Source organism: Myotis daubentonii, chromosome 1 (genome assembly GCF_963259705.1).
Source record: "Myotis daubentonii chromosome 1, mMyoDau2.1, whole genome shotgun sequence".
Lineage (NCBI taxonomy): Eukaryota > Metazoa > Chordata > Mammalia > Chiroptera > Vespertilionidae > Myotis > Myotis daubentonii.
The window spans coordinates 154,862,096-154,934,184 of record NC_081840.1 but is presented as its reverse complement, the minus strand read 5'-3'; positions in this window follow the sequence as shown (position 1 = coordinate 154,934,184).

The following is a 72,089-nucleotide window of genomic DNA, read 5'->3' as shown; positions in this document are numbered from 1 at the left end:
GTGGGAAATCTAGTTTTAAACTGGAAGTTGAATCCACGTTTTGCTAAACAAATTCTCATTTGCTGGGTGACATTTCACTGTCTAAATTGCTGATAGTTGACTATTTTGCATCTCAGAAGTCCCTTTGCATTGCTTCTGAAATCTCTGAGAGTATCTCACTGTCTGTTTGTTTTCATCTTTTGTTTGGTCCTTTCAGTATCACATTGGCTCTCGAGGGCATGCCCAGATCACATCTGCTAACGGGAATTTGGTTAAATGGAACTATAATCTCCTGAAAGCAAATACTGGAAACATGCCATTGTAACCAGACATTTTTGGTTTCCTCTGACTTAGCAGAGACGCATTTTCATCTCCAGCCACATGCTGTGTCTCTTAAACGAAGAGATGCACATGGTGCTGGGGGCCAGGGGTGCAGTGGAGACGGGGACAGCATGTGGCCACCATGGAGAGAGCTTCAAAGTTTATTTGTGCAGCTTTCTAGAGTTAGAGTCCTATGGTGTCACCATGAAAGACGAAATTCTATTCTCTCCATTAAAAAAAAGAAAGAGAGAACTAAAATGCAAGGTCTATTTTTAAAGGAAATGTTGACACCAAAGCGAGACCAGCAGGTGAGCATCAGGGTGCATTGGAACTGGGAAAGATCCTGGGGTAGGAGGGGGGAATTCCCCAGAGATATGTCATAAACAAATGCCCTTCTGTTTGCTGAGATATTCAGATGCTGGGAGCTTAAAGAGTTTCCAATTTTTTTTTCTTTGCTCAAAGCCTTATCAGAAATTAGGCAAGAACAACTAAGGAGAAATTCAATCCTGTTTTTCTCAAGAGTCACACATTCCGTTCTTTTGGGCTTGAAGCCATTCTCTCTCCTGAAAGTACCGTTAAAGGGTTGTAGCTATACACACATGCATATTTTCTAAACCAGCAAACAGCAATGGAGAGTCCATCTTCCCTCACTGGAGATGAAGGAGGTTGGGATTCAAAGTGGTTTGGTTGCAGAATTATTACTTCTTTCCAGCAGTATTGGGTTGAGAAGTGAGGAACTATTAGGAAAGATAAATAAATGAGTCTTTTTAGGGATTAGTCTGTGTGGTATTTGGCCTTACCAGTATTTTGGCCTCTTTATAAACAGTATAACTGTGGTGTAGCTTTTGCCAGAGAATACAGTCCAAATTTAATAAAGCACACCTTTTTTTGCTAAGTGGAGACAAACACTTTATTTTTTTAAGAGGTCAGTGTGAGTATCATCCATTGATTGTGGATTAAGGTAAGAGCTTGAAAGTTCTAGCCTGTTCATGAATTGATTAGTCTGCAAAACAAAGCAGAAGAAAATGTCTGTATCCAGCCAACTCCCTAAATTACTGACACTGGGCTCATACCTGTATTGCGGGCTCAATCCCCAGTAGGGGTGTGCAGGAAGCAACCGAGCAATGATGCTCTCTCATCATTGATGTTTCTGTCTCTCTCTTCCTCTCCCTTCCTCTCTGAAATAAATAAAAATACATATTTTTTTAAAGTGTAAAGAAAAAAATTTGAATGATTAAAATACTATTGAAGTAATTTAATATGAATATAAGGGTGGGTTTTAGGGATCAATAAAAATCTCAGAAATGAAATATAAATGACTCAAAATGTAAAAACTCTCTAAACAAAATTATTAAAGAAATATCCAAGGTGATTCTGTAATATCCTTAACCTGCAAAAGCTTTTTAGCTTCATTAAAGCTTCTTACATCCCACTTGAAAAATTATTTGTTCAACATGTCTGGAAAATATAACCATGTAGCTTTTATAAATTCAGGAAAATTCAAAACAGAAGTTGAAAAAATATTAGAAGCAACTGAATTTCTTTAAGTGGCATCATTTAAAACAAAATTAATTATGAGTTCATCAGACAAGGATCTTGTAGTGAGTGAGTTTTCTACCATTATTAAACTTAGACAATGCTTCATTGCTGAGCACCGGGATAGTCTTCTCACCGACACTCCCAGGATCTGGAATTGTTTTCTCAGAATAACAGGAAAGGGAGGAGAGTTAAGCTGAAAATATCATCTGGTTCTAATTCAATATTTCTAATAAACGTATGCACCACATCCAAAAAAAATGAAAAAGAAAAGAAAAGAATGCCAAATTTAAATGTTACTATTTTGAGGAACAAATGGAATGACTGTTAGCGCTAACACCATGGCCTTCTCATCTTCACAGACCTCCAGTGTGATGTGTCTGGCTAAGGTGGCAGTCTGGGGGAGATGAGACTGTTTTCAAATTAAACATTCCAGTTCATCAGAGAATACATTATCCATAAGATCTTGTCACACTTACATCAAACCTTGAATAAAGTGTTTCGACACTGGGCATCCAACGTGGGGTTCTGAGCACCCCATGAATTCCCCTTTTAACAGGCCTTCACTGGAAGCTGTTTGTGGATGTGCCCTCACCATGACCATTGCGCTCCCATCCAGGGACTCTCCTTCTAAAGTCTGTCTTTACACTCGAGTTCTGGGCTGCCTTGTACCTGAGTTGTTTCCTAATTTTTCTGGGGTTGGGAGGAAAATTAGATTAGCTCAGAAACTTAACAGAAGATTAAACTAATGCTTTGCTCCTACTCTCTTGGACATTTGGTTTTATGCAGAACTCCACCAGGCACACAGTGAAGAGAGAGTTGTGTTTCTACATCGCAATTTGTATGTTTTTAAGCCTAGCCTAATCATTGCTGTGTTTTCAGCAGGTGTGTGGGATTTTAAAAGAAATGCATTTCAGCATTACATACAGATTACATCTCTGTAGCTATGTGTCATATAGATTTTTATACAAGTATTTCTGGTGAATCCTCAATGGTTTGTATAGAAACAGAGAAAACAATCAAGATTTAAAGTAAGCAAGAAAGCAAAAAAGGAAGATTTCAAATAAAAAATAAAAACTCTTAAACTAAACTCGATTTTCTTAGCACAATGGCATTGAATTTATTTAGATTCTGCATCTGAATTGGCAAAGTAAAGTGATGGAAGTAGTAAATGGACTTGAAGTTCTTCATGAATTAAGAGTAAATTATGCCCATAGAAATACAAAGGATTATGAAAAAATACTATGAACAGCTCTATTCCAACAAAATGGATAACCTAGACGAAATGGATATATTCTAAGAAAAATAGCTCCCAAAACTCAATTAGGAAGAATTAAAAAAACCTGAATAGGCCAATAACTACCGAAGAAATTGAAGCAGCGATCAAAAATCTTCCAGCAAACAAAAGCCCTGGTCTGGATCGCTTCACAGGGGAGTTCTACCAAGCATTCAAAGAAGAACTAAAACCTATCCTCCTCAGACTATTCCAAAAAATTCAAGAGGAAGCAACACTTCCAAGCACTTTCTATGAAGCCAGCATTACCCTAATCCCAAAACCAGATAAAGACACCACACAAAAAAGAGAACTACAGGCCAGTATCCTTTATGAACATGGATGCTAAAATCCTCAACAAAATTCTAGCAAATCAGATTCAGCATTACATTAAAAAGATCATACACCATGACCAAGTGGGATTTATTCCGGGGATGCAAATATGATACAACATTCACAAATCAATAAATGTGATACATCACATAAGCAAATTGAGAGACAAAACTCACATAATCATATCTATCAATGCAGAAAAAGCATTTAACAAAATCCATAATCCTTTCTTGCTAAAAACTCTCAGCAAAGTGGGAATAGATAATAAAAGCCTTACATGATAAACCTACAGCCAACATCATACTCAATGGGCAAAAACTAAAGTCATTTCCCCTGAGAACGGGAACAAGACAAGGATGCCCACTCTCACCACTCCTGTTCCATATACTAGTAGTCCTGGACGTGCTAGCTATAGTGATCAGACAAGAAGAAGAAATAAAAGGCATCCAAATTGGAAAAGAAGAAGTAAAACTGTCCTTATTCACAGATGACATGATATTATAGATAGAAAACCCCAAAGACTCCATAAAAAAACTACTAGACTTAAATGAATTTGGCAAAGTAGCAGGATACAAAAGTAACACCCAGAAATCTATGGCCTTTTCATACAGCAATAATGAACTCACAGAAAGAGAAACTAAACAAAACAAAAAAATCCCTTTTACCATTGCACCAAAAATAAAAAAAATAACATACCTAGGAATAAACTTAACTAAGGAGGTAAAAGACCTGTACTCAGAAAACTACAAGACATTGAAAAAAAAGAGATAGAGGAAGACATAAACAGATGAAAGAATGTACTATGTTCGTGGGTTGATAGAATCAACATCATTAAAATGTCCACACTACCCAAAGCAATCTACAGCTTCAACGCAATCCCCATTAAAATACCAATGGCATACTTCAAAGATCTAGAACAAACTCTCCAAAAAGACCCTTTATAGCTGCAGCAATCCTGAGCAAGAAAAACAAAGTTGGAGGAATCACAATACCAGGCATCAAGCTATATTACCAAGACACGGTTCTCAAAACTGTCTGGTACTGGCACAAAAACAGACATATAGATCAAAGGAACAGAACCCAGAAATCAACCCAAGACATTATACTCAATTAATATTTGACAAAGGAGTTAAGAGCATACAATGGAGTCAAGAAAGTCTCTTCAATAAATGGTGTTGGAAAATTTGGTCAGATACATGCAAAAAAAAAAAATGAAACTAGATCACCAACTTACACCATACACAAAAACAAACTCAAAATGGCTAAAGGACTTAAATGTAAGATGGTAAACCATAAAAATCCTACAAGAATTCATAGGCAGCAAAATAGCAGACATATGTCATTAGCAATACCTTTACAGACACAGCTCCTAGGGGAATGGAGACTAAGGAGAAAATAAACAAATGGGACTACATCAAAATAACAAGCTTCTGCACAGCAAAGAAACCATCAATAAAACAACAAGAAAGCCCCACTGCATGGGAGACCATATTTGCCAATGATATTTCAGATAAGGGTTTAATCTCCAAAATTTAGAGAACTCATACAACTTAACAAAAGGAAGCTAACCAATCCAATAAAAAAAAATTGGCAAAGGACTTAAATAGACACTTTTTGGAAGAGGACATACAGAAGACCGAGAGACATATGAAAACATGCTCAAAGTCACTAATCATCCAAGAGATGCAAATCAAAACAATAATGAGGTACCATCTCACACCTGTAAGAATGACTATCATCAACAAATCAACAAACAAGTGCTGGCAAGGATGTGGAAAAAAAAGGAACCCTTGTGCACTGCTGGTGGGAATGCAGACTGGTGCAACCACTGTGGAAAACAGTATAGAGTGTCCTCAAAAAGTTAAAAATGGAACTCCCATTTGACCCAGTAATCCCGCTTCTAGGACTATATCCCAAGAAATCAGAAACACCAATCAGAAAGGATATATGCTATGTTCATAGCAGCACAATTTACCATAGCCAAGATTTGGAAACAGCCTAAGTGCCCATCAGCAGATGAGTGGATTAAAAAACTGTGGTACACCTACACAATGGAATACTATGCTTCTGTGAAAAAGAAGAACTTTTATTATTTGCAACCATCATGGATGGAACTGGAGAGCATTATGCTAAGCAAAATAAGTTAGTCAGACAAAGATAAATCTCACATGATCTCACTCATTTGTGGCATATAATGAACAACATAAACTGATGAACAAAAACAGATCCAGAGACAGAGAACATTGATCAGACGCTCAAACCTCAGAGGGATGGTAGGGGAGGGTGGGGTAAGTGGGATAGATCAACCTAAGGACTTGTATGCATGCATATACTATACCAGTAAGTAAGCCTAACCAATGGACACAGACACCAGGGGGGTGAGAGCATGAGTGGGTCATGGGGGGCTATGGGGGGGGGTGTGGATACACATGTAATACCTTAATCAATAAATAAAAAATAAAAAATAAAAATAATAAAAAAATAAAAAGTAAAAAACAGTAAAAAAAAGAGTAAATTATGCTTTTAGTTATAAATGGAAAATGAATATTTAGATTTTATTTTTTAAAAGCATACATGTATGTGAAAAGGCAAAGGCAATCATGAACAGAACCTAGTCCAGATTGGCATTCTGGGGGGTCTAGTTCATTTGATGTCACTGCCTATACCATTGATGGTGATTTTTGAGTTTGGCATGTCAGCTTTTGAAAAACCCTAACTTAACTCTGGTGCCATGTCACTTATAGAAATTTTTTGATATTTGCAACCATAGTAAAACAAAGACATATTTTTGATATTTATTTTATATGTTTAAATGCCATTTAACAAAGAAAAATAAACCAAAAAAATGAGTTCGCTTGTCACCTCTGACACGTGTGTCATAGATTCGCCATCACTGGCCTATACAATGGTATTGGGAAGGCTCAGTTCTAACACTGGTCATCACTGATAACATTCCAAATGCCATTTTCTATGGCATACGGTCCCAAACATAGCTCCATCCATGAAGACTCTGACACAACAGAGTACAATTAAAACTAGAGCTAGTAGGTCTTTTCCACTGCAAGCATGTTGAGTTTCACTAATTTAAGACAATTTTTTTTTTTCTGATTGTAAGAGTAATAGAATTATTGTAGAAAAAAATGTGGGAAGAAGGAAATTAGTATAAAGATAAAAATAAAAGTTGCCCATTTTATCTTACCAAGGGGAAACTACTGTTCATATTCAGATAATTTTTCCAATTTTTATATCTATTTCTAAAAACATGCAGCTGTAGCCTAACTGGTGTGGCTTAGGGGTTGAGCATTGACTCATGAATCAGGAGATCACCGTTCCATTTCCGATCAGGGCACATGTCTGGGTTGGGGGCTCAATCTCGTGTGCAGGAGGCAACTGACAATGATTCTCTCTCATCATTGACTTTCTATCTCTCTCTCCCTCTCCCTTCCTCTCTGAAATCATTAAAAATATATTAAAAATAAAAACATGCATCTATATGCATGGATAAATTTTAAAGAAAATTCTACCTATGCTGTGTCACAGTTTGGTTTTCTACAATATTTTTGTTCTTACTTAATACTATATCATCAATTTTCCTTAAACACCATAGTTATATGATATACCATCATTTGATTATTATTGCATTATAAATTCCTTCATAAATCCACTTTTGACATATCTACAGTTTTTATTTTTATCAGTATAAATTGTACTACAATGAAAATCCTTTTTAAAAATACATATAGACATAAAAATAGGTATAGGTACAGTTAGATACATATATAGATGATAGATAGACAGATAATAGATAGATAGATAGATGATAGATAGATAGATAGATAGATAGATAGATAGATAGATAGATAGATAGATAGATGACAGATAGATAGATGATATAGATATAGTTGCAGTAAATGTGAAAAAGAGAAGTTGGTAAAAAATGAGCTAGGAGGAAGGTATAACAAGTTAATATAATTTAAATAATGTGCATATTTGCAGTTTGATTATAAATAAAAAATAGCTGAATGAAGACTGAGAATTAAGAAAAAAACACAGTTAATTGCCTGATTTTGCTCTGGCTCTACTCTTGAGTTATTTAAGTCCCATTTGTTACCTAGGTGGCCATGATAGCACAGGTTAACTTTTTGTATGACTGTTGCTTTTTATAAAGTTATTTTTAAACAATTTATTGAAAATTTTATTTTTTTAATTGATTTTGGAAAAAGGGACAGAGTGAGAGAGAAACATCAGTGTGAGGGAGAAATCAAATGATTGCTTCCCGCATGCACTCTGACAAGGAATTGAACCTGGGTATGTGCCCTGACTGGGAATTAAACCTGCTAGGATGATACTAACCAACTGAGCCACATGGGCCAGGGCTGTATGACTGCTCTTTGATGATAAGATGAAATATCAGTGATCATGCTTCAGAAATTAATGCAGGTGCTAGAAGTCACCTGTACATGCTTATAAAATAAGGAAGAGGCAAAATATTAGGACAGTGTTGACTTTTTTTCCTTATCACATAACTGACCTCAAATAGGTGTCACTTCTGAACACACTTCAACTTTCTTCAAGAAAAATTGTACATTAATTCCCCAATGTTAAGACTTTTATTTCTATTGTCAACATTGTATGTTGCTTCACGTTTAGTTTTTTCAGGATGAATTTACTTTTTGTTTTCTTTTTAAATTATATTTAAATTTACACAAAGCATTGCATACTTCTGAATCAAGATTGAGTCTATTCACATTTCAAATTGTATAATGCAGAATGTATTGTGTACATTTAGCATAAAACATGAGGAAACTATAGATTTTTATCTTCTGTATCCCACAAAAATGTTTTTACAACACAATGTCATCTCCAGTAGCATCTCTTGTATAAAATACTAAACCTGGCAATGTGTTGCACACATTTCTGGAATTTATTTCATATTTGTGTAAAATATGGCTCAATGCCATATTTCATTTTTTCTTTCCAAAATTTAAATGATACATTATTATATTATAAATCAAGCCACACATTTTCATCAATAAAGTAGTATTCATCTCCTAAATATTTGAACTTTACTTAATTAAAATCACTAAATTATTATTTTACTGTAAGTTTTAAAAATCTAGGAACAATCATTTTTAACCTCAAAAAGGCATTGCATAGAGATTTTCTAATTTTCTTTTTAAACCAGCCCCAGGTGGGTGGCTCAGTTGATTGGAACATCATCCAAAAGGTTGTGTGTTTGATTCCCAGTCAGGGCACATACCTAGGTTGAGGGATTAATCTAGGTATGAGACCTTTCTAGAGGAAACCCATTGATGTTTCTCTCTCATCTCATCTCTCTCTCTCTCTCTCTCTCTCTCTCTCTCTCTCTCTCTCTCTCCTTCCTCTCTCCCTAAAACATTCATTTTTGTTAAAAAAAAAAAAACATATCCTCAGGTGAGAATTAAAAAAATTTTAATGTATGTTACATATTTGAGAGCAATTCATGAAGCCAGTGAATTTTTGGAAAGTGCTCTTACAATTGTGTAAGATGTTCCCCGTGGCAGTCAGACATGGCAGGCATGGAATCCTGGCAGCAAACGTCTGCACAGCCCACATGAAGTGGATGAATATTCCTCACTTGCATTAGTGCCAGTTCCACTGCATTACTGCAGAGAATGATAATAGAATGAATTCCTCTTGTATGTTTTTCCTGCATAAAGCATTATATTTGTCCTATAACATTAAACAAGTGGAGGAGATCAAACAGGATTAAATAAGGGTGGCTTTAGAAATGGTGTCTTCAAAGCAAAGTGTAGTACTGTGACATCATTTTTAAAAATTCCTTTATTTCAAGTCCAGCTCTGCTTAATGCCTCAGGATGGCTGTTTTCACAGGAGACCTGGAGACATTTGGCTTTAAATGTCATATATATATGACTGTTTGACCATTTGACCATTCAACCAGTAGCTATGACCCACACTGACCACCAGGGGACAGATGCTCAAGCACAAGCATGGAAACATGAAACAGACTGATGAATCTCAGAGGGAAGGGGAGAGGAGGGAGGGAGGGAGGGAAGATATTAACCAAAGATCTTATATGCATTCTAGAGGCCCTGTGCACATTTCATGCACTGGTGGGGTCCCGCAGCCTGGCCTGCAGGGATTGGGCTGAAATCAGCAGTCCAACATCCCCCGAGGGGTCCCAGATTGCGAGAGGGTGCAGGCCAGGCCAAGGGACCCCACCGGTGCACAAATCCATTCACTGGGCCTCTAGTGTAGAATAATTTGCCATAGATCTGGGGCAAATTCTCCCTAAGAAAGAAAACAACATACCTACAGAGACAAGAGTTACCACACAGTTAATATGCAATAATCCTGCAGGTGTCTTTTTTAAGAGATTAATTGTACTTGCCCAATATTGCTGAAGTGTGCCTGTAACCACTTGGCACTGGGCTTGCTTTCGCTCCAACATGGATTAGCCCTATCCTTAAAGGAGTTCATTCCATCTGCCAGCCATGCCCCAGACCACAGTGCAGGTGGGTGAACTGAACACTATGTGTCTCTACGTGACAGGATGCCCCACACTAGGCTCAGTTGGTTCCAGTGGCACTCAGGGGCATGCACACACAGGCACACACGCATATATATGCTCACACATACATGACACGTACATGCACACACACACACAAACATACAGACTAAAAGGCCCTTTTATTCCACTGACTTCCAGATTATGACAGACAGTTCTTCTATTTTTTTCCACCCAGTTTTTCCACCCTTTTTCAAAATATTTTTAATAGGAAATACATGCTGCATCTTTTTTTTAAGTTTCTTTTTTCAAAATTTTAGTTCCCTATAGACTTTAATCTGGTGATTCTTCAGAAACAAATAAATTAGCCACCGTGCATCTCTGCCTGCCAGTTGCTCTCAGAAGGCTTCATCTGGACACCAGAGAAGTGGCTAAGCCAGGAATGTGCCCCTCCTGTTAGAGAGAGGACTCTGTGCTCCTGGCACTGGTGTGATGCTGAAGCTCTTGCAAACGTGTGGGAAGGCACATGAAAATGCACTGATGCTCCTATTTCAACAGGGCTTCTTTGAATGACAATCAGACTATAGCATCCAATTGGCTGCATGCTGGTCTCATTTCCCTTTTACTTTAAGATTTCTGCTTCTGGATCTTCAAAATGACAATGAGGACTCTGTGTTCTCAGACCCAGCCAGCTTCAACCTCAATGTTGCCTTTTCATTTTCCTGTTCCATGTCACCCTCCGTCATTCCTGCTGGACTTGAATCCAAGTGGACATTTATTTCTGATACCCAAGCCATGTCTGCAACCACAGAGGATGCTGATCAGAGGCCAGCTGGAGCAGCTGTCACTTGGTCCGTTCAAGCGCCCTCATTCCCCATCCTTCCCTCTGTGAATGGTGCGTTGAACTCAAGCCCATATTGAGATCCAAGGAGTGACCATGGTTCTCCTTCTAAATTGGACCCTTTGGATGGCCTGAGAAGTTTCAAGGTAGTGGTTCTCAATCCCAGCAGCACAGAGGAATCCCACTATTCAAGGCCATGCTGAGAATGAGGACAGAACAAATGCCTATCTCGTTCTTACCATCAACACAGATGCACTGGTTGGAGTCCCACACATCTGGATTTGAAATTTTGCTCTGCCACGTCAGAGCATTGTCACTTTGGTCACTATATGATTTTCTCTATGACAATGGTTTTTCCTTCTTGAAAATGGGGCTACTGACCTCATGAGATGAAAAAGAAGCTTTAAAAACATCCAAAATGAGATGAAATATAAAATGTAAAAAATCCAAAATGAGGAAGAATGGAGAGGAGGACATATTTTAAAAAGACTATTGTATGTACAGAGAATTTTGCAATCTGACTTCAGGGCTGCTTGAACCTAGAAAAATATTGGCAGGAAGGCTTAAGTGCAGTGAACATGAGGCCTGTCGTAAAGGTTAAAGGAACAAACAGACTTTATTTTACAAGGTTGTTGGCAAGCTCACTTTGGGGAAGATGTGTGAGGGTGACACGTGACGCAGGCAAAAGTGTTCCTGTTAGGACGGGTGGGTCAGGGTGCCTACTTTTTAGGTTGAAATAAGCATAGGCTCTTTATGATTGATGGCTCATGTTAAGAGCCTCCAGATGTGCCAGAAAACCACAGAGGACTCTTCATGTATGTGAGACTTGCCACACACTGGATGTCTTCCTAAATTTCAAGGAGTAACTATGATGTTGATCTTCGATAAAACTCTATAACAGTTTATTAGGGCATATAAAACAATTTATTGGAGTTTATAAAAAAAAACACAGCAGGTTTTGCTAAAAACACATGCCAAGCTGTAGTTACTTTTGGATAACAGTGCTAAAAACACAACAGTAATTGCTAAGAATATTGTGTTTGGACTTTGTTTTGGTGCTTAGCTAAGAGACTGTGGCCGTGGGTCCTTGTCCCATTCCATTGTGTGGATTGACCCCGAAAATGGACTCCAGACACAGAGTCCTCCCTCTCCCCATGCTGAGAATCATTGCCAAATAATGGCAGGGGCTGGTGGGAATGGGGGAGGAGAGGGCTCTGTTACAGTGAGATGAATGTGCATGATTTGAGGCTGACACCAAAGTTGGGAGGCCACCTTCTGTCACAGTGCCCCAATGTGGTGCCTGGGACAGTCGGCTGGAGTTTCTAGGATGGCAATGACCAGGCAAGCTCAGTTTAGCCCTCTAGGAGAAAGTCTTTAAAGAAAGAGGGAGCAGACACACTTTAGGAAGCTGATGAAAGGCAGGCCCCCACTGAACATGGCAATGTGGATACTATTGGAAAATTTGGAAAGAGCCAGTCCAGGGAGGGCTGCAGGGAGATGCCACTGCCTGGATTTGAGAGACTCTCAGGGAATAATGGTGGATGAGCACAGACTTTTACTTCTTCCTCATCTGAAACAAATGACTCTAAAGGGATTTTTATTAGACACAAATCCATAATGAAAAGGATAATGTGAAAGGCAAAGGTAGCATCACAATCTCAGGAGCTTCAGAGAAAATGGGTGGTGGTAACTGTGATCCCAAGAAAAAAGAATCTAAAACTGGCAGCAAGAATGTTATTTAGCTAGTTATTTATTTAACTACTAGGGGCCCAGTGCACGAATTCGTGCACCTTGAAAGGAACTGTGGGCCACAAGGCTGAGGTGGGCACAGGGGCGGGTCTCGGCCTATCTTCTCTGCCCCCACCTGGCCCCTCCCGCCATGTCCCCTGGTCTCCTATCTGCCTGCAGCCCCACTCCATTGCTGCTGCTCCCACACAGTGACAGCGCTGGCCCCACTCACACCCACTGACAGCACGGAGCAATTGGGGCTGGTGCCAACAGAGGATGTGAACGGTGGCCAGTGCTGTCAGCAGGTGCAAGTCGCAGCTGCTGCCCCAATCATCTCTCAGGAGCATGGGGAGATGGAGAAACCCTCAGGGCGATCGGGACCAGCAGCCGCTGCTAGCACCCACTGCTGGTGCCAAGCGATTAGGACCAGCACTGGACGCCGGCAGTGAGTGGTGGCTCCAGTGCTGGTTGTTCAGTTGTTCCACGGTTCAGTCTATTTGCATATTAGGGTTTTATATATATAGATGGTCAGACAAGAGAAATTATCAGATAGCTGAGAAAAGTCTCTAGTGTGAAAATAATAGAGACCTAAACAAACTGCAAAAAAGTGAAAAATTAAAAAAAAATCAACAACAAACAAAAAAGACACTTGGAAGAAAAAAAGATTGCTCAGGGAGAGAAAAAATTCCAAACATGTGAGCAAACATAAACAAATCATTTGTAATTTCAGAGATTAAAGAAAAATTTACCTCTATAAAGCAATAACATGTAATATGTGTATCTATATATTACATATATGTGAGATATTCAGAGACCCAAAAAGAGCACTTAGAAATTACAAACATGATACAAAATAATGAATCAAGAAGTTATATTGAGGAAATCCACCAAAAAGAACTAAACTGAAGAAAGGGACAAGATGAGAAAGCAATTTAGAAAAAATAAAAACAATTTAAAGTGCCCAAACTTATAAGAATACCAGACAAAAGAGAAATTGCAGAGTAGGAAAATATCAAAGGAATACTTTCATAATATTTTTGAGAACAGAAGGATTTCTAGACCAAAAGGACCCAGTGAAAGCCTGCAATGAGAGATGAAAACACATTTAGGCCAAAGAATTCTGTTGTGAGACTTCAGCAAAGACAGGATGCACCAAACTTCAAGGAAAAAAGCACAAACTAAAAACAGATCATATACAGATCAAAGACCAAAATGACTTTGGACTTTTAAACAATAGTTCTGAAAGCTACAAAACAATGGATAAATTCCTTTATAACCCTAAAAGCAAAACAAAGAAACAACAACAAAAAACATTTCTAAGATGGATCCTATACTCAACTATTAATTGTGAATGCCAAGAAGTCTCAAAAAAAAATTGATTTTCCAGGCATTTGTCAGTTGGTGGTGCTTAGAGAACTTACTCTATCCAAAAGATGTGTAAACAAGAAAAGAGGAAGCTATGGAAACAAGATAACATGATCCACCCCAGGAGAAAAATGAAGGAAATCTCTAAGTGTGATGCTGAAGGGGGATCCCAGAATGGGGCTGTGAACCAGGTCTAGGGACTCCCTGTCCAGACTGAGTGGACTCAGCAGATCTCAGACAGGGTCACCCAAGGGGCAGAGTTGACTACCTGAATACACGGCGACAAGTACAGCCTTGGAGAAAGGTTTGAAATGGATGGATAATGAGATTTTAGAAAACTAAGTAATATAGGACCACACCAATCACAGAACAATCATGGACTATAGGGGGAATGGAAGACAGTGAGAAAATGGAGGGAACAGGTATAAACAGAATTTCAAGGTCTTTCTGAGAAGGGGAGCAAAGAAAGGGAATAAGACCTGGGGATATAGGTCAAGAGAGATTTGGGGGTTGTTTGACTTTCTTTGGTTTTGTTTGAAAAACACTAAGTGTTGGTTCCTGAGTGTAAATATGGTTTCTGCTAGTGGTGAGGTTGGCATTTCAAGAGAGATCAGTCACTGGAGCAATGAGCTCCTTGAGAAGCCAGGAGGGATGAGATCTGGGGGACCAGAGAGGAGATCTCCTTGTCAGAGAGGGGCTCTCACGTGAGTTTAATAGCAGGAAAGCAGGTGAACAGGAGTGAGCTTCAATTTAGAGAGGGAGTGAAGTGAGGATAAAGATAGAGTGTTGTTTTTTGTGGGGTTTTTGTTTGTTTGTTTTTTGTCAATTGAACAATGAGGTGTTGCCATCAGTTCTTTTCTTTATGCGTCATTTAAATTTACAATACCCTGAGATGTGAGAATAAGAATTGCCTCCATCTTAGAAAAGAAGAAATCGAGGCTCCTAAAAGTTATGTAACTTTCCTAAAGTCAGAACCAGTAAGAGAAAGACCATGGAATTCAGGTCAAGATGGTTCTGATTACAATGGCCTTCTCTTGAGGACTCCACAGTAACGCTTCTCCTAGAAAGAGCTTACCCTCATGTAGCTCATGGCCTATGGGAGATGGACATGTGGAAGGCTACTCCAATGACAGCATTCTCTAGTTGCTATAAGGCAGCAACACATGAAGGTAATAGGGTCACATCGCACTGTTCTCTCCACCATCCAATCCAGGACCAACATGGAAGGAGGAGATCAGGAGAGCTATTTTTAGTAGAATGAGATTTCTAAAAGCTGTCATATGATGGAGGTCCTTTAAAAATCCTGCTTCTTGTCTGTACAAGTCATTCTGTCAGAATGTGGTGGTCAAAAATTGGCAACAGGACTTGATGAAACCCAGGGAAGACATAGCAATGCATTTGAAGTATCTGCACAACATACCCAGCAGGGCAATTACCTTTTTGGAAATAATGCCATAAATATTATGATGTTTGACTGATTTTACTGAGGAGACATATAGAGAAAAAAATGTTAAATGTTTTAACTTCTGAAAAAGACTTTGGCACTTGTAGAACTATTTCCAGGGAGGACAAAGCAGGCAGGTTCAGCACTCCCTGAGACATACCTAAATAAGGAATATGCAAAACCGACTTTCTGCAGAACTGGGGTGAATAAGTGAATGTGTGAGTCAAGCTGAAAGAATCCCAAAAGATAGACAATCACAGGACAGGATGTTATTTTCAAATCTTTTGAGTAGGAGAAGAGAGGGTGTGTTCCTAAAATCAAGTTTTGAGATAATGTGCAAGCATATTCTATATTTCACCACTAATAATATCATAGTAAAATAAAGAAAATTAAAATTTTACTAGAGTCTTCTAGAACAGGTGGGACTGAGAATGAAGGGTTCTGTGTCTGGGTACAGCAGACAGGGAGGAAGGCTAGTGCTCCATCCTGGTTTTATTTTGTTTCAGTTTCTCTGCTTCCTGCTCAATGATGAGAACACATTTTCACCACCAACTTCAGTGGCCTTGGAATTTAATAAATAAATGCATTGTTTTACATTATTTTCCAGATATAAACTCACTCCAATAAAGGCTTTCACTTCATGTTCATGCCTATTTGACATGCATTTGGACTTTGTAACTGACCCACGTATCCCAATGTCTCTTTGGGTCACTGTATCACCCTATCACTCTTCAAGTTTCAGGAGACAAAAAAAAAAAAGCTCCATTTAAAAGGTGGTCTTTATTTTAGCAACAAGTCCAGATCCCTTTTTTTCTTATAGATTAGCAAAACTGAACACTAAGATTAAGTTTCTGAGTTAGGCCCAAGCTTTTCCTTGCCAAGGACATTGGGCTTAACTGCCCTCCATTAGGCTGCTTGTCATTTTGCGGAGTTCTTGCTTCCCTGCAGGCAGGCTCCTGCCAGTTTTTCTCAGCACACCCACAACGCTTGAAATGATCTCTGTAAATAGCCAGACTGATATGCTTTCAGAGGCAGGTGGAGAGAGGTGGGCCTGCTGGCTCTGCCACCTCGCCCTATGCGATAAGCAGGTGGTTTACATCAAGCCATAGAGGAAAGCCACAAATTCAGCGCTGAAATAAAAATCCCTTTGTTTATGAACTCAATCTGCCTTTGCCACTGAAAGAAAAAGGAAAACCTTTTTTGGGCAGACTCTGACAGTGCTCCTGGCGAATTGCAAAGAAGATGATTAAGCTAACCTTTGCTTTCACTGGACTTCCCTCTGAGGTTCTCAAAGACATATGCACCTGTGAACACATGAAAAGTTCTATGACCAAAATCCATGTGAATGTCAGCAGCACTTTAAGAAAAGTCCATTCAGGATATCCCCGTCATGGTGGACATGCAGCGTCCATAAGGAGCCCATGCCTGGTAGTTGCACTGGGGTCTCTTGTCAGCCTAGTTCATAGAGCGCTCTCAGTAGACCTGCTTATTAACCAGCGTAGCTGAGATCAATGGGACATCCCAGGCACTGTGCTGTCCAATTGTCCGTTGCTTGATCTTTACAACATGTGAGGTAGATACTTTCATTATCTCTGTGTCCATGTGAGGCTCTTGATTACTGGATAATTTAAATAAACATTCCCAGGTCCAACAGCATGCAGGAAGACAGGGAGAAACTCAGAGAGGTGGGAGCCATGTCATATTTTAGGACAACCCACCCCTCATTCTTGTGTTTACTCTATGGTTAGGATGTCAACAGGGAAGGAAGGTGGAAAATTCCAGCTAAAGGGAGTTTGGATAAAGCTACAGGGTTTGTAGAGGACTCTTTATAATTCCTTTTCTTAGTGAAATGTTTGCCCTGCCTCAGTTTGGTAGAAAGAACGCGAGTCATGAGATCTTAAGCTAATTCTTCCGTGCTATCAGACACACCCCAAAGTGTAAAGACTTAACTTACTCAGGACTTATTTCTCACTGGCCTCTATGAACCATGGGGGCCAGAGGAGGGCTTTATGCCTCACTGTCACTCAAGAACCAAGTCTGTCCCTGGCCAGTTTGGCTCAGTGGAGTGTCTGTCGGCCTGCAGACTGAAGGGTCCCAGGTTCTATTCCAGTCAAGGGCATGTACCTTGGTTGCGGGCACATCCCCAGTAGGGGGTGTGCAGGAGGCAACTGATCAATGTTTCTCTCTCATTGATGTTTCTAACTCTCTATCCCTCTCCCTTCCTCTCTGTAAAAAAATCAATAAAATATATTTTTTAAAAAAGAACCAAGTCTGATGGACACCCTCAGTTCCACCGGCTGGAGCTTGAGGCCCCTAAAGGCACCATGATTAGTACTCTACTTCAGTCTATAGGTAAACCATGCTAATTTCATCCCTGTCACATTGGTCAGAAATGGTCACCTGTCCCCACCAGGAGGCAAGAAGTTTGGAAAGGGTCTGGAAGCCCATAGATGTTTTAAAGGCTTAAACAGACTTTCACTAATTGGCTCACTACAGCCAGGCTGTCCAAGGGCCTTGAAATGTTAGCTTGTTTATTTCTCCTGTTAACCTCTGGGGGTTCTTGTAGAATCTTTAAATGCATATATGACAAATGGATGAAATTTGTTTCACATGCATTGAACAGAAAAAGGAACACAAGAAGCTAGGTCAACCTGAATTGATTAAAAGGCCAAAATTATAAGATTGCAAGTATTAGGAAGCAGCACTCGAGTGCCCATAATGGACTATCAGCTGTATGTGAGTGAGTGCTCTGGGCCCACAGCCCTGCCTGCTACCCCCTTATTTGCACCTGTGACCTGTGGAGGGATGGCAAACTCCTGCAGGCCACTTCCTAATTATTATGGATTCTCAGTCAGGAGAAAATGAATGATTATACTGTGCTACATATAAGTATTTTGCTTTTAGTTTTTCCCATCTAATCTATCCTAAAAACTGTTTTCAGGTTAGAATTACACAGAACTCAGTCATAGTTTATTGGCAGTCTTCAGTTGCAGGCATTAGAAACAAATACTGCTTAAAGTGCCAGTTTGTTACAGGACATGGGTTGTCTCATGGGACCAACAGATTATGAATGCAGATAAGCTTGAGGAAGAGACAGGCTGCCCCTATAACTGTGCCCAGCACAGTCTCAAGGCACTCATCAAACTAAGCCAATTTGGTCTTTCTGTCTCCCTCTCACTCTCTTCCTCTGTCTCTCTTTCTCCCTTCTCTCTGTCTCCCCCTGTATGTTTTTCTCCCTCTCTGTCTCTCCTTCTCTGTTTCTCTCTGTCTTCTTCTGCCTCTGTCTCTCAGTCTGTTTCTTTCTGTCTCTCTCTGTTGCTTTGTCTCTGTTTCTCATCTTCATCTTTGTCTCCCTCTCTCTCCCCCTCACCCCTTTCCCCTGTGGTATTCCACATAAATAAGACCTGGCTGCCTCCTGGTTCCCACTTGTTTGCCTGTTACAGTTCTAACCTTTAAGTGAGATTTACAGAATCCTCTTAGTTTCAAATGACAAGCCCAGGGAGTGGGAATGTGATGGCCCAGCATGGGTGAGGGGTCTATCCCTCATGCATCAGTCTGGCCAGGCCCGTGGAACTCCCCCGACACCTACCCCAAGAATGGGGACGGACCATTCTCTGAGAAGGGGCTTTGAGTTAGGCAGATCCCCCTGAGATGTTTGCTATAGTCACAAAGACCATAAATGCTCTGGGGGGAAGAGGGTGCAGCATGTGGAATGCTCTTAGCTGTTATGTAGAAAGGTGCTGTCCAGTCCAGCAGGCTCAGTTAGACAGGGTTCTTTCTTTCATGTATCTGAATCCTTTATACATGAACTCCAATGATACATCTCCAAAAAAATAAAATCAGAATCATCCAAGCATATTGACCAACTTACCTTTACATAACAATAAAGTAAGGATCTCAGGAAACAATATGAGAAGCCTTTCTACAATGGGGCCTTAATATGTGTCTGTCCCATAGGTGTGCTGTTCTGGAAACACGATGCTTCCTTGATAACTATTAAAATTCTACTCTTTCTGCAAGACCAGAGTGGCTGGTCACTTTCTCCTTGAAAATTTCCCCTCTGATTGCCCCCTCTCCTTCTCTCTCCTTGTTCCACCCACACACCACTCAAACTGGAGCTTCAAGAATTTGATTAACACAATAAAACGTAAACACTTGACACACTTAGCAATCAGATGGCTACCTCTTTTCTTTCTGAAGGAATTAAAGTGGCCTTGGGAATCATAAGGATGTGACTCTAAATTGTGGCTTCTCATTGTTTGATTTGAGGAAAACTAATTAGCATACCTACGCCTGAGATGCTCATCTGCATATCATCAAAAAACAACTCTCTCTTTTCTGGGGTGAAAATTACATGAAATGTCATGCAGGTGTATCTTCAGTGCAGTGCCTGTGTGTGCTGGGGGTTCTCAGATGCGAGACTACCTGCTTCCTACATGCTGTCCTTCTCCCCTTTCCTTGAGCCTTCATAGTTCTGTTTGTATATCATCATTTTAACATTACAATAGTGATCTAAGTTGCTCAAGTTTCCTTGGATTGCTTTCAGAAGAACTGAGTTGAGACAACAAATGATAGCCATTTGGAGAACTGAGCAGCCCTACCAACCATTAGAAGCAAATAAATCCTTTATTTAAAAAATACCAATTCTATAATTAAAATGAGTAATCATATTTAATAGTTAATAGATGCAAAAATTGATATTTAATTCAGAGAAATCTGCCCCTAAAACAAAGCCTTTGCATGTATCCGTGAGTGGCAAGTTCATCTCTGGCCAGAGCTCTGGTTCACTGCCTGCCTGCTTCACCTGGCTCCCATTTCATCCAAGACAGAGACCCTGGGATGGGCAGCAGTTCCATGGTTGGAGCTGAACTTGTTCTTTTCCCAGGACTTTGGGGCCCAAATTGTTTCCTTTCACCCCCAACAGCTATGTGGATGATCACCTCTGAGCCTTGATCCTGGGAGTTTTGAAAATCAAGGGAGAGTCCTGCTGCCTCACAGTTCTATCTGCTCCTTCTACAATTGATCTTCCATAAACATCTTACCCCCTACTATGACGGAGGCATCCAACGCTACTATCTTCCAACCATTGGGGTGTGTATTCAGCCTTTGCTTCCAGTGTGAGCAGAACCATGGGCTAAGGCCACACTGCTGTGTGACTCAACTTCACAATCAGAACTGGAATTTTTATCTTTGTCATTGAGGAGCGGCTATTTTCACCACCAGCTGTCACTTCCCTCATATTTTGAGGATAGAATCTCCATTCCTGTAATGCATTGTTTCAGCTTTGGTCTTCTTACTTACCAAAGCTGCTCCCTTTCTCATTTTTAAATAGAAAACCTTCTTTTGAACAACTAAAAATTATTACTTGGGCAGAGCCTTCATACCAAGTTGAAGAATAGGTGAAGAAGCGATGGAGACGATACAAGACAATATGTGCAAAATAGACACATGGGAAGTCATCCAGAGAATTTTCAGATGGACTGATTTATTATTCCTAGGAATCAATGGAGGGTTATGTCATGGATCTTGGGATCAGTGCATTGATTGCCAGGGCTCTTCAGTCTAAAGAAACTCCTCCTAATATCTTGGCTGTTAGCTGTTCAGGGGAGGGAGGAGGTGGCTGAGAACAAGAGACACTGGGCTGGGAGATGGTCCTGTGAGCTGGCTCTCCTGAGAACTCCAGAGCACATACACTAATGGAGAGAAGGAACACAGCTTCTCTGGGTGGTACCTCCCAGCACCAATTGGGCTCTTAGGATTCCAGACTCTTAGTTCAGATTGCTGAATTAGAACCTGCTTTCTTGTTGGAGTGCTACATGTTTGAAAATACATCCGTCTTCCCAAGAGCGCTCATTTGCATTCCTTTCTCCCTCACTCTGTGCATTCTTCATTGATGAAGATAAGAGAGTTCATAAAAATGCATCATAGACCCATTTAAACTATATGATTAACTGCTAATATGTAGTATTAACTTGTAGGATTTTATGGAGATTAGCACCTATAATTATATTTGATGGTATATGATAATGATCTGTTTGGTTGCATTTGAAAGTATGATGATTTAAGAACATTCATCAATCCATATATGGCTCAAAGACTGATATAAAATTGCAACTCATTTTAATTGTTGTTAAAGTAATCAAACTGACATTTTTAAAGCCTAAAGGAGACTGATTAATTTTATGGAGACCATGTTCATTAATAATACAATGATTGGAACACTAATTGAAAATACTTTTTAGAAAATAGATGTTCTGATCAATATTTTCCAAATGGGCTAATTAAGTGTGACTATAATGTTTCTTAATTTCAGATTAAACATACAAAATTTCAGTTTGGGCTCTGACTCCTCAAGAAGAGCAGGGTTCAGACACTTCCATGGAAAGGTTTTAGAGTTCCATAGTCAGTGTTCCTCTGAGCTTGTCAGATAATGGGAGCAGAGGAGTAGAAGCCTCACTCGCTCGGTAGGAAAATCCTCACAGCTTTCCTGATATTACCCATTTCCCCTACTATGTCTTAAACTCTCTCTGGACTTTCAGACACTGCTTTGTCCACACAGCCCTCTCCTTCACAGAGTGACTGATTCAATTATAGATACATGTTCCTGATGTCACATGACAAGAAGCTCTATTTCCACTCTGTCTACGCAGAATGTTAGTTGATATTTAAATTGACCTTGGGTCTTTACATTCCTTACTTCTGTGTTTCTGCTGCCTCTGCCAAATGACTCACCTCAGTGTGAATCCTAAATGATAATATCCACATGACAGATAGCTTAACCTGAAGTGCAAGTCATCTGGGAAACATACACCTTCAAATGTTGACTCACAGTGACCATGCAAATTGGTCAAGACCAAACCCAGGAATGTCCTACAAAGAATCTTTGTCCCAGCTACTCCAGCACCCCATCTATCACTTCACCATTGCTATTCTAATAGAAAGGAATGAGAAAGTAGGGTGAAGAGAACACCGGAGGACCCATGTTGAGCAGGTGTGTCCTGGAGGAAGACGGAGCTCAGCAGGGTGATCTGCATTTGCACCAACTCAGAAGAAATGGCTACGTGGACACTGAGGCTGCTAAGTCAATGGTTGAACTAGCTGACTATGGAGGACAGACCCATACCTGTGCACAGAGCTCTTCTTACAGGAAAGACACACTTCCTGTATCCTTCGTAATTTTTCTTGAATTCTGATGGCTTTATATATGTTTTTTCTTTAATTAAACTTATGGGGGAGACATTGGTTAATAGGATCATATAGGTTCCAAGTGTACATTTCTATGATATGTGATCTGTATATTTGCATTGGGTGCCTGCCACCCAATATATCTTTTATATAAGCTGATAAAAAAGCTGTAACAAGAAATGATTGATGTTTCTGCAATGTTAGCTATTACTACTTCAAGGTTGGTCAAAAATAGTGTGATTTCTGTGTTTCAACAAAAACTCTACATTCTTTTTCATTGAGCCACAAACAAATCATTTTCCATTTACACATGAACTGCTTTGCTAAAATAAAGTGAATTATAATAATATGAAGCCAACTCTGTTGAAACAAGTTAATGCTCAAATTTCTAATTATTAACACAGTTAATCTTTGATGCTGCCATTTTAGGATACTAATAAAATTATTAAATTTAAGACTAGCTTCAGCTGACTAAAGTGCTTATTAATTAGGAGGCTAGGTAGGTTTTATGTATATAATTGAATTTTCAACTTGAAGACTAATTTTCTAGTTAACCTTCTGGGAATTAAGAGACTTGATTATTTGTAGTCACTGAAGAAATTCATGAACCTATAATCAGGTTGGCAATACCCAAAAAAGAGGTAGTACACATCAAGGACAAGTGAGTTATTATTGCTGTGTGCAGAGGCCTTAAAGAAATCTGTGATCTCCTCATGAAATGAAATGAAAAAGAGCATGTTAATTCAAGTCAAAGAGAGTATTGTTTTACATTAGAAATATTTTCAACAGCTAGGGACTACTCCCATTATTTATTGAACCAGAGTTGCTGGAGATCAAGGATGTAGCTGGGAATCTACAAATAAAGCCAGCTGTTATGGTGGCCATCAGGCAGGTTATAATCTGATGGGAAAACTGGGTAATGAGTTGAATACTTTGAACACTTTGTATGGTGGTTTCCAGAGCTTCGAGTTCAGTGTGGCTATGGCTGGTAGAGAAGGATTAGTGGAACACAGAGGACTTGATCAGGCCAAAGATCAAGGAAGCTTTATACAGTTGTATTGGAGGTACTGACTGATGCACATATACCGTCTGTAGGGTTGAGTAGAGTCAAAATCAGAATGACAACATGAGGCAAAGAACCCACTGGAGTGACCGAGAAAAAGCATTGAAGAAAGCCAGGTGAATCACTCATGTTGACATGAACGTGCATATCAACTGTTACTAGGGAAAAGTCAAGAGAGGCAGGGTGCTGCCTTGTCATTGAGATTCTTAGGTTAGTTGGTAACTTACATAAGTGAATATAGATGAGGTCCCTAACTAATCCTGTTGTTAAATATAAATAAAATAAGGAGTAAACATTTAATATTCTTTTTAAAATTTATAAAAATAGCAAGTTAGAAAGACACAATCTGAGATAAACAGTAGGTGTGACCAGGATTTCAGGACTAGAAGTAGAGCACAGGATCAGCACCACCCTGAGGTGAATCTAGTGAGCCTGAGGACAGGTTTCCATGGTGCTGGTGACAGCACCTGTTTCTCCAACACCAAGAGGAAGAGCCTACAAAGACAATTGTTTACCTAAAATTAGGGCTCTGAGAATAAGAACAAATTGTTTGTACATTTCTCCAGAGTCCAGAGGAATGAGGAACCTTGGTTCTGGGTGGGGGAAGACAAGCAATCTGTTGTGAGAAACTAGAGCTCAGACTGATCTGCATGGACTTTGCAGTCTAATTTACATTACTTGGGAACAACACAAAATGAGCAGCAGGTCATTTGGTAAAAGTTGCCCAGGGCTTGAGTGAACCAAGGCATTTGGCACTCAACCCAAGTCTCAAAGAATGTATACAGATAAAGTTAAAAAGGTCTCTTATCACACAGGCTAAGAGTGCTAAGAAATATAAATAGGTGCAGGCAGGAAAAAAAAGACAAAGAAATTAATAGAAAAAGAATTTTTAGTATAAAAATATTAGACATGGAACAAAAATAAGTTATAGTTACTATATCCAATTAAATGGGAACATATAATAAGAGACTTTAAGGTGGTCAAGTGGATTTAAAAGGACTAAATTGAATTTCCAGATATAAACATATGCTAATTGAAATTAAAAACTCAACCAACAGATTTATCATCAACTGAATAAAACTGAAGAGAGAATAATAAACTGGAAGACTAATCTAAAGAAATCATCCAGAATACCATACCAAAATTTTTAAAAATTATATCAGATTATTATATGACTCAGGGTCAGGAAAGGATTTCTTTAAAACATAAAATAAATAACTTGAAAAATAAAAATTTTGATATATTTTATTACCTCAAAATGGAGAACAATGAAGAAATGTAATGGGTAAATACCAATATGAGAGGACATATTACCAATGACCAACCCCATAAAAAATATCTAGATTATAGTTTCCAAAGAAATTTCTGCAAATAAATTTTTTTTGCACAGCAACCTCTAAAAGGAAATATATATGTATATATATTTTACACACACATATCTATATATATTAAAGCCTAAGCTACCGAATGACTGAATGACCAGTTGACTGGTCACTATGACACACACTGACTACGGGGTGGGGGTGGGGGGGCGGTCGGGGGGGGGGTGGGGGGGGCAGATGCTCAATGCACGAGCTGCCCCCGGTGGTCAGTGGGCTCCCACAGCCAGCCTCCAGCAGCCAGCCAACCTCCCGCGGCCCCTCCCCCAGGCCGGTCAACCTCCCTGGGCCCCATTCACCAGCCAGGCCGAAGGACCCCACCCGTGCACAAATTCATGCACCAAGCCTCTAGTATATTTTCTAATTTTATATATACATATATACATGCAAAGAATATAAAGAGATAATTTATAGAAAATAAAACTGAAAGACAATGAAGAAATGTTCAAAAGCTTTAGTAAACAGAGCTGATTAAGATAACATGATGCCACACTATGCCTCCAGGCCTGCTGAACAGAAAAAGGTTGGCAATGGAAAGTGTCAGGATGTGGAGCTGTGGAAGTCCATGCACAGTGGGTAATACAGTGGCTGGGAAAGCCATTCTGAAAAGCAATCTGGCACTTCTTAGTCAAACTAAATATGTCTCAACCCTAGAACTAAACAATTCCCCTCCTGGATGTTTATCTGAAGAAATTCTGACACAGGCCCTAAGGAAAAATGTACGTGGGTGCTTGCACCAGCATTATTTGTGGGTGAGGAGTTGGAGGTGCCCACCCATTTCTAAGAGGCCAGATAGGTAAAATATGGTGGCACCTGAGAGTATCATATAAACTAGAGCCAGCAGATGTGTGTACACATAGCTACATGGATGGGTCTTAAAAATACAGTACTTCGTGAACAAAAAGAGTAAAAAACAAAGAGATATAAAACATGTTACTATTCACTTAAATTTTAAAAAGTATTTTCATAAAGCAAAGATACTCATTATGTGAAAACTACATACATTCATCATAGCAACATTCATAATAGCAACACGGCTAGAAGTAACCCAAATGCCCACTACCAACAAATGGTTAAATATGTTTTGGTAAAAATCATTTAATAGGATATTATTCATCAGTGAAAAGAATTGAAGTGTAGAGACAAACACAATGTAGATGAATCTCACACAGAATGATTCCATTTAGAAATTTCAAATCTCAAATATGCAAAAGTAATTAATACCTGGTTTGGCATACAAAAGTGAATAGATTTGCATTAAGGAAAGTTTGTGTGGATGAGATGGGGCAGGTCAGAGGAGGTTTCAGAAGTTCAGAGATGACCTATGTGTATGTGTGCATGCTACCATGTTCTTGAACTAAGACCTGGGAACACAGGTATTGCTTGTACCATTATTCTCTATTTATTAACCTATATTTGATAATTATTATTTGAGTTACTAATTATTTTTAAAAAGCAATACATTTTTTAAAAAGTTTGTGAGCAAGAAATGTCCTGAGCAGTTTGTTGTTAAAGAAAGAACGTAAAATATGAGGTCAAACAGGCATGAAAGTGCATATACTATGCAATTCCATGTATATGACATAGCCAGGACAGGCAAATCCATAGCGATGAAAGGATGAAGGTTTACAAGGGCTGGGACAGAGGTGGAGTGGGGAGTGCCTACACACTGGGTGCAGGTTTTCTTTTGGAGAGATGAAAGTACTTTGGAATTTAATAGAAGTAAGTGGTATTCACACACATTGGCTGTATACTTTTAAATGGTTAATTTTTTAAATGTGAATTTCACCCAAGACCCACAAGTGCAATTGAAGTTTGATGCAGACCTCCCAGAGTGGAGTTAGCTCTGGTTATGTATAAAACAGCCTGGTGTCAGGTAAGCTGAACCACTGTAACATACTCTATTTACCGCAAAGAACATCAAAGTTGTCCTGCAATGATTTGTTCCTGCTTTCTGTGTGTGCAGGAGGTTGTCTAATAAGAAGGACAGAAAAGTGGTCATGGCAGACACCTCTGGGTGGAAGCATGGCTCATGGATACACTTTTTCTTTTTCACTATCATTTATTAGAGTTTCTACATGTGTGTCTTTTGCAGTTAAAAATGTTTACATTGCCCTGGCCAGGTGGCTCAGTTGGTTGGAGCGCAGTCTCATACACCAAAAGGTTTTGGGTTTGATTCTTGGTGAGGATGCATATGGGAGGCAGGCAAGCCATCGATGTTTCTTTATCACATCGATGTTTCTCTCTCTCTCTTTCTCTCTCTATCCCTTCTCTCTCTCTAAAATAAAATAAAATTTGAAAATCAATAAACATATACTTGCGTGAGGATAAAGAAATACAATGAAAATACAAAAAACAAAAATGTTTACTTCAACACAAAATAAGTCGCACTGATGTTTTGTAACCATCCTGCATGCAGAATAAAATAATGCAAAAACAATCAAGCAGTTAGCAGAACACGTTCCGTTCTGCTCACTTTGCATTCATATGCTGAACTCTCAGGGCCTTTTCTCATCCATTGACCTGCTGTTAATAGTGCAGCTTCTCTTTTCAGAATACGATTTTGTTCCTGCCAGGGGTGGATTCACATAGGTTTATCTCTGCTATTTCATGTCTGCAGCACCCACATCAAAGCGTGCTGATGATCTACATGAGTGCTTTCAATTTCTTTACCTTCCGCCCTTCCTGGCTCCTCATAAACTCATGGCCTTCCCAGCAGAACATTTTAATCCGTGCTTCAGATTTTCTCCATAGAATGTCTCTTCTGCCATATTTTATTAAAAGATTGAACTCCTTATTCTCTGATAACAACCGTGTAACCCACCCCTGTAGGTTGCTCGTTTCTTAGGAAAAGCTCTAGTAGCAGTAAGCCAGCACTTGCAAAGCCCTGAATGAAGCCCAGTTGCTTACACTTAATTAATCCTTCCTGCTGCTGTTGGGAGAACAGAAATGTCAACTAATTGCAATCAAGTGAAGTCTGGATGCATCGGTGTATTCAGAAAATATGCTATTGCCATTACAAGAATATTCCAGGTCACGAAACTTTAAAAATAACAAAAATGAAATAAACGCAAATAAGCTTTTTAAAATTCCCCTGTTGCTACAGAAAAATGATCCTAAAATGCTTTCGTTCTCCTCTCTGCCACGGAGGTGCCTCTCTTACCAGCCTGATGATCCCACCCAGAGGCCTCCCACATAACAAGCTTTGAAAGTCAAGGGGAGTGCCCCTCTCAGCACCAACAAGGAGATGGTAAATGGCCTATGGGAAGCAGGACTGCTGGTGAAGGCTTATGGGAAGGAAGGGGAGCTGCTGGCAGCCAGGGGATTCTACCGGCACAGAGTGCCAGCAGCTGTGCCCCTGCCATGCAGCCCAAGTCCGCACTGCCACTCTCCTTCTAGATGAACTGGGATCTGCTCAGCTCCACCCTCAGGGGCTCCACATGCACTCACTCTTAATGAGTTTTTCTACCTTTAATTTATTTAGTTCACTGAGTCCTCTTTAAATACTTTGCAAGTCGAATTCTTTATTTTAAGACCCATTCCCACAGGGAAATGGGAAAGGGGCTCTGCTGTATCCATGGTGACACACATGGGTTTTTCTCCAGCTAGTAGCAGCACATCTTCAACAGTAAGCAACATGGATTTCCCCAAATCAAGTTAATTTTTATGAAATTAAAGCTATTAAAGCACATAGTTTATTCAACTGAAAAGCAACCATTTTTATTTTTTTAAATATATTTTATTCATTTTTTTAATTTTTTTTTTTTTTTTTTTTTTTTTTTTTTTTTTTTTTTTTTTACAGAGAGGAAGGGAGAGGGATAGAGAGTTAGAAACATCGATGAGGGAGAAACATCGATCAGCTGCCCCTTGCACACTCCCCACTGGGGATGTGCCCGCAACCAAGATACATGCCCTTGACTGGAATCGAACCTGGGACCCTTGGGTCCGCAGGCCGACACTCTATCCGCTGAGCCAAACCGGTCAGTGCAAAAGCAATCATTTTTAAAGAGAATGTCTCTGTACACTATTTTTGTTGTTTAATTACATCTTAAAACCAGGCAGTATGAGATAATACAGACAAAAGAAATGTACGAGAACAAGTCGGAGAGTAGATTTCAGCTCTTTTGGTGCTGTCAGCTTGCCCCTGAGGTGAGGCACATCACTTCTCTCATTCTGTCCAGCGTTTTTCTACCTCTTCATCTCGTGGCACACATAAACTAATTACTAAAATTCTGCAGCACACCAAAATATAGATTATATTTTTTGACAATCTGACAAAAAAATAGGTATAATTTTGATTCATTCACACAGGGTGGCTATTGTTATTTTGGCTATGGTCATTTTTTTATTTGAAAATCTAAGGGAAAAGAGGTCAGTGTGCCTGACTAAGTAGTTGGTTATTGCATCTTTTAAAAATTCTTGTGACATACTGGTTGAAAATCACTATGTTGGATGAAGGCCTAGAGAAAAATTATGAAATACTGAAATAGCAACACATTCAAAGAATATTTAGGGACTTGGTTGGTTGTCACCTAGTAAAGCTGAAACTGAGAAAAGTGGTCAGATCAACAGACTATGACCACACTCGGGCCATCTGCCCATGATAGCAGTGGGCCATGCTGCCTCCATCAGGGGAAGCAGATCAACTGGTCTACCTTACTTACAAGTGATACAGTTGTAATTCTAAAACACAAAATACAAAAATTTGAAAGACAAAACCAAAAATTCAAATATAGCCACTTAAATATGTTCAGTTTAAGTATAACATTTACAGAAAAAGAAAAGGTAACACAAGCAACATTACCTAACAAAGAGGAACCAGATGACAAAAATATTTTATACTAAAATTGGTTGGTTTCTGCATGTATGTTTTCAATAATAAAAAAAAAGTTACTGAAAAGAGCTAAGATGATAAAAAAAAATATTAAGGATCATAACTGTCTACAGGCTGCACCAGCTTCAATGGTAACAGCACAGCCCACCATAGAGAACCCTCAGGGACAGCTGCTCCCCTGAATAGAGATACTTCCCTATTGGAGTCCAGAGCCCCAAAACCATGTACCTGCTGAACGGACTCACCCACCCTGTTTTCTCAGCACTTAAGAAGAAAGCGGGTTCTGATCAACTACTCAGCATAGGTCTCATTCCCTGAGGCTCCTCCTCTCCTCACACAAGCCGCTGCCTTAGGAGCACTCAGAAATAATCTTAGAAAATGATGGATACTCAGTCACATTTGTTTACTCACATTGTCATCACAAACGGTCCTCTGAGTTTGACCTGGGCCTTGACGTACATGGGAATGGTCGGCATTGAGTAGTGTGTCCATAGGACATCGTCATGTGGTAGCATCCAGCCCACACATGATAGGAACCCCAATGGAGTAATAGCTAATGCTGGCTGGAAATTTGTTCAGGAGAGGAATTTAATTCAGAAGGCTCTTTTTGAAATCTAATAGTTTCATCTAACAATTTTTAACTACATATTTGAAGAGTGGAAATGTAAAATGGATGGTGATTTTTAAGTACTGAGAAGAGAAGTTTGAAGATTAAACTAGCATTTTAGCATCTTGGAAGTATATGAAGACAATGAAAAACAATGTCCATCAAGGACAGAGGAGTAAGAAGTTTAAAACAAACAAACCTATAAGGTGTTCACAGAGACAATCAGGGAAGACACTGAGGGAAGGATTCCAGGAAGATACCACCTAAACATGTCTCCCTTTTTCCTCCATTACCTCTAGGACTTGGTGGGACAGCTCTCCCACGGTGAATGGCAGCAGTGCCTGCCCCTCTGAATGATGTCTGGTGGGGCTTTAGGCTCTGTGGGAAACTGGCATGAGTTCTCTCCTCTGTAGACAGGACAATAATCTGGCTGTCATCAACACTGGGACCTCAGTAATCAAGAACACAGAGCAGTGAGCCCTGGGATTGATATGGAGACCCCTGGTGAGGAGGTCAGCGAGGGCTCTGCCTGAGCATACCTAGTCACCCTGGCCTCCTAAGGGGGAAGATACAGCTCTTCCTGAATGTCAGGGACTTGAGGACAGATGAAGAGGAAGGAGGCCTCAGCCAGACATTCCACAGGTTGGCTTACAGACTGCCTGCTCCTGCACTAGTAGCCGTGGAAGGATGGGCCATTGTTCCAATGTAAGCACGGCCAACATTCGAGGTGCTCCAATAAAGCAGATTTGAGTTGCAGGGGGTAAGAAAAGTGAAATACCACATGTTTAGGAGGTCTCCACTGTTGGAAAAAGGAAAAACAGCCACAGATGACAGCTATGAGAAAAGATCCAACAGCTGCACGAAAAAGATTCTCTAGAGCTAAATCTAAAATATGTTTAGATGAGTTGAAACAGATGGCTACCATTGAATACCAAATAAAAAACCTGGAAAACCAAGCCTAAGAAATATATATGAGCAATGAGAAAAATTGCAGATTTGGAGATCATGTACAGAAGATCAGAGACCAGAAATGTAAGCCCAAGATAAATCTATGAGAATAACAGGAATTCCAGAAGGAAAAGAAAGAAAATTAGTGGACCCTCCCCCCAAGAAATTTATACCTAAATTTCTTAGTTATAAATTAAAAAATAATAATATTACATGTTTTTGGCAATGAAGAAGCAAGTGGAGAAGTAAGTATAAGAAGACACAAACATTCTAAGACCACAGATCAAAGGGACTTCTTTCGAAGAGACTGGAATTACATCTTGAGATAATACCATAGAAATGTCAATCATTTCTCAAAATAAAAGAGGATGATGTGAATATGCAGTCATTTGGAAAATATATCTGTCTTACTCTCAATCTGAAAGAACTCTTGGGGAAGAACTGACACAAAATAGCAAATACATCATAATAGATAGCTCAGGATGGACAACAAATAAATATTGTACAAATGCCAACAAAAATGAAAGCTAGAATGGCAATCTGGGAGAATGTCAACTTTAAAATCAATAGCACAAAGCAAAAAGCAGGAGGACATTCTGTTATTCACATGTACCAAACTATACAGGCCTAAGAAAGCAAAAACTAAAGGGTTATTATAAATTCAGTGAGATACTTTAATCTGCCTCTATGATTTGGACAGATTTAACAGATTTAAAAGACAGAGAAAGGTATTCCATAAAATAAATAAATAAATAAATAAATAAATAAATAAATATAATTTACAAATTAAATAATAAAACCAGTGAGTGTGATGTAATTGGTATACACTGAATCTTACTGTCCTTGAATAGAGAATTGTTTTTAATTCACATGCTCATGGAAAATTTACAAAAGCAATCACTTTCTTGGCCAAAAGAAATGTTGGAGTACATTTTAAAAAAATAAAAGTTTTATTTAATTCATTCTGTGAATGTGAACTAGTGGAATTAGAAATAATTAATAATATAAAGTGGCCAAAAATCAGAGCCCCCTGGGGATTAAGGAGTACATCCATGGAAAGATAACTCTTGGATCAAAGAAAAAAACATAAGGAAAATTATAGCTATGTAAAAAGTATTGGAGAACTCCCCTCAACCATCTACGATAAAGTGAAAGCCAAGTGAAAAAATTTGATATGAAACACCATTATTATTTTAAAGAAAGTAAAGGAATAGAGAGAGTTTGTCCATATCCTAAGCATATAGAAAATATTTTAAACAAAAAGCAAGTCGGAAATGAAAATTCATAGCAAAAGCTAAAATTAATAAAAAGTAGCAGAAATTTTAAAATTTAATCTAATTTAAGTGGATTTGAATTATATTAATGCCTCATTAGTTTCTTTAAAGGAAAAAGAGAGAAGGCAGAAATATACCAAGTTAGGGGGAGAGAAACAAGGACTAAGCTTTGATATAGAAGTCATTAAAGCAGTCATAAATATACATATGAAACTTTCTGACAAGACATTTTAAAATTTAGAGGAAATGGATGCTTTCCCAACAAAATATGTATTGCCAAATTCACTTGAGAAGAAAGGAAGGGGAAACTTAAATACATCAGTTACCATAAGAGAGTTTAGAAAAAGACACTTAAAGATCTGCCATTGAAAGAGGCACTGAGAACAGATGGACTCCCAGCTGAGGTTTATGTAATATGAATTTTATATAACCTTAAAGAAAGAGGGCTTTTCAAAGTTAAATTATTCCAGGCCTTAGAAAAAAGATGAAAGGCCTCCCCAATTCACTTTATAAAGGCAACATAACTCTTTTTAAAGATCCAATAAAGATAGGATAATAAAGGAAAAATGTAGATGACTCTGATTTATAAATACAAATGAAAAATTTATTAAAATATTAGGAATTATATTTCAGCATTGTTTTTCATGTTTATTAAACAATTTTTTGGTGAGCATCTAACATGTTCCATGACAAAATATAAATAAATAGGTACACATACCTAATATGTTAGATGATGATACATGAAATGGAGAAAAATTACCGAGAATGTAGACTGAAAGGTTTGTTGGGAGAACTGGTTTTTAAGGGAGATCTATTTGGATCTGTCAGAGAAGGCATCCCTCGGGTTATCAGTAAAGACTAGAAACAGATGAAAGAGCATCATCTCTGTGGGCTGAGGAGAGACCATTCCAGGCAGAGGGAAAAGCCAGTGCAAAATCCCAGGGAACAAAGGAGAGATGTACCAGGAACCTGGGTAACAATAAACCCAGAAGAGTGCCAGAGATGAGATTAGGAGGTAGTGGGGCTCACTGGAGGGCTTTCAACACAGAGCTAGCATCTTCTGACCTCCCACTTAGCAACAGATTGGCTGCCGCACTGATATTGAATTGCAGGGTAATGAGGTTTGAAGTCAGGAGACCAAGTAGGAAGCTTTTGCAATAACCCGGGCAAGAGCTCATGGTGGTGCCATAACAGTAAACATGATGAGAAATCATGTGACCCTGGATACATAGGTAGAATCAGAAGAGTGTTTAAATGGAGTGCATTTTTGATGTGAGGGGAAAAAAAAGAAGGGGATAAGATGGCACTAAGTATTGTGGTTTGAGAAGTCTATCAAAAGAGGTAACCGTAAAGCGAGCTTAAAAGAATGTAGGATCAACAGGCTGGTGATGATGGGGAGAGGCCACAAGCTAAGGTTCCAAGACGTCAAGTGTGAGAAGCCTATTGGATATCCAAATGGTATCAAGTAGGTTGGATACATGAGATGTGAGTTGGCAGAGAGAGTTTCTGGTTGGAAATAAAAGTTTGGGATTCTTGCCAAACCAGTTTGGCTCAGTGTATGGAGCATCGGCCTGCGGACTGAAGGGTCCCAGGTTCGATTCCGGTCAAGGGCATGTGCCTTGGTTGCAGGCACATCCCCAGTGGGAGGTGTGCAGGAGGCAGCTGGTCGATGTTTCTCTCTCATCGATGTTTCTGACTCTCTATCCCTCTCCCTTCTTCTCTGTAAAAAATCAATAGAATATATTAAAAAAAATGTTTGGGATTCTTGAGCGGTGCTTGCTATTAAAGCTGTGACATTGGATGAAATTTCCAAGACAGTTTAAATAGCTAAGGGGGAATTGCAAGGAGGAATTCCAAAATTCAGAGTTGTTTCAGTGGAGTGCTGGGGTCAGAAACCTAATTGGAGGGAGATGTAAAGTGGACAAAGGAAATATAGAGAACTCAGAGGATTTTTACTGTAAGGAAGGGAGAGAACGAGGCAATAAAGGGACAGAGAAATGGGATGAGGAGAGGTTGTTTAAAGAAATGATTAGAGAAATAAGACCATGTTTGCATATTGATGAGGAAGATTAATTAATCAGAAGAAAGAAGGAGCATCCCAGAACTCTGTCGCTGAACAAGAGAGCAGAGGATATCATAATACAAGTTAGAGGGGAGGCAGCTTGGCGAGAGTGACAGGAGAGACTGTGGTGAGGCTAGTAGGTCGTGCGTGTGCCGTGTGTGTGTGTGTGTGTGTGTGTGTGTGTGTGTGTGTATGTGTGTGTTGGGGGTGTTGTGAAAAACCTCTCTAGATTGATTCCCTTTCCTCAAAGAGAAAGGAAAGGGAGCCCTTGACGGGGTGTGAGGATGGGGGGAGGAGCTTGTGGAGAAAGGAGGGAGTTTATTCACCTCAGGTGTGTTTATTTTCCTCCACCCACTGGTGTGGACATGGAGTAGGCAGAAAGCTGAATCGCTGTCTGGCCATCTAATGACCTTTATGCAAAGTTACAAAAGAAAATTAGTATAAGATGTTAAAAAGATGTTTAATAAAAGTTTTCTCCAGCCATTTTTCTTTAAAAACTTTAAGTTTTAAAAAGAGTGCTATAATAACTATTTCTACAAAACAACTGGAATTATTATTCTAAATGGTAAAATATATAATCTACTTTAATTAAAACTAGAAATTAGACATGTCCCTTACTATTATAATAAATACCTTCTTCAAAGATCTAGTCATTGTAATTGGATGAAGAGTTTAAGTAGTATGAAGTTTATAAAAGATAAAAATATCTCCTTTTTATGATATGATTGTAAACTTAAAAGACTCTAAACAATTTGAATTAAGAGAATAATTTGGTAAGGCCAATAGATACAATCTAAATATATAAAAGTCACTAGGGGTTTTTTTCTTTCTAGTTTAATAATGAGAACCTAGAGAGAAATTTTTTTAAAATTCTCATAATAATGAGAAAAGCATGAAGTATTAGGTATAATAAGTTAACAAGAAAGAGTCAGAGCCTATATTAAGAGAAATATAATATTTTCTTGAGTTATATAAACTACTAGAGGTTCAGTGCACAGATTCATGCATCAGTGGGGTCCCTTGGCCTGGTCTGTGGAGATTGTGCAAAACTGGCTCTCTGACATCCTTCAAGGGGTTCTGGATTGCGGGAGGGTGCAGGCCAGGCTGAGGGACCTCACCGGTGCACAATCGGGGCCGGGGAGGGAATGCAGGAGGGCTCCAGGGTGTGTCCAGCCTGTCTCTTCCAGTCCCAATTGGCCAGACCCCAGCAGCAAACTAACCTACTGGTAGGAGCATCTGCCTCCTGTTGGTCAGTACACTTGATTGTGCCTGGTGGAACGGTTGGGCACTTAGCATATTAGGCTTTTATTATATAGGACTAGAGGCCTGGTGCACAAAGCTTGTGCACAGGTAGGGTCCCTAGGCCTGGCCGGCAATCAGGGCCCATCTGTGGGGCAACCGGCAGGGCGATCGGGGTTCCCCGCTGGCACCCATCTTGGCTGGCCTGGTGCCACCTGCTCACCATCCTCGCGCCCCACTGCCACTGCCAGTCGCCCCCCTCTGTAGAGCAACCGGCAGGGAGATTGGGGGGCCCCCATAGGTCAGGGCCTGAATGCTGGGGGCAGCCCCTGCATTGAGCATCTGCCCCCTGGTGGTCAGTGCATGTCATAGCAACTGGTCATTCCACCAGTCGTTCCACTGTTCAGTCAATTTGCATATTAGGCTTTTATTATATAGGATTATATGAACAATGGAAAGACATACAATATTCTAAAATATTGATATATGTCTCTGATATATAAAATCTTCAATTTTCAAATGTAATATATAATCGTGTTTTTTTAATCCTTACCTGAAGATATGTTTTTATTGACTTTTAGAGAGAGAGGAAGGGGGGATAGAGAGAGAGAGAGAAACATCAATTCATTGCCTTCTGTACAGACTTGACCAAGGATTGAACCTGAAACTTAGGTATGTGCTCTGACCGGGAATCAAACCTGCAACCTTTTGGTGTAGGAAATGATGTTCCAACCAACTAAGTCACCTGGCCAGGGTTATAATCTTAATTATTATATCAAATTCTATTTGAATTATATGACTATAAAATTTATAAGAAAATAAATGTCAAAGAAAAATAGCCAAAGTAATTTTGAATATGAAGACTAGGAAGGGAGTCATTTGACTTATTAAATAGCAGAAAAATAAACAAACCTTAAAACCAATAAAAGAAAATTAATATCTCATTAGCATAGAGATATTCAAATAGATAAATAAAAAATATGAGAGGCTAATATATAATATGGATAGTATTTCTATTTAGTGTAAAAAGGATAAACTCTTTAATAAATGGAGCTGGCAAAAATAGCTATGCATCTAGAAAAAAATAAAATGGGGAAATGATTTTGCTTTATATGACAACTAGAGGCCCGGTGCACAAAAATTTGTGCACTTGGCGGGGAGGAGGAGTCCCTCAGCCCAGCCTGTGCCCTCTCATAGTCTGGGACCCCTCGGGAGATAACGACCTGCTGGCTTAGGCCTGCTCCCAGGTGGCAGAGGGCAGGCCCAATCCCTAGGTGTAGCCCTTGGTCAGGCTCAGAGCAGGGCTGATTGGGGAGTTGGGGCACCGCCCCTGTCATGCACAGAGCAGGGCGGATTGGGAGGTTGCGATGCCACCCTCAGTCACGCTCAGGGTAGGGCCGATTAGGGGGTTGGGGCACCACGCCCGTCACACTCAAGGCAGGGTCTTTGGGGAGGTTGCGGCACCACCCCCTGTCACGCACAGAGCAGGGCCGATCAGGGGGTTGGGGCGCCGCCACTCTCACACTCAGGGCAGGGCCAATGGGGAGTTTATGGCTCTACCCCGTCACACACAGAACAGGGCCGATCAGGGGGTTGGGGCGCTGCCACCTGTCACACACAGAGCAGGGCAGATCAGGGGGTTGGGGCGCCGCACCGTGTCACACACAGAGCCGCAGGATGATCATGGGGTTGGGGAGCTCCCCCTATCAGGCACAGAGCAGGGCTGATCAGGGAATTGTGGCACCTTCCCCTGTCACAAACAGAGCAGGGCAGACAGGGAGGTTGTGGCCCCGCCACCTGTCACACACAGAGCTGCAGGGTGATCAGGGGGTTTGGGCACTGACCCCTGTCATGCTGATCCCGGTGCCGGAAGGCCTCTCGGCTCCGCTGATCCCGGGGGTCGGAGGCATATTACCCTTTTACTATATAGGATAGAGGCCTGGTGCACAGGTGGGGCCGGCTGGTTTGCCCTGAAGGGTGTCCTGGATCAGGGTGGGGGTCCCCACTGGGGTGCCTGGCCAGCCTGGATGAGGGGATGATGGCTGTTCGCAGCTGGTCACACACCCTTCAGGGTGGGGGTCCCCACTGGGGTGCCTGGCCAGTCTGGGTGAGGGGCTGAGGACTGTTTTCAGGCTGGTGGGTGACTGAAGATCCCCACTGCTCCTTTTTTTCTTTTTTTTTTTTATTCTGGGCCAGCTTTAGCTTTGAGGCTTGGCTCCAGCTCTTAGGCCTCCGCTGCTGAAAGCAGGTTTCTGGCCTTTGTTTACCTTCTGTATTTGAAACAATGTTGCGATCCTGCTGGCTGAAGCTGGGCGGACTAAAGCAGGTTTCTGGGGTTTTGTTTAGCTTCTATATTTGTAACATAGTTGCTTAGAGTTGCAGCTCAGAGGCCGGCAGCACCAGGCGGGGAACGTTGGAGTCTCCCGTCACTGAAGCAAGCAAGCCTCATGTTCGCTTTAAGCTGCCTGGCTGCCGGCCGCCATCTTGGCTGGCAGTTAATTTGCATATTGCCCTGCTTAGCCAATGGGAAGGGTAGCGGTCATACACTAATTACCACGTTTCTCTTTTATTAAATAGGATAAATTCCAAATGATGAAATACTTGAATTGAAGCAATGACATAACAGATTTTTGGAAGAAAATCTAAATGAGAAGAGACAAATCCATGTGGCCTTTGTAGCTAAGCTCCCCCCTTTCAATGGTTTAGTAGAACTAACTAGGGGCTGGGATCTCTTGGCTCCTATGACAATAGGGGTTCATACTAACCATCCCCTGTATAGATGTAGAGAGACCCAAGAGTCCATATGCTCTCTCCCCAACCACAACTCTTCAGGACCGCACCTGTGAGTTACACATGGCTACGTAAACTACCTGTACTCTTCTATACTGTGTCCACATGCACTTTGCACAACTCTAGGTGACCACAGGTATAATCTAAGGATTGGACAATCTTATTAAACAAAGATTGGAATCTCAGCAGCTATAAAGAAAAGATGTACATATGCTATATCATAAAAATAAAGTATTTGTATGATAAAATGTATCATGAACAAAGTAAATAAAAACTATTGTTTTAAATAGCTGTATTGAGTGTAATGACCAGTCTAAGTGCATTCTTCATATATGTTATCATACATTTTTATTTATTTATTTGGCATTCTATTTGACTCTTTCTTATCATTTCCATCTCTCTGCTGAAACTCCCCATCTCTTCATGTGCACTCTCCATCTTTTCCACTAGAGCCGTTACCATATTAATCATTGTTATCTAAAAATATCTGTCTGGTTGTTAACAGTATTTCAATACTGTCTCAGACAATTTAGGTCTTTGTTTTGTTAACTATAATAAGGACATTATAATAAATGTTTTTATAAGACAGCATATGTAAAGAACCTGAAACAATGCTCAGAACAAATAAGCACCTAATAAATTGACATTCTTATTGCTCTGGCTATGACTGAAGCTATTTTCTTCATGCACTCATATTCTCAAACAAATAAGCATGGCTCAACATCATAAATTACATGCAAGTTGCAAAATCTCTTTCCCTGGATAGCAAGGTAAATATCCCTGTTTTGGAAATGGTCCAGGTCCAAGAAGCAGCAAGGAGATGAACCATCCCCCTGGCTCTTGGCCTTTCTCACTCAGTACGTGACCTTCTAGAAGCCTCTATTCCCTCCTGTAAGAGAGCTTGTAAGAGAAGATGGGAACATCCAAATATATTTGCATAAGTAAATCAGCCTAATATTTACAGCTAAAATTTGGGAAAATATATACTGGTCCACTTAATTCTAGGAATGATACTGTCCTATTAAGCTTCTGTGTGGCAGAATACATAAAACACTTTAATAACTAGTAATTAAAAAAAGAATTAACCAGCTAAACCTGAATATAACTCATGTAAAATTTGAGTTCTGATCTGATTCTCTCTTGTTCTATATTCTTGCTTTACATTAACTATATAAGATTTTAAAATGATTTTGATCAAATGGCAATGTGTTAATGGTTGGATATATCTGAACCAGTCATGTAAATATGAGGTAATAATTAATTTAAACTGCAGACTAGCAGATTAATCACTTGTGCAAACTTAAACTTGCACATAATTTGTCATTGTTTATGTCAGGAAAGCTCTAGAGTAGTTCTAATCTATACACCTGCATTAAAATTATTTAATAATATTTCAAATGATATTAATCAAATATGATTAATGGAGAAGAGAAGAGGATTTTGGCTCACAAAGCACTTTTCATCATTGAGATAGATCCAAGTGCTTGGTAAATTGATTACTTAGGTGTGCGGCAACTAATAAATATTTTAAGGTCAAGGACCTATTGTAGCTCACCGCCAGACTGGATATTAGAACTTCACTATTGCAGTCATCTTTTTAAAATTTATTTTTCTTGACTTTATTGGGATGACATTGGTTAATAAAATGATATAGGTTTCAGGTGTACAATTCTATAATACATCATCTGTATATTGTATTGTGTGTTCACCACCCAAGTCAAGTGTCCTTCCATCTCCATTTATTCCCCCTATACCCTCTTCTACATTCCCTACCCTACTTCCCCTCAGGTAATCATCACGGTGTTGTCTGTGTCTATGGGTTTGGGTTTTTTTTCCTTAACCTTTTCACCTTTTTCACCCAGACCCTCAAAGCCTCCTCCCCCACCCCCTGGATGATAGCTGTTAGTCTATTCTCTATCTATGAACCTGTTTGTATTTTGTTGGTTCATTTATGAGTGAAATCATATGGTACTTGGCTTTCTATGATGGGCTTATTTCATTTAGCATAATACTCTCCAGTCCTATCTATGCTGTGGTAAAGGGTAAGACTTCCTTCCTTTTTATGACTGAATAGTATTCCATTGTATAAATGTACCACAGCTTTTTTAATCCGCTCATCTACTTATGGACACTTAGGCTGCTTCCAAATATTGGCTATTGTATATAATGCTGCAGTGAAATAGAGGTGCATATGTTCATCCAAATTAGTGTTTTAGGTTTCTTCAGATATAGTCCCAGAAGTGGAATTACTGGGTCATAAGGTAGTTCCATTTTTAATTTTTTGAAATAACTTCATACTGCTTTCCACAGTGGCTACACCAATTTGCATTTCTACCAACAGTGTATGAGGGTTCCCTTTGTCTCCACATCCTCACCAACACTTATTATTTGTTAATTTATTGATGATAGCCATTCTGACAGGTGTGAGGTGATATCTCACTGTGGTTTTAATTTGCATCTCTCTGATGACTAGTGATGCTGAGCATCTTTACATATGTCTATTGGCTACCTGCATGTTCTCTTTGGAAAAGTGTCTATGTGGAATCTAATGCTATAGTCTTTTAATGTCATCATTTATAACAGCCATGGAAGGAATAAAGGATAGTCATACAATACCTCATTAAGAAATGAAGCTACAACAGTGCAGAAATAGTCAGACTGCTCCATCTAGTCACATTGGAAGCCTCACTCCATCTCTTTACAGTGTTGGAGGATGTGTGGGATGCTCCTGTTTACAGACAAAATTCGCCAAGTCCTAACATCCAACTTGGTTGCTCATGGTATTGGGGGAGGGTTGGGGGGCAGGAGGGAGGGGGGTAGGAGATCAACCGAAGGACTTGTATGCATGCATATAAGCATAACCAATGGACATAAGACACTGGGGGGTAGGGGAGGCCAGGGTTTTGTCAAGGGCGGGGACAAAAAAGGACACATGTAATACCCTTTGTAATACTTTAAGCAAAAAATAAAAATAAAAAAAATAATTCTAGAATTCTGATTACTATTAAACATAAGCAAATAAGTTTAGGGTATTTTATTGTATTACAGCTCACATACTGAAAAGTGCACAAATTATAAGAATATGAACAATTGAAATGTTCAAACTGAAGGATTTGCACAAAAGCAAATGCATCCATGTCACCAACAATCATATCAGGAAATAAATTCTATTATCATTCCAGATCCTCCCATGCCCCCCTAGCCACTGCCCTCACCAAGGCATCCACTGCCTTGATTTTAACACATAAGATGAGTTTTTGCATTTTAAAATTATTAGGAAGCTATCCCATTTTTTTTAACAGTATGCCACAATTTATTTATTCTTTCTACTCTTTAGATGCACTGTTCATGAAGTTGTCACGAAGTTGTCATGAAGAGTGCCACTGTAAAGTTTCTTGTACATACATTTAGATGAACATTTACCCTCATTTTAGTTGGCTCTATTCCTAGGACTGGAATTGCTGGGTGACACTACATGTATATGTTCATTTTACAATGGAACAGTGGTAGACAGCTAGATAGACATGAGCAGAGTAAGGGCAATAGGCCAGGTACAGAAGGTCAGGGATACCTAGCAACAGGCAAAACTAGAAAAACAAGGACCTTGACCCCAGGGTAGCCTTTCCTCCCCTAGCATATCATTGGTCCTGCAGTTTAGAACCCCTAACCTTTCCTCCTTAGAGATAACATTTAAGCCTCGGTCGAATTTCTGCTCAAGGCCCAGAAAAGCAGCAAAACTGGACAAGTGAATCTTAGGTTAACTTTAGGACCAGCTACATTGGCTAATGATCCCCTGACCTGGTGCTAACCAATCAATCAGTGGAAACCACAACCTTGAATGTGACGAATATCTTATTGAGATCCTCCCTTCGGACCTCCCCTAACATCCTCACCCTTAAAAGTTTTCAGGACAAGGGATCCTCCCCCTCCCCTTTCTTTTCATCCCCACAAGACAAGTTACCTCCTGAGCCCATTTCTTCTACCTCTGAGATTTTTTTAAATAAACTTCCTCATATACTTTGAGTCTTGGCTCTGAATTCTTTCCTAGCCAGAACTCAAGTACTGAGGGTGCTGAACCCAGGTCGGGTCTGATTCCAGGGATCTAACACCCGGTGCTGTTCTCAGCGTAGCCTACAGAACCATGAGCACTGTATATGTCACATTTCCACAACAGTAACAAAGAGTTCAAGCTATTCTTTATTTTCCCTACTTCTCTCCATTGCTGACCAATCTGCACTGTAGCAATTTCGATTGGTTGATGCATTTGATTTTAAGTTGCATTTCCCTTTGAATAATGAGGTAGACACTTTTTCATATATTTATTGGTTGTTTGTATAGGTTCTTTTCTGAAGTGGCTGTTCAGTTCTCTAGGTTGTATTTCAATGGGATTATATGTCTTTTTTATTGATTTGTAAAACTTCTTTACATATTCTAGACATAAGTCCTTGGTGTCATATGAATTGCAAATCTCTTCTCCCAGATGGCTCTTTCACTCTACTAAGGTATGTTTTTTATGAAAGTTCTTAATTATAATAAATGCCACTTTATTAACTTTTCCTGTATACCGTATTCAATATTTTTGGTATTTTTATGAACTCTTTCAAAAATATATTTTAATAACTTTTTTAGAGAGAGAGGAAGTCAGAGGGAGAGAGGGAGAAACATTGATGGGAAAGTGCAACATCGATCAGCTTCCTCCTACATTCTCCCTACTAGGGATTGAGCCTGAAATCAGGGCATATGCCCTGACCAGGAATCAAACCAGTGACCTTTTGGTGCATGAGACGATGCCCAACCAGGGTGTTTTCACAAACTCTTTTTTTTTTAAATTTCTTTATTTCTTCTTTAAGATATTACTTATGTGTCCTTATTCCCCCATTACTCCTATTCCCCCCACTCATGCCCTCACCCCCCTGTTGTCTGTGTCCATTGGTTAAACTACTTACATCAAAGTGATAAAGATATTCTTGTATATTCTTTTAAAGATTTTATTGTTTTCTTTTTATGTTTAGATCTGTAACCCATCTAAAATTAACTGTTATGAAATACATGAGATATAATCAAAACGGGTTTTATTTGGGGGAAATAATAGTGAAGAAACCGTGACTGACTTCAAAGACCTTGCTTTCTAATGGACAATTGAACAATTAATTATTGCATGGTAGATACTTCTAAGTGATACTGTAATGAGAAAGGGAAATGGTTATTTTAAAAACTATGCCTTGAGTTTGCATTAATAGACCTCAAGAAAATACCTTAATTAATCTGTCTGGTAAGGAGAGACAGGTTTCCTGTAATACGTCATTTAGGTGTCTTCAGAGAAACAAGAGCTGTATTTCTTCTCTACATAACAATAAGGCTTGGGGGTTGGGGGGACTGAGATATCCTGGAACTGTAGAATGAAGGTGCTTCAGCTCATACGATTCCAGAGCAAGATGGCAGCCAGGACCTGAGGGGGAGGCTGCCCACTGAAAAACTGCCTGCAGGAAGATTGGTGCAGGAACATTGGGATGGTGATGTTGAATAGTCTCCATTCAGTGTCTCCAGTTATGGGCAGTGATATAATCTCCTTCAGTTATTCCTAAGGCATTAAGTAGATGCTTTTATACTTAAAAGCCCAGGAGGTGTATTTGTTCTTCTACCTTTGTGATCTCTATCTTCCACGTAGTTTTTTTTTTTTTCTCTGTTTTGACCACTATTTTATTAAGAGGATTTATATATCTAGTGATGACTGTCTATCTAACCAGCGGTTCTCAACCTGTCGGTCAAGACCCCTTTGGGGGGTCAAACGACCCTTTCACAGGGGTCGCCTAAGACCATCGGAAAACACATATATAATTACATATTTTTTTGTGATTAATCACTATGCTTTAATTATGTTCAATTTCTAACAATGAAATTCAGGGTCACCACAACATGAGGAACTGTATTAAAGGGTCGCGGCATTAGGAAGGTTGAGAACCACTGGTCTAAACCCTCCGTTGCTATGCTCTTTTCAGGGTTTGAGACACTCATTTGGGAAAGCCACAGCAATGTGAAATACAGCTCCTCCTGAGTGGTGTCACTTTTAACTGACTATCACAAACACAACACACCCCAAAGGCTGCCTGGCCATTTTATAGTAATACTAGGGGCCCGGTGCACGAAATTCGTGCACTGGGTGTGTGTGGGGAGGGGAGTGTCCCTCAGCCCAGCCTGCCCCCTCTCACATACTGGGAGCCCTCAGGCATTGACCCACATCACCCTCCAATCACAGGATTGGCCCCTTGTCCAGGCCTGATGCCTCGGCCAGAGGCGTAGACCCCCATCACCCTCCAATCGCCTGATCGGCCCCTTGCCCAGGCCTGACGCCTCCGCCAGAGGTGTCAGGCTTGGACAGGGGACCCCCATCTCCCCCCGATCACTGGCTCTGGCCCCCGCTCAGGCCTGAGGCCTCTGGCCCAGGAATCATGCATGGGCAGGGGACCCCCATCTCCCTCTGATCGCTTGCTCCACCCCCTGCCCAAGCCTGATGCCTCTGACCCAGGTTTCAGGTCTGGGCAAGGGGACCATCATATCCCCCCAATCCCCGGCTCCGCCCCCCGCCCAGGCCTGACGCCTCGGCCAGAGGAGTTGACCCTCATCACCCTCTGATCACCAATCACCGGATCGGCCCCTTGACCATGCCTGAGGCCTCCCGCAGAGGTGTCAGGCCTAGGCAGGGGATCCCCAGCTCCCCGCGGTTGCAGGCTCCGCCCCTGCCCACACCTAACGCCTCTGGCCTAGGCGTCCAGTTCGGGCAGCAGGGACCCGCAGCTGCAGCGGCCCCGCGATCGTGGGCTCCGCTTTAGGCCCAGGCAAGGGACCCCTAGCTCCCGGGACTACCAGCTTCGACCGTGCCCAGCTCCCATCGCTGGCTCCACCCCTACTTCCTGCTATCACTGGCCAGGGCGGCAAAGGCACCTGATTCTCCGATCATGGCTGGGGGGCAGGGCAAAGGCGGCCCCAGGGCCGCCTTTGCCCTGCCCCCCAGCTCTTAGCTCCCCCCTGGGTTTCCGATCACTGTCAATGGCAGGGGGCTTCTTCCTGCTTTCCCTTTCACCTCCCTGCATTGTGCCTACATATGCAAATTAACCACCATCTTGTTGGCAGTTAACTGCCAATCTTAGTTGGCAGTTATTTTGCAGATAGCCCTGATTAGCCAATGAAAAGGGTATCGTCGTACGCCAATTACCATTTTTCTCTTTTATTAGATAGGATCATGTTAATACACTGTATTTCCTTCATCTATCTTCCTCCCACACACCTTGATTTCCAGTTTACCGCCTTCCCCTCCACTTAAATCTTCACTGCCTGTGTTTTTTGTTTGAGATAATTGAAGGATTCCAAAGTAATTTTCCACAACTTCATAACCACCCATCGACCTGTAGCCACACATTCTAGTTCCTATCTGTTATCATAATGATCTGTGCTCCTGCCCGAGGCCAATCAGTCCACTTGTTTACTACATCTCATACCTTGTTGCCTATTCAAGGCCATGGCTGCAGGGAATTCTTCATTTTTCCTCTCACATCATTGTGTTTTCTCTCTCTAATTGTTCCCACCAGCATGCAATTGTATTCTGATTTATTCCACCTTGAAAACCATAGGCCCTCTCATTATTATTCCTACTCTTCCTACCGCTCTTAAAGGAGGCTATCCTTTGCAGCAGAATTTCTTAAAAGGGCTGCCCTCACCTTTTATGCCTAATTCCTCTCACTCTTATTTATTGAAGCTACTTCAACCAGGCTTTCATCTCACCCCACCTCACACTCCACCAAACTACTCTTGTCAGGTCACCCTCATCTCCTCACTTAAAAGAGTTGCTCACCCCTTTCTACCTAAAACCCTTCTCTTACTGAACGCCTAGGGCTCCACCCAGTTCTGGCATTTCTCCCAAGCTCATGGATCTCTTCTTCCAGGCCTTTTTTGCTTGTTCTTGCTTTTCTTTCCAATTTAAGTACTGGTGCCTCAAGGCGTAGAACTTCTCCCTTTGCTTTTTCCATATATATCCTCTCCCTTCAAGATTGCATCCAAGCTCATGCTTTGAAGAACATTCACGTACCAGTGACTCTCACATTTTATCTCTAACTCAGACCTCTTTTCTGAAGCTGTACTTTTACATCAAACATTCTGATTGACTTTCCACCTGGATTTTAACAGACACTCAGCTCAACATATCCACAATTGAACTTCTGATCTCTCCCTTCTATCTGCTCCTTCTGTAGTCCTCACCATACACTATTGATTAATGAAAGCTTTGTTCTAGTCTTCCCAATGTAAGGTTAAAAACCTTGACGTTATTCTTATTTCCTTTTTCTCACTTTTGCATAATACAAACTGTTGGAAAACTCTATTGTCTTTTCCTTCAAAGTGTATTCAGAACTACACCACTTCTCATGTTCTGAATGTCTTTGCTCTTGTCCAAGATTCCATTGCCTTCTACATGAATCACGTTATGTGGTCTCCCAGTCTTACCCTTGCCCAGTACTCTATCTCAACATAGTAACCAGATGTTTCTCTAAAATGGAATTCAAATAACAGGATTCCCAACCTTCAAATGGCTTGTGCCTTATTCTGAGGAAAAGCTCAGTCTCTCACTGTGGCCCACAAGAAGCTAAATGATTGGACTCCTTTCACTTATCTGGCTTTATCTCATACTTGCCCCTCCTTTGTTCATTGTGCTCCCATCCCACACTGTTCCTTGAGCTTCCTCATGCTGTTCCAGGCATTCCTATATTAGGGCAAATGACTGTTCCATCTGTCCAAAAAAAGCTCATTCACTATATACAAAGCTCACCAATTCACCTCTTTCAAGACTTTTGCAAAATATATTTTCAACTATGAGGTCTACTATGAATAGTTTATTCAAAATTGCAACCCAATCTTTCAATACCCAACATTCCATATATCTCTTACCCTGATATGTTTTTCCTTAGCTCTTATCACCATCTACCATACCATGAAATTTATTCATCAGTTATGTTTATAGCTAATTAGATACAACACTAGTAGCCCGGTGCATGAAATTTGTGCACATTAAAAGGGAATTAATTGCCCTAACTGGTTTGGCTCAGTGGATAGAGCATCGGCCTGTGGACTCAAGGGTCCCAGGTTCAATTCCAGTCAAGGGCATGTACCTTGGTTGCGGGCACATCCCTAGTGGGGAGTGTGCAGGAAGGCAGCTGATTGATGTTTCTCTCTCATCGATGTTTCTAACTCTCTATCCCTCTCCCTTCCTCTCTATAAAAAAATCAATAAAATAAATATATTTTTAAAAATGGAATTAATTAGTGGAGATATTTTAATATTACTATTTGCCCTTTCTCTATAATAGAAGTGTGAGAGATGAAAGGAAATTAGTAAAATGTATATGAAAATAATATATAAATTTATTAATAAATAAACAGTAACAAAAGGATATAACAACAACAGAGGCATGATATAAAAACGACAAAAACATGATATGAAAACAACAAAAACATGACATAAAAACAACAGTGATGCAAACAATGACTGATAAAGTGATTAAACTTATTCTAATATCTCCCTGTACACCACATTAAGAGTGAAAACACTTTCAGAGTGCTTGACTAATTTTCCTTGTGATGAAGTATTTAGAACTTTAACTGTAACATCACATGCTCTTCAAACTCAAGAGAAAGCAACATATAACTGACCATGTGCAAAAACAGGTTCAGGTAAGAATATGCCTACTTTGTCTAGAGTTTGTCCTTGTGATTTATTAATAGTCATCACGGGAAACCGTCATCAAATCAATTTAAATGGGAGGCCAGTGTCAGATGAGGACAAATTAATTCTTGGAATCAGAACAACCTCTCCCTCTGCAGATCCTGTTAATACTTCAGCTTTGATAATGTTAGGTCGTAATCTTTTGATAATAAATCTGGTACCATTACAAAGACCCTATTTACTATTGAGATTTCTCAATAGCATGATGATTGCACGCACTTTCAATTTTAATTTATGACATGGCATTCCTGAAGGAGTAATACTATTAAGAAATTTAATGGGAAAATTTTCCTTTTCAAAAAGCATCATCTGTGGAATCAATGGAATCATCACTCAAATATGTGTGAAAATCTTCATCGAGTATATCCAAATTTCCTTCATTTACTTTTTGAACATGCTCATTTTTTGGACAAAGAATTGCACGTTTAGATATATTTTTAATATTATCTATAGCTGTGGTTCTCAACCTTGTCTGCGCATTAGAATCACTTGGGAATCTTTTTAAAATCCTGATTCCTGGGCTTCATCATCTGGAAATTGTTTCTTTGTTATGGGGTGGGGCCACAACATTAGTAACAAAGAAACAGAATTTCCAGAGGATGAGGCCCAGAAATCTGGATTTTAAAAAGATTCCCAGGTGATTCTAATATGCAGCCAAGGTTGAGAACCACTGATCTATAGATATAGTATTTCCAAAGGTAGCTTCAATAATAGATCCATTACAAATCATTTCACTTCCATGCTCTGCTCCAAGGGTGGGCGCCTGCCTGAATCCTTGCCCTCCAAGAAACAGCTGGGGGAGGGCACAACCATTTCCAAGACGACCCCTGCAGGACTGACTTCCTTCCGGTTGGTGGTTGGTTGTGCTTCTGGCCGTGATGTTACATCTAGAGTTTTTATATAAGTAGATGAGCTCTATGAGGGAAGATATTTTTGTCTATTTTTCACTAATTTTTCAGAAGTTTTTTGGATTAAGACAATACTAGTAGGTACTCAGTACTATTTGCTGAATGAATGCATTATTCAAGGCAGGTGACCTGGGGCACAAAAAAAATGGGTTCAAATGGTACCACAATAGAGACTATTCTATTGTCCACACAATTTAAGAAGTACCAAAAGTTTTATTGAAAAGTTAATTCTAGAATCCAATATATATTTTACTATAGTATATTATATATAAAATATAGAGAGAATATAATAATGTTATGTATATATTAAACTATATATGCATACATACACAAATACACAGAAACATGGGTAATTTTTATTCAACTTAAGAAATTCTCGAGTTTAAAAGTAACTCTGAAGATTCAATTTAGTGATAGATATGTAGATTGATCCTATGTGATGGCTAAGTAAAGATTTTAGCTTTTAGAGTATGCATGGCCCTTAAAAAATTGTGTTTTAATCAGGATATGTTCTGTTTGCAGATGCTATATACTTCACTTGACAAAGTAAGAATCATTATATTTTTTTCATCAAATCCTTTTGGACTTAGGATTGCATACAATATATTGAAACTTTTCTAAATGGTATCTATGCACCAAATAGAAAACATTTTTAAAAGATTCATGCCATTTAAAAGATGTATATTTTTTTCTAATTATTAGGCTCTTCAAAGGAGGACTACAGAACATTATCTTTGTACCTAGAGACTCTTATAGATGCTCAAGAAATATATGTGCCCTTATTAACTAGTTGAAAACATCAAACTCACTTCTATCTACCTGACTCCCAAATTTATCACATTGTTGGAAGTCATTAATACTTAGTTAGTATTGGTCTTCAGACAAACAGGTAATTTGTGGTTGATTTCTAAGGTCATTCTCTGGAAAGTAACCTCGAAAATGGCCCTAAAAGTTGGTGGCATCACATAGCCTAGGCCAGTGGTCGGCAAACTCATTAGTCAACAGAACCAAGTATCAACAGTACAATGACTGAAATTTCTTTTGAGAGCCAAATTTTTAAAACTTAAACTATATAGGTAGGTACATTGTTATTAACTTAATTAGGGTACTCCTAAGGCTTAGGAAGAGCCACACTCAAGGGTCCAAAGAGCCGCATGTGGCTTGCGAGCTGCAGTTTGCCAACCACTGGCCTAGGCCATTATCTGTTCACTCTTTTCACAAACCAACAAGGTAACACACCAAAGGTCAGGCAACAAAAGCAAGATCCAAATCATGGCTACACCTAAATATGACAGAATCCTTCACTAGAAGAAAAAAGGAGGGCAGTTAAGACTCAAGTGGGAAAATGCTGGAATTTTACAAACAGTGAACTAGATGCCAATATTTCCTTTCACTTTTTAAAAACATATATTTTTATTGATTTCAGAGAGGAAGGGAGAGGGAGAGAGAGATAGAAACATCAATGATGAGAGAGAACCATTGATCAGCTGACTCCTGCACGCCCCCTGCTGGGGATTGAGCCAGCAACCACAGCATGTGTCCTTGCCAAAATCAAAACTAGGACCCTTCAGTTGGCAGGCTAATGCTCTACTCACAGAGCCAAACCAGCTAGGGCTCCCTTTCACTTTTTAACATAAGATGAGCTACTCTGTTGAAGAAAGTACTAGATTATCAGTGTTACTGTAAAATGGAACAGAATTTGTCATTACAGAGTCAGTGTGTGTGTTTCTGTGTGTAGCTGTGTGTTTGCATCTCTGTGTGTGGATGTTGTGTGTGTGTTGCATCTGTATGTTTCTATGTCTGTATATATCTGTCTGTGTATCTGTGTGTCTATGTGTGTGTGTGCCTGGGTGTGTGTCTGTGCATGTGTTTGTGTTCCTATGTGTGTGTGTTTCTTTGTGTGTTTCTATGTGTGTGCCCTTAGTTCAGTGCAAGCCATTTTATTTTGTTAAGATGCAGGTGTTTTTTCACTTTTTCTCTCACAGTATCTGCAAAATTTAACTGAGATATATTTATATATTGTTTTTTGTTTGTTTTTTTTAGATCTAATTTATTGTTGAAAACAAACTGTTCTACTAATATCTAATGCTTAGTGTAAGCCATTCTCATTCTTGGAATTATTTAAAATTCCACTAAAACTAAAACTGAGATTTTTTTTTTAAATTGAGGAACTCAAACTGGCAGAATTGAGATCTGAAATCTGCTGGTTCGTGCAGATTGTGTCGTAAGATAGGAAGTTGGGGTTTGAGTTGATTTAATGGAGGGTAAATGACTCATTAATGCTGGTATGTAATTTCGGTAGATGACCTAACTTAGCTTTACTTTTAGTGTAAAACCTAATATTAATAGTTACATGAAACTTCATTATACTACAATTTTCTCACTCCTTTTTTCTATCTGTTAATCAAGTATCACATCTTTCATTAAGTATCTGTTAAGGAAAATGTTTGCAATCGATGAAGGTAGAATGAAGAGTCTCAAGTCCATCAGATTTGGAGAAAAAAACCCATAGAAATTTGGGATGATATTACTGAGGAACATATATTCTTTGAACTTTTGGGAAAATGCGTGTGTATTACCATAAAAGGTGTTTCAGAAATAGATTTGCTTTTATACTCTGTATCTCTTTACTTATTGTTATGTTGGGAAATAATAAAACATGTAACACTGCATACAAATAAACCTCTGTGTAAAACCCGTAACTAACTATTCTTGTTGGAAAATGAGAAAAGGAAAAAGTGAAAGTTTTCTGATATTTATACTTCAAAAGGTGCACCTGAGAAACAAAGATCAAGAAATATTAGACAAATAATAGACGCGTACGTCTGGCAGTTTTGTTGGTCTGTGAGGTACCTTAGGTGACAACAAAGATAACCACAGCAAAGCACACCAGGAACTCCGTGGGTGTGTGCTTGACATGCAAAGTGGGCTCTGGCTTTTGGGTGCTCTTGTGATGCTAGTTGCTTTAATAAGTAATAAACCAGAGAAACAAAATGTTAATAACAATATACTTTCAGGAATTTTGTTATTACCTGAGTTGAGACATATCTATATTCATTTATTATTTCTGCAGAAGTTTTGAACTCGTAAGTAATTCACATGTATTTGCAGATTAGTGCACTCAATCCAGTATCCCTTGATACATTTCTCCTTTAAAGATTTTTTAATGAGGTGCTATTTTTGATGTAAATATCTTCTAAGTAGTAATCCAGACAAAATGAAGTTTTCCTGAGTATTGATGCTTATATTGACATAAGCAATAATGTGAACAAGCCAGGGCTTTCCTGTACACGTGGCTAGGCTTTCTCAGGAAAGCTGGAGGAGGCCGGTTCCCATTGCCAGACAACAGGGTCAAAGGGTCTCTCCACACAATGAATAGGTTTTTGTTCAAAATGACTTATTAAAAAGATGAAAGATATTGTTCTTTAAGACTATGTTCAGCAGTCTTCGTCTGAAATGACCTTAAGCATAGGACTCATGACAAAATGTAATCCCTTTTCAAATACCGCATGCTCACTTCATGCATTTTAAACACGGGATTTCAAGACCTGCGTGCTCTCTGCAACAACTTCTAAAAAGTTCCTACACTAGTGCAAGTATTGACTTCATTTTTATTCATAGCCATTAAGCTTATGGGAAATCAAGTTCAGCAGCAACATTAAATGCAAATGGGAAGAAAGAAATGGGAGAGAGGAAGGGGGGAGGTTAAAGGAGAAAAGGAGGAAAGGGAAACACGGGCACGTGATCTGGGCAGGAAACCAGATGATGCAAATTAACACAGAATGTTGAGAAATAATTGGATGCCATCTTCAAAAGAAGTTTAATCCCTTTGCTTCTGTAACCCCGCCATAAAAGATGAAGATATCTATAGAATACTTATTCTATTTCCTACAGATTTACTTCTCAATAGTTTTATTCTTATCTCAAAAGAGGGAAAAATCATCCTTTGGGAGCATTGATAGGCTAGGAAAATACGGACTAAAATTTCTGAAATGGAGTGTTATAGCACACACAGAATTTAATAATAAATTTCAATATAGCTTCCCATTTTTTATAGCATATGTTTAAAATCACATATTTTTAAAAAATCTCTTCTTGAAAGCCTGCCAAAGCACAGGGCAGGCTCCTTTCCTCATCTTGCCGAAGACCAGGAGTGGGTTTATTAAAATATGTGCTCCCAATACTCTTAGCATTAAAAACAGGACGGGGTGATATGATTTGCCTGAGGACTGTCTGGATAACGCTGGGGTCCACGAGTAGGGGAAGAGAGGTTTAGTCAAGTCAGCATGAAAGACCCTCCCGGAGTCAGCCCACCTCCAACCAACCCCTTCACATCATATGAAAACCGTGTGGCCCTAACCAGTTTGGCTCAGTGGATGGAGCGTCGGCCTACAGACTGAGAGGTCCCAGGTTCGATCCCAGTCAAGGGCATGTACCTTGGTTGCGGGACGTCCCCAGTTGGGGGTGTGCAGGGGGCAGCTGATCGATGTTTCTCTCTCATCGATGTTTCTGGCTCTCTATCCCTCTCCCTTCCTCTCTGTAAAAAAATCAGTAAAATATATATTTTTTAAAAAAACAAAAAACTGTGCGGACTGTCAGAGGCACTGCTTCCAAATTAGCATTATGGATGCATTTTATATTTTTAAGATACTTCTTGGCAACCACATGATACCACAGGTGTGGCTGCTCTAAATGTGATAATTAATGTTGGTCAATTATTTTAAAGTCTAGAAGAATCTGTTCCATTTTAACTATAAGGTCGCTTTCATTATGAAATGATGTAACCATAGAATAGAAAGTTAAGAAAACACCTCATAATTCCACAACCCTAACAAGGCAAGTTATATACTGACCTGGAAAAACTTTGTCTGTGTACATTGGGTAAAATGTTAAATGCATATCAGTGGGGATAATGCAAATATCAGTGGGGGCCTCCTGCCCTTTGTAACTTCTCTCAATACTGACAGTTCTACTGACCACCTCAGGCCTACTGTCTTCATGAGCTTTTCTGCTTCCAAATCCTGTCCCAATGTGTAAGGCCTTCATTTTACCCTATGTGAACCCAGATAAAAACTCAGCTTTCTACCAACTACCCCATTGTTCTCCCGTCCATCCCCGTCCCCCTAGCACCACCAAGTACTAACACACCCACCCTCAGACACTGAGTACTCAGGGATTAAACCTTTTTGTAAAGTACCAAATCTGTGACACTTTCAGAAGAACACCGAAACCATAAAATCAGAGACTTTTCGTTTTGTAATTATGCAAATACTATGCCATATCTTATTTTAATATTTGGATCTGACTATTCTGTGTGGATTTCATTGTACCTGGAATTTCTGATACATTAGTTTCTCCTTCCCTCTCCTTCTCCCTTCCTTCCTTCCTTCCTCTTTTTCTCCGTTCCCTTCTTCCCTCCTTCCCTCCCTCCCTGCCTCCCTTCTCCTTTAACAAAAACAATTCCTGCATGCCTGCCTTTATTTTATATGTAAGCTCATACTACTTATTTTAGGAGTTCCAGTTCAAAAAATATTTCTTGGGAGCTATTTGATTTCCTTTTATAACATGACCCAATTGCTTTCTAAGTGTACTATACAAATGGATCCTAAGATTTTTTTTCCTTTCATTCTTCGATTAGACCCATGATTTCTTGAATGTCATTTACTCTTTATTTTCAGATATTCTGGTTGGTTTTGCAGGTGATTCTGTTATCATTGTAACTAGCTAGCTGGTATTAATAATAGGAAAGGGACAAAAGGAAGGCCAGACATTGCAAGCATTACCATCTGGGCAGTTTCACCAGGAATCTGCAACTTCATACTCCACAGGGAACCACTGGTCCATTCCCCATAAGTCACTGGAGGAAGGGATCCATCACTGGGGGAGATGGACACATGGTTTTGTTGGATTTGCATTCACAGTCTTTTCTCAACCTCATCTACCTTTAGGTGAGGCCTGAACATTCTCCAGTCTCTTCCAGGTCCAACCCACTCTTATTGCCCTGCCCTAGACCATGTTCATTTCTTCATATTGTTGCTGTAGGCCTTTCCTTATATTCCCAGGTGAAACTCATTGTATATCACCCTCTCAACTGATTGACATTGTGATGACAGAATTCTAGATTCAAAATGATTACCTTCAGAGCTTTGACACAGTATCTGTGGACTTCTAGAACTGCCTCCCTGCTGCTAATGAAACCAAACCCATGCCAGTCTGTTTTGTGTTCCAAATAACGCATATTCACCCTCTATCTCTTCTGGAAGCTTTAAGATGTGTCCTTTATTGAGACACCCATAAATTTTGGTGTCTCAAAATTTAGGAAGCTGTGTCTATGTGTCAGTGCTTTCTCATTGTCCAGTCAGCACATTTTATCTAAAACATATGCCTTTCTTTAGTTCTATCAAATTCTACTCTGTTAGGTTAAATTTACCCGTCCATTTTCAAGGCACTATCTTTTTTTCTTACACAACAATCATATTGACTCATTGATTGAACTTCTAGTCTCTCTTCTAATATTTTCTATTTCTCTATCTCTTTGTTGATTTATTCAATTGCTTCAATGGACTTTTATTTTTCTATTTTTAAAATACATTCTATTAAAAATTCCAAAATTTTGAACTGAAATAGTTTCTTATTCAGTATGTAAGTAGCTTCAAAATTGTCATTCTCAGCCACACAAGAGTAAAAGCTAAACAAACAGAAAATCAACAACTCTTCTTAGAACCATCATAGCACTGAGGTCACAGGGCAAATGAAGAGACAGAGAATCACAACTCACATTGTCAGACTCACCGACAGGAAGTTCCTTGGGAACCATATCAACTTTTGCTTAATTTTTTTAACTCAAAAATTATTTTGGTGTTTTTAAATTCCTTTTATTTGTAGTCTGTTTTTATTTCACAGAAGCACTATCATCTTGAATCTTTATTAGGATACTACTAAGTAGAGATGATTTTAAATCTCTTCTCTTTCCTTAAATTTTTGGTATCATTTCCACTATGTGTCACAAAACTTATTCATCCTGGTAATTTTGAGAGGGGGCACTGCTGGTGTCTTTCTGATGTCTGATGGCCTTTGGTTGTCTGCTTATGTTTATGAATGAAGGACTAGAGTAATTAAAAAGGCTGGTCAGGATTTCTTCCACACCATGGTAGTCTGTTTCTATAATTCTCTTGAATTGGTAGACTGAACCTAACCTCTGCTCACCTGGTGAGCTTTGGTAACTGGAAGTTTCAGGGTAAGAGGCACATGTGGGGAACAGGCAGGAAAGCTTGGCCCTCTCATCTCCATCTTTGAATGAAGAAGGCTTGACTCTGGCATCAACACTGAAGGCAACTCTGCCCCTTCCTATGTTCAGTGGATGTGCATCACTTATAACCTTGAGAAAAGTGCTGCTCCAGAAAGGTGTGTGTGTGTGTGTGTGTGTGTGTGTGTGTGTGTGTGTGAGCATGTGTGTCTGCCTGTCTGTAATGACTTGCATAGCTCTTCTCTTACCAGTTCTGCCATTAATGGTGTTGATCTCTGCCCCACTTCCCATACTTTCACGAAACATGATTAGGGTTTCTGGAGGACACTTCAGAAGGGAGAGGCCTTGTCTCTCCTCTAATGCTATTTCCTATGCACATTCCAGGCGAGGGTTAGCTCTGATTTACTTATAAATAATTCTAAATGTTTCCCACGTCTTAGATATTTCTCAATATTTTTTACTGGCTCTTAGCGCTCTCTTCTTCCTCTCATATCTTTTATAAATATACTTTCTTATTCTTTACTGTTACTTTAGTGAGATTTTAGGAACAAGGGAAACAATCACATGCGCGTTGTCTGCTAACTTGAACTGAAAGAAAGCACAACTTTCCCATGAGCATTTGTATTAAAGATTTATCAGAGCATAATATTCCATTCAGTACCTGCTCCATCATTTATTTGCCTATTTTCTCTTTGTATACCATCTTTTCAGTTTTTATGCTTAGAAACATGATACTATGACTATTATCTGTACATGCAGTTTTTGCCTTCATTTAAATTATTTTCTTTGGATAAATACCCAGAAATGGGATCAGTGAGTAAAGAAGATATTTCTTTTTATGAGTCAAATGACTTTCCAAAGAACTTACGCCAATTTACAACACCAACAGTAGATGAGAACAATAGTTTTTATGCACTTTTTCACCTTTGGTCACTATTTTAAATATTTGCTTTCCTATAACTTTTAACTTTTTAAATTCTTAATCAGTTCATTAAGTCTCCAGTTATTACTTTTGCCTGGCTCATTAGTAAAACAAATGATTTTATAAAATCATCTCTTTGATTTCTTTTTTTAATGAAAGCACAGATTTTATTCAGGTTCTTTTGATTTTAATGTGTTCACATTTACCTAGAAACTTAAGTAAAATTAATTCCCATGTTTTACTTAGTAATTTTGCCTTTATCTACTTCTCAAACAAAATCTATGAAAGTCACTCAGAGAAATCTACTATCTACCATCAGTGCTCCATTCCCAATGGAAATCTACTGCTTTTTAACTTAGTAACACATTTCCTCTTGCCTATAACTACAACAGACACAAAAGACTAAACCAATTGGCTTTAAGAGGTAGAAAATTCCTTTTAAAAATAAATTTATGGTACCTACCAACTATTATTTGAGACCAACAAATAATTGGTTAAGTAAGACCTTTTATGGCATTATGTGCAAATATTAAGTATAATTTTCAAGTCAACCTGTAGGGTAGATATTATTGTGTGTTATCTAGATTTTATTTAACAACAGGTAAGAAGCAGCAAATAGAAAATTTGTTTTAGATTAACGTAATAATTATGTTAGAAGGACCCTTTGAATGAAAAGTAAGTTTTTCACCAGCAAAGCAGGTCAAGGTAGAGAAAATATTTCAAATCCTGTATAGATAACAGGAAACAAAAAACAAAAACACAACACTGACTTTTAAATTAATGATCAATTATGTCATCAAAAACAAACTTATAAATATGTTCAAGCTCCATTTAGAGAAAAGTATTTTTAATATATTTTAGAAAATTATGTTCATTATATATTGAATCTTGAAATTATAATGTGGTTAACAGGAAAAATATTTATATATAATATATTTTATTCAAAGAGTTAATGAGAAACTCTTGAGAAGAAGTAAATTATGTTTAAAATGTTCAAATTATACAGTTAAAAATTTGGGAGTCTATGACTTTGCCATGAGACAAGGACATTGGGCTCAATGTGGACTGAAATTCTATCCACAAGTGTCTGATGATAAATTTGGAGGGAGTTGATTTACATATATAAACCTGTGGAATAATTAGTATATAAAACAGTATATCATGAACTAATAAATACTAAGTATAACTGACCAGAGAATAGAGTACTAATTATACATTATTGAAAATATAAATCAAAAGAGTATAGAGAGCTGTCATGTTCTTAATTCCCCCAAAATTCATATGTGAAAGCCTAACCCCTAGTGTGATGGTGTTAGGAAGTGGGCCTTGGGAGGGGATAGAGTCATGAGGGTGGAGCCCTCATGATGGGATTTAGTGCCCTTATAAGAAAACACATGGTAAAGCTTGTTTTTTTCTTTGCTCTCAGCCATGTAAGGATACCAGGAGAACACAGTGTCTATGAACTAGCAAGTAGGACTCCATCAAATACCAAATCTATAGGCATCTTGATCTTGGACTCATAAATTTTTATTGTTTACTTCACCCAGTCTGCAGTATTCTGTTATAGCAGCTCAAACTACCTAAGACAAGACCTAAGAGGTAAATATTGACTTAACTAAATACAGGGAATTTTATAGAGGTCTGACTTACCACCTTGAGATTCCTGCTCTGAATCGTATGTTATTGCATTTCATTTTCTTAAACAAAATTATAACTCAATCTATTGGAAAATACTAACCACATAATTTCAGTTTATATAGAGATAATTCAATATGCACCCTGACCAAGAAATACACTCTTAAAAGTATCTCTAAAATTATTCCCGGAACAGGATAGTCAGTAATACAAAGATCATATCCATTATATATAAACATAAAAATTATGCAAGTGAAAATTATATTTTTCTCTGGGGTGCTTTTAAAAATCTTGTCATTGCAACAATGTTGAAACTGAACACTTACATATTGATGAAACCAGGAGCAAGCAGAACAAAATTAGATCTTATTCTAGTATATTCACTCCTAACTGAAATCTGATAGGAGTAAAGAAAAATTCTATGCCAAACCCTAGTTTAGCAGAAACTCTCTTAAAATCAAAGGAGATAACTTGGATTCTGTGGTTACTAATAAGCTACAATCAAATTCCATCACAAGGACTCAATACACACATGTAAATGAAGAGGAGCATAGCAGCCAGGATGGTTCCCACAGCTGCTGTGCCTCCCTCACCATGCCGGCTGTCCTCTCCTTAGGAACAACAACTGACATGCTTCCCATCAGACTTATTTTCTAGAAAACATGTGAGAAAGGAAAAGAAAGAACTCTAGATTTTATTTGAATAGAAATATACCTGAATCTTTTCTAATGTTGTTGGGGGAAAAAACCCCCACAAATAATTGGTTTAAAAAGGCTTTTTTTTGGGGGGGGGCATGAGGTCCCAATATTATACATGGTTTCCAAGATGATCTTATAAGGCAGGTACCATTATTGTCCCATTTTTCAGATGAGAAAAATGAGATCCAGAGACTTTAAGTGATTTATTCTCAAGGTTCTACACCTAATAGATGACAACGTATTTCAGCCATGTCCAAATTTCAAAGCAATGACCTGCACTAGGACGATGTATTGTTTCCCTAATGTACTTGACAGTGTCCACATTAGCCAGTCAGGTTAAGTCTTCTTACCTCCTCAATAACTGATTTTTAAAAATAAATTAAAATCAACCATGAATGAATAGTCTCTAAATTTTCCAAGGATAAAAGAATCTATATCTTTTGGATATAAGGAGACTTTGACATCCTTAGCCTGTTTTCCTGGTGTGCTGATGAAAGAGCTTGCTCAATTTAAGACTTCTTTGAGGCATATGCTAACAGGAATATGCTAACAAGAGGGTTTTGTCTCTTTCCACAAACACAGATATGGTACATTTAAGAATTACATGAAAATCTGCAATTATTCTATCAGCATAGTATCTCCTCTGTCCCAGATAGAACAGTGAACCCTGTAGATTACAGGACGTTAAAGGGGTAAGTAAGGCTTTGCCTCTTCTGCCAGAATTCTCTGTGGTCCAGTTCACAGATGCTCCTTAGTGAAGCAGTTTGTCAACCCTGGGGACCTCCTAAATATGAGAGCAGTTGTGGATCATCCGGTTCCCAATGGTGCACTAGATGAGTGAAACTGTCATCACATGGACACTACAAGCTGAAATCTCATAAAACTATCAACATGGATGATGTGTCAGCCACACTATGGAATCATGTCCATATTCACATATTTCAAAATCTTAACAACTTTTTCCCCAACTGGGAAAGCAAAGTTTTAAGATATCATTCAATACTCTCTTTTGAAATTTATGAAAATGAATGTACATTCATTGTTTATTTTCTCACCAGTGATGTCTTAAATCACCCAGGATCTGAAAATTACCCAAATGAAAAGGTTCTAAGAGGAAATAAGCCAACTCAGTTCTTTTGACAATTAAATGAATAAAATGTTTATTCACATGCTGGTGAGTCAACCTTTTAAGAGTGAATATATGAGTTAAGTATTACTCATTTATTATAAAATTATCTCTACATATTAACTGATACAATTTATGCACATATTTTAGTGAAATAACTAATTATTGGGTAGTATAACATCTACAATTTATATTTGGGGAAGTGTAGGTTATATTGTCATATGGGTTCATACTAAGAGGAGTGAAGATACTTAATCACACCTATATATGGATATTTAAAAAATTGGATTGTTAACCTAGAAAATAAATTTTTAAAAAATTTACTCTAACACTGGTTCCCTTGTTATATTCTCTTTCTGGACTCATTGAAGGGGTGAGGAGAGGATAAAAGATCTCCAAATATATATATTAATACATTAAATATAGGATAAAAAGGATTTTTGTTTTCTTAAGAACAGTTTCTAATTTTTCACTCTTTTGACTCCTGCCCCAATTCCAACATCACGTGGAAATCCTATGCCAGCCAGGAGGGACCTGAGTTTACCCTCTGTGTATCATGTAAAACAAGCTAGGCCCAATTCTTAAGGGTTAATATGCTTAAGCTTCATCTGCCTTCTTTGAGTAAACATTTTGAAGAATATTAACTTATGTCTGTTCTTCTAACTAAAAAGTAATATAGCTCATGAGACTTGCAAAGTCAGGTAATTGATTCCAAAGGGAATTCGGAGGGAAGAATTGCAATTTCCTCTAAAGGAAACACCATGTTTGGAATCTTTAGTAGCTGTCGCTACGTTATTAACAGCCCTACTTATATTTGATAGACAAGTAATAATGTGGTCATCCATCTCTAAGACAGCAGATATGAATATATTTCTAACTTTATAAATGAACTTTAAAAGCCCTACAGACAAATTTCATTAAGTAAAGAAACGGAAATTGAGTAAATGGAGTCTTTGGATTTTGTTGATGACTAAATCTGTACTTTTCTACAACTGCTAATAAGGATCTTGAATGTTTACTAAATAAAATAAACATTTCCCGTGTATGAGATGCAGTGCTCTTTGAGCAAGATCATGCAGGATGCTTTTGGGATGCCTGCACTTACACTTTCTTAAAGTTGAGCAAATATCCTATAGGAAGAGCATCAGCCATGGCAGAGCTCTGACCTCCCACAGATGAAACCCAAGAAGGATTCTCTATGTTCCACCATCAACCCTTCTTGTTACCTAGACATGTCAAAGGTCAGCATAATAACATGTTTCAAGACCTCATTTCAACCAAATATAATTCAACATTGAATTTCTGGTGTTTTAGTCAGTTAGGATAAATAAAGGGGTTGATTATTAAAAACATCTCTTTCTTGATATAATGTAGAAATTACCCCTTTTCAGAAGAAATTATCATTCTCTTAAAAAACAGTTTGGGCTGTGTTGTTACCCTAAGTTAAGAACTTTCAGACATTCTTGAACATTTGCACATGGACAGCCCCAAGGTCGTCATCAGTTCATCTCCCAGGATGGCTACACATTTAAGAGAAGCTTTCAAATTGTAAAGAGATCGTTTACTTAATGCTACTCGTATCTTTAAAAGTTCCTGCTTTGTTGCAAATGTCAGTTATCTGGTGAGATTTATCAAAACTCCTGGAGTGTGGGTTGAAGAGGCAAGAAATAGAAAGAAATTGACTTTAGTTTCAAAGAATATTTCTGGTATTGAAACCAAATTAAAAAAAAAAAAACTACCTTGTATGGCTCACTCACGTCTACACACATAGAAAATTAAAACAGAACTATAACTTACCCAATGAACGTAGACTGTGGGCTCCCAGCAGCCAGGCTCTTATTTATTGGAAACTACTTTTCAAGAGATTATGCCCATCTGAGGGCAGGACAATTTATGACAAAACATTTGTTGATAGATATTTTGATATCAGGAAATATATTATGCATAAAATGGTGACCAATTACCTTCAATTTGTATTAAATCATTGCTTCATTCATCATTATGGCATATTGTGTGCTAAGCCCCAGAGACTTTGAGACCTTGAGACACAATGATGGAAAAAACCCCAAGCCATTTCTTTATGAAGCTGAGACTTACGAAACATACAACACTGAAAAGTTCAACAAATTTCTTTATCTCTTCACCATCAATAAAAATAGAATTTTTTGTGTGAAATACATCAGTACATCACTCTATTTTCTAATAAACAATGAACATCTAATATGCAGTAAGCCAACATCAATGCTTCAGCAACTAAAGATATGATGCTGTCCACCAAGAAATTATCATATAACTAGGAGAAAAGATAATGCACAGAAAAACACTGAGGGATGATATAACTAAACTGAGTAATGATAAATTGATTCTGCTATTAAGTAATAAGCCCAATGAGAAAGCTGATTATTGGTAAAGAATTTGGACAGTGAGTAAAACTGGGCAAAATGTTAACACAAGTCACCTGGAGGCAATGTGGCGAGGTGATAAATCTGAATTGCAGTCAAGGATGGAAGTAAAAAATTGTGCCCCAGACAATATTTTAATCAACAAATATTTTTTAGCACTAAATGCATCTGGAATGGACTAAGTACAAGACCCTGGGGTTATAGGAGTGAGGGAAAAAAAGAGAGCCCTTACTGGTTTGGCTCATGGATAGAGCGGCGGCCTGCGGACTGAAGGGTCCCAGGTTTGATTCTGGTCAAGTGCATGTGCCTAGGTTGTGGGCACATCCCCAGTAGGGGGTGTGCAGGAGGCAGCTGATTGATGTTTCTCTCTCGATGTTTCTAACTCTCTATCCTTCTCCCTTCCACTCTGTAAAGAGAGAGAGAGAGAGAGAGAGAGAGAGAGAGAGAGAGAGAGAGAGACTTGGCTAGCTAATAGTTGTCCAGTACTATGAATACCACTGGAAAGATTAAGAAAATGATTATCAAAAGGATAAGTACCTTGTACAAAATTCCTCAAAAACCAAATGGATGTTTTGAAATTTAAACTCCAGCCTGTGTCTGAGACATTCAGAAGATCTTATGTGCTGACTTTAGGTCAGATCTGTGAAAAAATTAGCTATACTATGAAATAGTTCTCCAGGTCAAGAGGTAGAAGAACTGAGAAAATGTCAAGAAACACACTACAAAGCAGTCTGGAGAAAGTTGGTCCATATTATGGCAGGAAGTTATATCTGAGAGTGGGACACCTGCTACTGGGTAGGGCTAGCTGTGGGTACAAGGGGAGTCCTGAATCACAAATAGAGACGGACTAGCATGGTCCCCAGGCCTAGGAATTTATTAATTAGACAGGCACTCGTGGAAGTGACTATTGTCAGAGAAGTTCTCTTGGCAATAACATTCTTTTTCTTGACTGTGAAAACCGTGAAGGATTTGGGTGGAAAATGAGCAAAGGTCACAGATGAGTTAAGGATTAGAATGAATGTGACACGACCGAACAACGGAAGACAAAGGAAAGGCCTTTGGGGAAATTCCCAGGTAACACCTGTTAATATCACAGGTAAGAAGATGCTGGAAGAGAGAGTGTGTAGTCTTTGTTTTTTTAATCAGTTAGGAAACTCTTGTTAACATTCTACATCTTTGATTACTTCAGTCCTTATAATGTCTTGGAATGATATTTAAAAATTACTTCAAATAGAAGCCCCATACTATTTATTTAATATCCATTTTCAAAATTCTTTTAAAAGTAATTACAAGAAGTTATCAGCCTTTGTATCTTGCTGGCTGACATGTCATATAAATCACCCAATGTGTCACTTCTGATAAAAACCCATGTAATCATATTATAGACACAATAACCTAATTTGAAAAACTCAGACAAATGCAATTTCTTTTAAAACTTGAGTTCAGAAATGCTGGTGAAACTCTATAGAGAATTGTCATATTAATGTGACTTTGAAGAATGTAACATGTTCTTTCAAACCTGAATCTATTTCCATTTCATACTTTAGATATAAGCTCATAAAAATGTGTTATATAAAAGATTTAGAGCAAATGTTGAAAAGAAAGAATGATGTGATTACTTAATTTAGTCTATTTTCACTTGGTTCTCTCAGTAATTAGAGTCTTTCTGAGGTTCAGGATGTAAACAAGGGTCTCTTCCCTTGACATAGAGTGAGAGCTTGTCAATGACCCTGTCTTGACAAAAACAGAGGCATTTAATGGACAGAAGGAAGATATACTCAAAGTTGTGTCTAATCAGGTGTGGTTACCAAACTTTGAATTTCACAATCAATGTCAATATCACAAAAGCAAGAAACTGCATCTCTTGGATCGAATAGAATATTGACAGGAGAACTTGACATTCTGAAGGCAGATAGAGCTGGGAATTTGCAGTTATTTTTTATTATTTTTTATTTATTCTTTATTGATTAAAGTATTATGTATGTCTCCTTTTTCCCCCATTGACATCTCCCTGGTCACTCCCACCCCCCAGCACATGCCTTCATCAACCTAGTGTCTGTGTCCATTGGTTATGCTTATATGCCTGCATGCAAGTCCTAGATCCAGAGTTCTTAGTTCTATTTTTTAATATATTTTATTGATTTTTTTACAGAGAGGAAGAAAGAGGGATAGACAGTTAGAAACATTGATGATAGAGAAACTGATCAGCTGCCTCCTGCACACCCCCTACTAAGGATGTACCCGCAACCAAGGTACATGCCCTTGACCGGAATCGAACCTGGGACCCTTCTGTCCTCAGGCCGATGCTCTATCCCCTGAGCCAAACTGGTTAGGGCCAGAGTTCTCAGTCTTTAACGCTGGAGGCTGACACCTGCAAGGTACATGCTAGAAGTTTCAAACATGATGAAGATGGGGACCCTAGAGTAAGGCTTGGGCCATCCCACCTAAACTATTGTCCTGCGTTGAGCATATTATTCCAGGCTGCTCTTTGCAGCCTCTAAGTATGGATATGTGTGAAGTCCTGCTCCTTATCCCACACATCCCATATTCAACTGAACCAGGAGAATAATAGAATGATCAACATTCTATCACATTTCCACTCTCATTGCTTGCAGTCCCATATGTTTTACCTCTGTGTGTGAAAGTGTTAACACTTCAACCACAGTGCAAGGATATAATCATAGTATACAAGTTGATTTGTCTGGATATACACACATATAAATGCATTGAATATGTGAATACCATATTATGTTGTGGTGGGGAAAATATAATCCATGTTTCTCAGAGTCTGACACCTGTTTTAGTTAATCCTGGAACAAACTTCTTCCATTTTCCTTTCTACACAAGTTAAAAAATAAAACATAGCTCAGAACCTCTGAAGAGTAAGTCAAAAGGGGGATGAGGTAAAGAAAGGAGGTCATATGTTCCCTACCCACAAGATCTCTCGTGTTCCTCCCTCTTAGTGTAGTGTTACTTTTTGTCAAAAAGGAGGGATAATGAGTGATGATAATGTTATCAGGATTAGTGGCATAAAGCTTTCTTTTGATAGCTCCTTTGATCCAAATAATGCCTCCTGTGGGGCGAGGCTACAGTGTTTTGTCCAGGTTCAAGCCTCGGACTAATGAAAGGACAGGGTCCTCTCATTGCCACGTGCAAGTCCCAGCTGGAGGGCAGGGCCCTCCCAGCACAATCATACTCAACGGCTGTGGTTGTAAGCTTGAACCTATGGTCCGAACACGTAGCCCCACGTGCCTTGTGATAGAGTTCTGGTTCATTAAGTTAAGTGAGGTTGAAACTCACGAGAATGCTGTAAACAACATGATCACACCCCTACTTTGCCTCCTGGCATCTGCTATAAAATAAAGACACGGCTTGTGGGTGCTGGCGCTGTCTCCTCATCAGGGAGCAGCGTCCCACCGAGACCCAGCTTTCATTCTCTTGTCTGTCTTTTTTCAATCCTTTCACCCACTCCCCAATCAGGGTCACTGAACCAGGCTGAGCTGGCATGGCACATAAGGCACCCTGGGGCTGAGTATGCCATGGCCTTGTTGGCTCCCCACAGCCTCCCTCCCCCCAGCACACAAATAATGAGATTAGTTATCTCTACAATTTACCTTTAGTTTTTCACAAGTCTGAAGCAGGAAAACTTAGCTTTAAAAATACCTAATAAAATATTTTGTTTAATAAAATAACAACACTGGAATCATACCAATGTACCTGATGAAATATTCAATTAACTAAAAGGGGATGTCCATTAAGGGGACTAGACAAGAAAGAATCAGGGAGCAAAACTATTATGGTATTTGTACAGCTATCCCAGAGAGTAAGATAATAAATCTAGCAGACCTAAATCTTCCTGAAACTAAAATAGACATTGTATTGTGAAGTAATGATAGATCATGTCTGTGCATGACCTAAAGAAATTATCTCTCAAGATGATCCATTCTCTGCCATCACTTAATGTTACTTTGGAGTTGTAGTAAATGCAATAAGACAAGAAAAATAAATATAAAGACAAGAAAGGAGGTATTACAAGAACACTTTAAATATATCCTTTATAAGAAAATTGACCCACAGATACATCCACTGACTCTGACCCTAGCCTGGATATGGTTTATTGATTGGGTGTATTGGAAATCTGCCCAAGAGTAACCCATTCACAGCCTGGATAGCAGCATCTAATTTATGTGCCTTGGTTCTGACAATTGGGCCAATTATATGAACTTTTTAGAAAATAGAGAGGAGCCACAGCCAGTTTTGCTTAATGAATAGAGCATCAGCCTGAGGACTTAAGGGTCCTGGGTTCGATTCTGGTCAAGGGCATGTACCTCAGTTGCAGGCTCCTCCCTGGCATGGGCACTGATAGGGGCATGTGCAGAAGGCAACCAATAGATGTTACTCTCACCTCAATATTTCTCTCTGTCTTTCTCTCTTCTACTCTCTCTAAAAATCAATGGAAAAATATCCTCAGGTGAGGATTAAAAAAAAATAGAGAGGAGTTTGTTCACTAAAAATGGGGAGAAACAAGAAAGCAAAAGAAACTAGAAGTTAAAGAGTTGTGAATAGAGAAAGACAGAGAGAAAGTAGGACTACTCCTTGGAGTAATCAGTCCTCGTTCTAGACACTTTCCACTTTCCATGGGAGATGTCTATGCTTTTCTTTTTTTTCTTAGATTCTGTCAGAACTTTTAGTAATATTTTAATAGATGATAGTCTCTGTTTCTTGAAACTGAAAGATCCCTGAAAATCCAGGGTAGGAAAAAATATTTAGTCATCAACAGTGACTGAGTGCCCATGATGTGACCAATGCATTCCATACATTTCCTCACTTGCCCTTTAGTAATCCAGGCTGTAGATATCATCAAAACCAGTCAACAGAGGATGAGAGCTGAATTAAAACAGTACGTAAATTGCTCACAGTCACATAACAATGAATAAAGAAGAGAGGATTCAAATGCCAGCATTCTGACACTAGAGTCCATGTCCTTAACTATCTGTAGGGCTGCCCCTTCCTTGCTGATTGTGACAATCTGTCTGCAGAACTGAAGAAAATAAAAAAGAAAACTATAAAAACGACTGTATCTCTTTGATTCTAAAATGTAATCAATTTGAATATTTAAAATCACTTTAGTCATAGGAGTTTACAGAAAAAATAAAACACTGAAATAATTTCACACTTTTTTCTAGAAGGCAATGATAAAATTTTTATTTGTGCAATTACATATTGCCTTCCTCTGTAAAATATAATCAATATTTGAGTCTAGGTGATTTTTATATTTGTCTAGTCTATAGACATTTCTGAATAATATTTGGCCATGTGTTCATGGGGACTCATTGGTTTTGATAACCTGCATTCATAATTTTGATGCTTGACACAATAACTTAAAACATGATAGAGAAGATTGGAGTTTGTATGTCCAATTTGGTCAAATTTATAGTTTTATTTCTCTTCTTGATTGACTTATGTAAGGATGAAAGTCAAGAAACCTTTTCTTGGAAGACATATGGAAACTTTACACATGTATTTGGTACCTTGTAATACTCTCTAATGAGGCATAGATAAGTTACAACCACCTCTCTGAATTTAAAAATTGTATGATTCATAGGAGGCATTTAAAAATTAGGGCTACATTAAATTGCTATGTTGAAGCATTGTATGTACATACAAGACATTTTGCTTCAATATTTTATCATGTGCAATCATTTCTTAGACAACTGTCAATTCCTAACCCAAATTTAATTTAAACTGCAGCTTCATCCATATGTACCAGCAATGACTACCCCATTGTGACTTAGCATCTCCAGTGATAGCCATAGAGAGAAAGGTGTTCCTGACATTGATTATAAATCATGCCTGACTTCTGAGACAATAAAATGTGAAGAAGCTATGCATTTACAAATGATAAAAATGGTGATGAGAGTGTTCAGTAAGATGACAGTTACAAAATAAATATAGAAAAATCAATGTTTCCTTTATGTCAGCAATTTAAAATATCATTACATTTTCCTTTGTGGCAGTTGGAAAATGTATTGGAAAAGATTATACTATTATAATCTTTATGCTATTATAACAAGAGCCTCTTGATCTGAAAAAAATGCCCTGTAATTTTTTGAAGCAACTTTCTGGCCTGATAAGGAAAGTATGCTCAAGAGTCCTTGCCTTTTGCTGGGAACCATGCTAAACACTCCACATACGTCATCTCATTTCATCCTCAAGTTCAGTCCATTCTCAAAACATGTAGGAGATGTATCACTTATGAGAAAAATGTAAAAACTGAGGCTTAAAAACAAGTTGATAAATTGTGAAGGATCATATCAAGAGTCAAACCTGAAATATTTTGTAAGTGGCCATACTGGGTCTTGAACCTGAAATCTATGTCTTACCAATTCTGAAGTTCCAGTAAATTCTCCATGATTACATTGTTTCAAGAAAAACATTTTATCTCATAAAGTTCAGCCAGAAGTGTTTGTAAAAGTTAACAAATTATTCTATTACGTGCTGGAATTTTTTTTAATTTGTTTTATTTGGTTTAACTTTTTAGCAATTATGAATGAAAAAATGAAAGTACAGGAAATTTGATTTTAGTATTTTTCAAATACTTCTCTGAAACATATTCAAATTATCAGAACTTCCTGAGATGATAAACCAGACTCAAAAGCCTATGAGGAACTTTTACATTTTTTCATTGTCAAATTAAGGATTCCAGTTACAGCTTTAAAAATTATCTTAGTTGGTTCATTCTTCTCTGATCCCCATGGTTAAATATACCTTGTATATTCAGTGAAAAGGAAGTTTTTAAGTCAAGATAAGACACAAATATCAAAACATTAGAAACTGATAAACTGCTAACAACAACAAAAAAATCCTCTTAAATTAAATTAGAGAAGCTCTAGAGACTGCTTGCCCTCCTTTTTTGTTTTCAGTTTGAATGAGAAATGCCAATGAAACCTTGATGTTAGCACTACTGATTTTCTACATTTTATTCCTCAAGTTCAGCCCATTCTCAAAAATGTGGATTATTGAGTTACATATGTACTTAACTGGATTTGAATGCAAAACAAAAACACTACTGAATCAGTAACCTAATAAACAGTGGATATGGTAACTTGAGGGGTTTATGGGAATGTCAAATATTTCTACTACATTATCCCCATGCTAGTCAGTCACTGCTGACCTAATCCAAGTTAAATTGTTGGCAAAATTGCCTCTTTTCCACCCTGATTAGTTGCCACAGTTGGGAATTACTACAGTCACTATAAATCTGCAACTTCATGTAGAACCTGGTATCACCATAACTAGAGCATCCATTTTACCTTCAAAGGACTTGTATGCATGCATATTAGCATAACCAATGGACACAGACACTGGGGTGGTGGGGGCTTGTGCAGGGTGGGAGTGGCTGGGGTGGGGGGTGGGAGGCGTGGAGGGTCAATCAGGAAAAAAGGAGACATATGTAAAACTTTAGAAAATAAATAAATAAATAAATTACATTAAAATAAGGAGTCATTTCACCACACAACTAACTCTCACCATGAATCCATAAAAGGCTTCCTAGAGCTGGAATGATTTGCTGACATTCTCCTCTTTGGCCTTCATCTCAGTGTCCACTAGGGACACTGCTTGTCAAGATCACCCTGTGAGCAATGTCCCTTGGAAGTCAGTGAAGGCTCCAGGCTTGCCTGGGATTGCTGAATGAGAGGCAATCTGAGAAAAAGAACACTGACGGACACACAATAGAAATGCCCACCCAGCAAAGGAGGTGGCAAGGATGGGACTTGGAGGTCCAGCTGTTGTGGCTGATGTCGCAGAGGTGCTTGCTGACCGTGTGGTATGCCTGGAGCAGCAGGTTGGTTATTCGCCAGTGAATGCATGGTGCACCTCCAGGGCCTTCCTGAGGGCTCCCGTTTCCTGTGAACTGGTGGGTTGTAATCCTATCTGTAGGTGACAGTGTCCATCCATAAAAATGCCTTCCCAACAGCCATTGTTGAAACCCTCTGAGAGAAATGACCAAGGCTGGTTCTGTTCAATGCTGATACCACCTGCAGATGATCATTTAATGCAATTCATCAATTTTATTGCTTGCACATGGCTTTACATGCCTTCTAGAATAAAAACAGAAGTATTCATTCAACACATAATTATGAAGCACCTACTACATGCCAAGCAGTGTCCTAGACACTTGGTTTATTTCATGAACAAGGTAGAAAAGATTCCTGATATTTTTAACCTTGCTTCTTGGTAAGAGAAACATATAATAATTTTAAAAACACAATATAATAAACAAGGAAATTATACAGTGTGTTAGAAGGTGATAAATGCTCAGGTAAAAAGGAAGAAATAGAGCAGAAAAAGATTTGGAAGTATGAGCGCTTAGGGATGTAGGGAGATTTGGACAGAGCTCATGTTTATAGAGTAGTAAATCAAATAAAACAACAACAACAACAATCTGCAGGCAAACCATAGGCTTTAAGTACTGTGCAATGCAAAATGACACTTAGGCTATCTGCATCCCACCCCAGGGAAATCTGAAGTCCTTACTATTGCATCCACAGCAGAGAAGGCGGGATTCTGTTCTCTCCCAACAGGCATCTGCTCTGTGGTCTTAATATTGTTTTTACGATGCAACTTTAGGTTTATGTCATTTGAAAAGAATAAGAATTCAGACAATAC